We start from the raw sequence: 72089 nt of genomic DNA, 5'->3' as shown, positions 1-72089 counted from the left end.
TTATACTTTATCCCTGAAAACACTCAACCTCTAAAACCCACATAGTAATCCTAGCCAGTGGGAAGCTGAGTGAGGTAGATATCCCCAGGGTTCACTGGCCAACCAGCCCGACCTCACCAGTGAGCTCCAGACAAATGCACAACCCTGTCTCAAACAGCATGCATGCCCGTGAGAAATGACATCTGAGTTTGACCTCTGGCCTCCATACACATCACACACACACACACACACACACACACCTGTGCATGTAACCCTTGACATCACCACACACACACACACACCTGTGCATGTAACCCTTGACATCACCACACACACACACACACACACACACACACACACCTGTGCATGTAACCCTTGACATCACCACACACACACACACACACATGTGCATGTAACCCTTGACATCACCACACACACACACACACACATGTGCATGTAACCCTTGACATCACTATACACACACACACACACACACACCTGTGCATGTAACCCTTGACATCACCACACACACACACACATGTGCATGTAACCCTTGACATCACTACACACACACACACACACACACACACCTGTGCATGTAACCCTTGACATCACTATACACACACACACACCTGTGCATGTAACCCTTGACATCACCACACACACACATACCTGTGCATGTAACCCTTGACATCACTATACACACACACACACACACACCTGTGCATGTAACCCTTGACATCACTATACACACACACACACACACACCTGTGCATGTAACCCTTGACATCACTATACACACACACACACACACACACCTGTGCATGTAACCCTTGACATCACCACACACACACACACACACACACCTGTGCATGTAACCCTTGACATCACACACACACACACACACACACACACACACCAAACAAAACAAGGCAAAATTTAATTTTGTGACCTCAAAGACAAAGTCACAGTGTGACAGGTACGTGTGCAACTGTCTAGCTTCACTGACATCAACAGTTAGGAAACAAATACAAGCAGACTCCTTACTGGTGCCTGGCCTGTTTTTTTCACATCCTCCGCCCAGTCTACAAAGAGGAATTCTGAATCGGCAATTACATGGCTTAGCATTTATTCAGTAATGCAGTCTGGAATGGTTTTAAAGAAGAGGAGCAACTGTTCAATAAAGAAAAGTAACCATCATTTCAGTTCTGGGTGCCAGAATCCACAGATTTACCCCCCACAATTCAAGGTTCCCAATGCCTTGCTTGGTTAACAGTGAGCTGAGATTTGTCCACTGGTACAGGAGAATTGTCTGTATTCTGTCAATCATGTTTTAAATAAATGCTGATTGGCCAGGCAGGAAATATAGGTGGGAAAACCAGACAGGAAGTAGAAATAATGTAATGAGAACAGGAGAATTCTGGGAAGGAGGAAGTTGATTTCTCCCACTCCTACCTAGATCACTGAAGCAGCAGGATGTGATCTGCGCCACTGGAAAAAAGGTACTGAGCCACATGGCTAACATAGACCAGAAAAATGAGTTAATCAAGATGTGAGAGTTAGCCAATGAGAGGCTAGAGCTAATGGGCCAATCAGCTTATAATTTATGAAGACCTATGTGTGATTTTCTTTGGGGCTAAGCAGTTGTGGGGTACCGGGCGGCACAAAAACCACAACAAACAAGCCAGTGTTCATGTTACAGTCCACAGCCAAAATATCAGCCATGCTCATGTTTGTGTCTTTACTTTCTTTCTTTTAAAAAGTTCTGCTACAAATATAAGACAAAGAAATACCGATGTGATGCTTATACAACAGCACTGGGGCAGCTGTACCGATGGTTGCAGTTACCAGAATAGGAATTGATACCGCTGAGTGCTGCCGTGTGGCTGGGAGAGCCCCATACTCTTCCAGGAACCCTTAGACTGTAATCACAGACACAGAGGCTTGGAAGGGCGATGTCTCCCAGGTTACACAGCAAAGTGGAGCACACATAGAAGTGTATCTACAGTCGCCCTCCTCTGGGAACAACTATTTGGAAGACGCTCTTCAATGTCCACTCTAAGACTTGAGCAATACCTGAAAAATTAGAAAGAGGGGCCAGGCGGTGGTGGCGCACACCTTTAATCCCAGCACTCGGGAGGCAGAGGCAGGCGGATCAGTGTGCATTTGAGGCCAGCCTGGTCTACAAGAGCTAGTTCCAGGACAAGAACCAAAAGCTACAGAGAAACCCTGTCTCGAAAATCAAAAAAAAAAAAAAAAAATTAGAAAGAGTAGGGAAAAAATAATGACAATAACAAGAATGGTTAGAAATATAAACACAGAGCCCAGAGATGAAAGTATCCAGGTCTGGTGGCACCGTTCTATAATCCTAGCTTCCCCAGAGGTGGAGGCATGGCAACTGCAAGTTCAAATCCAGCCTAGACAACTCAGTGAGAACCTGTCTCAAAATAAGTAGGAAAGCCATCTGAGGATGTGTCTCAGTGACAGAGGACTGACAGGCTCAGACTGTGACAGGCTCAGAGTCAATTCCCAGTACTGGGGAAAATCCTTTAAAGTGTGGGACATGATGGCTCACATCTATAAACCCAGCCCTCAGAAGACTGGAGCAGGAGAATAGCATAATTCTGAGACCAGTCTGGGCTACAAAGCAAGACCCTGTATCAAACACACACATGTATAATATAATATAAGCATAGACATGCAGATAGATAGACAGATATGTGAGATGTATTTATAGATAGATAAATGGTAATTTGATAGATAGTGGAACAAGACAGATGACTGATATATGACAGACAGACAGACAGACATGCAGGCAGATAGATAGATAGATAGATAGATAGATAGATAGATAGATAGATAATAGAATATAGATGATTGATAGACAATAAATGAAGATAAATGACAGATGGATGGATGGATTAATGGATGAAAGATAGATGGATAGATAGATTGATAGATAGATGATAGATAGATAGATAGATAGATAGATAGATAGATAGATAGATCAGAACAAGTCTTTAAGCTGAATGTGACTATGGCTTCTGCTGACAGATGTCATAGGCACCCAAACAAGCTATTTGGAAGTCGCAGGCTTTTTTCCAGTAAATGTTTAAGAGTCATCTAGAGAGCTAGGGACAAACTACACGGAAGAGATTTCATGAAATGTACTGTGTGAAAATGACTTCCTTAAAAGAGTCCTTTCAATCAAAAAACATTGTATGAAATTCTCAAAGAGTCAATAAAGATAATATGTTAAAAGGAGTCCTTCCATGGGTCACGAGAAACGGCACATTTTAACAGCTGGATTTGCCTTACTCTTTGAAGCCACCTCCACTTTACTTTTGTTACAGCCAAATATATAAGACCATCGTATCCTCAGCCTTACACCCCACATTTCTTACCTTACAGTGCACTGAAGTCGTTATTATTAACATGTTGAACTGACTTGAACTGAAGTGTGACTTATATGATCCAAATTCTAAGGCAAAACACAGGCTTACACACACACACACACACACACACACACACACACACACCTGCCTCAGATCACCACATAGCTTGTAGTAGCTAAAAAAGACTTTTCACTATCAAATCCATGAGCCAGACAGTCAATCTCAATACGTGCCCACAATTTCTGCGTTCATGCAGTGTGCTTTCTAGTTTTTTTGACAAAAACAAAAAAAACAAAAAACAAAAAAAACAAGAACAATCGCTGTTCTAGTCCTAGGCGCTTCAGGAGCCACCAGTTACCAGCCAGCCGTGGCCAGGTCCAAATATCACACCACACATAACCAGTCCCGAAAATGGCACAGAAATGGCATCAAGAAACCCCGGGTCACAAATATACGAATCTCTTAAGGGGTCGACCCCAAGTTCCTGAAGAACATGTGTTTTGGCAAGAAGCACAAAAGGCCTAAAGAAGATACAGGCAAATAATGCAAAGGCCATGAGCGCATGCGCAGAGGCAGTCGAGGCCCTGGTGAAGCCCCAGGTGGTGAAGCCCAAGATGCCAAAGGGCCCCAGCGGCAAACTCACCCGTCTCGCTTTCATTGCTCATGCCAAGCTTGGGAAGCAAATGAGAAGCTACATGGCCAGAGGTTGTAGCTCCAAAAAACAAAGCCCAAGGTTCAAACCAAGGCAGAGGCCTCAGCTCCAGCTCAGGCTCCCAAAGGTGCCAAGGCCCCTGTGAAGGCCCCATAAAAAGGTCTCAGTCTGCCAATGTGAAGACAGATGGATGAATATCAATACAATATTTGCAGATGATCAGGACCTTATGCTGTTTTTACAAATAAGCGACGAGGAGGAGGAGGAGGAGGAAGAGGAGGAGGAGGACCTAGATTTTCCAACTTCATTTACATAGATATCATCAAGAGTCTGTGTGTGACCAGACCTTATTATTGATGAGGCCAACTTTTCCTGTCCCTTCAAAACTGCTCTAAATTAGGTTCTAAAACACATTCTCTTCAGCATCTCTCCTATCTTCACGGCTGGTAGAAATTCACGATTTTTCCTCAGAAGCCACCTTTATAGTTATAAGCTGATATCCAAGTTATCCTTAAGATTTTATCTTTATTTTAATTATGCATTTGTGTGTGCATATATGCACATGAGCGCAGTACCTGCAGAGCCACAGAAGGGTGGCCGATCCTCTGAAAGTAGGGCTACAAGTGGTCATGAGCTCCCCAACATGGGCGCTTGGAACTGAACTAGGGTCCTCTGCAAGAGCAGGAAGTGCTTCAAGTACAGGGTGACTTCCAGGCCCCAAGTTGACATTAAAAACAAACAAACAAAAATCTTTGTTGTTCTTCATAGAGACACAATCTTCTTTTATGCTGGTCTTGGACTAGTCTTTCAGTGAAAGAGACTAACAACAAGTACATCGCCAAGGTAACCGCAGACCTATTCTGTCGGCCAAAACTCTCCCAGGGCTTCTCGTAGGTGCCGATACCTGGAATGACCACCTTCACCAACTCTGACTAACCAAAGATCTTTCCACTGTAGAAGCAATCCCAGAGACACTGCTAAGGACAAGAAATAATGAATTGTTCAAAGAAAGTCCACCACAATTTTCATAAAGTTAAATTGCTATGGGAAAAATTTAGAGAAAAATTTGAAATCTTATCCCTTCTAATCAATCAGAAATAACTGTTTTAATGATTAACAAAAGATAAACTTAAAAATAGTTTCAGTTTTCTTCCATGTGTGTTCTGAGTTTCTCATTAACAACAGTTCAGACTTTGGAGACAAGCTACTAGGATTCAAACTCATAGCGAGCTGCTTAATGTCTACAGACTATTACTATAGAGGTAATAACCACCTGTACCTATCAGGTTCTTGTAGTCATGAAATAGATTTGGAAAGCTGTATTTGCATGTAAAATCTTTAGAACAAACTCTAAGTTAGACATGCTGACTGCCTGCCCGACAGAATCTCAAACCACTGATACCATGTGATCCACAGTCTTCCGGGATTTTTGTTTGCTTGTTTAGGGGAGGTTGTTTGCTTTTGGTTTTTTGAGACAAGGTTTCTCTACGTAGCCCTGGATATCCTGGAATTTACTCAGAAGATCAAGCAGGTCTCGAACTCAGAGATCTGAGTTCTCTGACACCTGAAGGTTGGGATTAAAGACCTGTGTCACTGCTACCCTGCCACGACCTCCTCCTCCTCCTCCTCCTCCTCCTCCTCCTCCTCCTCCCCCTCCCCCTCCCCCTCCTCCCCCTCCCCCTCCTCCTCCTCCTCCTCTTCCTCCTCCTCCTCCTCCTCTTCCTCCTCCTCCTCCTCCCCCTCCTCCTCCTCCTCCTCCTCCTCTTCTTCTTCTTCTTCTTCTTCCTTTTTGGCAGTTTCTTTTTATTTTTCTTTAATTTTTATATTAATTATTTTTAAACTTCTTGCTGAGCCCTGGTTTTGGTAGGGCCACCCAGATCTGTAGGGCCCCAGCAGCAGCTTGATTTTCAAAGACTAACATGACCTCAGCTGTCAGCCCAGACTGCAGGCCCCAGCAGATCCATGGACCCAGACACGGCCCTTAGCAGCAGCCCAGGCCCAGACATTACCATGGTCCACCCACACTGGAACATTCCTCACCACGCTTGCCTTTCCAGATCTGCCTCTCTCCCTAGCACATGAACCCTTCTGCCTCGGTCTCCCATTTCCCCACTCTGTACTCCTTCACCATAATGGTGCCCAACCAAGCAGCACCATGGGCTCAGGGTTGATTTCCACCTGCCCAGGCCAAAAGGCCTAGGGTGGAGGTAATGGCCTTTTTTTATGCATATGCTCAAATCCAGCCTGGGGGATGACTTGTTGGTGGATGGCTCATTTAAGAATGAGCTATCCTCAGCTACAGATTGAATTTAGGCCAATCTGAGCATGAAACTCTTCATCAAAACCAATGCATACATTTGGAGTGATGGCGCACACCTTTAATCCAGGATTCAGAAGACAAAGGCAGGTAGAACTCTGTGAGTTCAAGACCAGCCTCATCTACAGAGTCTACACAATGAGTTCCAAGATAGCCAGAGCTATAAATGGAGAACTTGTTTCAAAAAAACAAGACACAAACAATGCGAAAACCAAATAAATCATATATTCGCTATCTGTCTGTGTAGCGCCATCTCTGTGTAAATAAACACCTTGAACTCAGATCTCCCATTCTGACCAATTGGCTTAATGCTGCTAGAGGCTGAGAAATAAAAGAAATAAGAGGGCTGGAGAGATGCCTCTGTGATTAAGAGCACTGGCTGCACTTCTAAATGTCCTGAGTTCAATTCCCAGCAACCACATGGTGGCTCACAATCATAGGTAATGAGATCTGGTGCTCTTTTCTTGCCCGCAGGCAAACATGCAGTCACTACACTGTATACATAATAAATAAATAAAATCTTTAAAGCAAAACAATAAAAAGAAATCAGATTTGACTCTCTTCTATTGGGAGAAGGTGGTCATTTTCAATATCCTACCAAATTCTAAACTGAAACTCAGGGTATGTATTCTAGGACAATAATTATCCTCTGTTGCATGTTTTGACTTTGTTCTTAAGATGGTATCTTAGTTAGGGTTTCTATTGCTGTGAAGAGACACCATGACCATGGCAACTCTTATAAAGGAAAACATTTAATTAGGCTAGCTTACAGTTTCAGAGGTTTGGTCCATTATCATCATGGCCTGACATGAAGGCTTACAGGCAGACATGGTGCTGGAGAAGGAGCTTAGAGGTCTAAGTCAAGATCTGCAAAAAACAGGAAGTGAACTGTGTTCCACACTGGGCATAACTTGAGCATAGGAGACTTCAAAACAATGACCCACTTCCTCCAACAAGGACACACCTCCTCCAATAGTGCTACTCCCTATGGAGACCATTTCCTTTGAAAACATCACAGCATCTACTGAAAATTCTGAGACAGGCTGATTGTCTCACAGTGCTAACTAATGAAAACTCACGTGCTCTTAGCAACCACAGAATTCTTCATATACATATCCTCATGTGAATTTCTGTCTGTTTAACTCCAAGGCCTCCCTGGAATACTGCTCTGCTTAACTTGTTCACTTGACATCCAATTAACCAATTAATTTAGATGACAGCTCTAATCCCAACATTAAGAAATAAAAATAATGTCAGACTTTCTTCCTCTTACATACCCACTGGAAAATTAATCAAAACAAGTTTTTGTTGTTAGGCTTACCTTTATTGTAGCTGAATTTGCATGAAACCTGTGTGACTCATTCCAAAGGTCTGACATCACTTAGATATTGTTGCTTCAGTAAAGGTTAAGAGAGACAGTCTGGTAGTGAGTGAAGTAGAAAATTATGCAGAAGTTAACTGACAATTACCTCGCTAAATGACAAGTCACCTTTCAAGGTATACAGTCATGTTTGTAATAAACATTATGATTTGTACTGAAAATTAACCATAATATCCTTATACAAGCTAGTAAGAGTTATTGTGATTGTGAAGTAAAAAGCTTTCCCATGTATTTCTTTTGTATAAAACTTCCTTTCCTCTGTATAAGCCCTTTCTAGAAAGGCCTCATGTATCCCGAGCTAGCCTGGAATTCATTATGTAGCCAAAAATGACCTTAAACTTTGGTCCTCCTAACTGTACCTTCACAGTGCTGGGACTGCGGGTATACTCCAGACACCGACTTCATGTAGTTCTGGAGCAAACTCAGGGCTCTGTGCACGCTAGGCAAAGAGTCTACCAACTGAGCTACATCTCCAGACCCGGTATCAAGTTTTTGTTTCATTGGTTGCTTAATATTTGAACATAATTCTTTCTTAATAAAATCTCTATTTTGAGGAAGAATCAGAAGTGATGAAAACCAAACAAGTTCACAAAAACAAAGCTGTAATAACGCTAACAAAACAAATTTTAAAAACTCTTCTGAGTGTTTGGGGTGGCTCACCTTTAATCCCAGCACTCAGGAGGCAGAGGCAGGCAAATCTCTGTGAGTTTGAAGCCAGCCTGGTGTCCCAAGTGAGTCCCAGGACAGTCAGGTCTACACGAAGAAACCCAGGCTCAAAAAACCAAAACCACTCTCCTGAGATGCTGAACAAGGCTCTGCTGCCCCTCCCAAATAGTATGTAAAAGGCTGATTCAGCGTTCCTGTTCCCTGTGTGTTTATCACAGAAGTGGACTTGACTTGACTGCCATGTTTCCTGCTCTGAGGTTCTCGATTACTTTTGCTACAAAAGTAGAGTTACTGAATATAAATGCCATTCACAATGTCAAACTGGAAGTCATGAAAATCATTTCCCGTCAGAACAGTTCGTGCAAATAACCCCCATAGCAATGGTTTCCACTGTCTTCCCTGGAGGAACAAACTCTTGCCCTCTTAAGGACAAAAACACATGGACACTTATCTCTCATATCCTGGTGGGATCTACCTCCTACCTCCTTTTAAGAATGCAAGCCAGCGACATCTTTGTTTTCAGCACCTAGACTCAAACCTGGGGCATACGAGGCACATCTTCGAGCATCGCTAGGCTCCCAGAAGAACCATCACCATTGCACACCCTTAACTGCACTCTAAGCATCTTAACAGAGTCAACCATCCACGGACTTCTGAACATGAGGGTTACATATCAGCTTAAAAGACATCAGCATTCTAAAGAGATCATATTCATGTTTGTATATTTTAAAACAATCTTTAAAGTGGATTAAAATAAATATTTTCTTTAAGGCCTGAAGAGGTTTATTTTTGAGATTTTTGTGTGTTTGTTCTATGATCTAAGACATCATGATAGGTCATTTCAACGAGATTTTCAACACAACATGATTTTGTCAAGACCTTCTGGGGTTGTATTCCAAAACTATCACATGGTATCTATTTAGCTTTTTGTTGCTATTGTTTTGGGTCTTTTGTTGTTGTTGTTTTGTGGTTGGTAGATGATTGGTTGGTGTGGTTTTTGTTATATAGAAAAATGCTACTTATCTGTGTACAAGTGAATGAAATATCCAAGAAATTTCTTTTTATCTTCTGACGGTTTCTTTCTGTGTGTTTCTACGGGCCCATGAGTCATCTTTGGTCAGTAGTAGTTTGTTTCTGTTGAATGTTTTCTATAAACACTGCTGTTGGCCTCCCGTAAAACCCTACCCTCTTTGTCAGACCGCAGATGGATTCCAGGCCACTGTCAGCAACCAAGGACACCCTCCTCTCATTCCTGACCATCACTGGTGACTTTATCTTTCTAAGAATTCCCATAAACAATCCCAGGGCAAAACCAAAGCCATAGATTGACCATGAGTGGATAAAATCAACCTTCCTAGTATTGGATTCCTGTAGTGAAGGTCTGTTCTGCTTGGTACCAGACAGAACGGGACTTTTCCCAATTGCTCATGTTTTCTCATTCTGTCCTCCTGGGTCTTGGCTACTTCTCTCTTTGCTGTAACAAGATACCTGACAAAGGCAAGCAACTAAGGAAGGATTATTTTGGTTCGCAGCGTAAAAGCATGGTCTGTCATGGTAGGGAAGGCATTGAGGCAGGAGCCTGAGGCATCTGGTCACATTGCATCCCCAGACTGGGAGCTGAGAGATTGAAAGCTAATGCAGGCTACCCTCGCTTGTTGTTCAGTCTGGGACCCCAGCCAGTAGGATGGTGCCGCCCACATGCTGGGTCAAGCGACCCTCCAAGGTTAGATCTTTTGGAACCACTCATAGCAAGCTCAGACGTGAGTTTCCATGGTGACATTATGTCCTGTCAAGTGGACAGTCACGATTGACTGTCACACTTTGGGTGGACACATATGTTTGCCAGTGGCTTCTAAGCTTCCCAGTTTCCCAGTCACTTTTGAACAAATGGGGACGTCTCCCTCATTTGGAGAGTTACCCATAAGCTCCAGGAAACTGGGATCTTCTTGCTCTTTCCCCACTTTGCCCTTATTACACACCACACACACACACACACACACACATGCACGCACACACAAACACACACACACACGTATGCACACACCTTCCAAAAACTTTCAAAAGCCTATTCACTTCTTCATTCATATATTTAACTCATAGTTACTGGATGACTGCACCTGTTTAATTTTTGATTACATTTGTTCTTTGACGTTTTCAAGGATGCACGCAGTGGCTTCTGGGTACTCTCAACCCCTCCCTTCCACTGTTTCCCTCCCACTCCTGGAAACTTCTCTCTGCAAGCCCCTTCCCATATGCATGTGTTTTTTCACAGTGGTGCTTTTCCAAGAGAAACTGGAAACACAGCAGAAACACACAGAGAGACATCCCAGCACATACAGAGTTTGCATTCTGGGCAATGTAGTAAGAGAAATATAAACTGTTAGGATGTGATGTGCCAAGGAGAAACAGGGTACAGAGAAGCACGAAGAGGGGCAGTGATACCATTAAAGCCGCGGGGCAGAAAAGGACTTTATGGAGAAGATAAAGTCTGAGAACAAAGAAAATGAAGAATGAAGAAATTATCAGCACAGATCGTGCAAAGGGAAAAGCCACTGGGAACAAAGGCTCTCGGGGGGAGCACAGAGGGTACATTTGAGGTGGAAGAGTCACACGCAGATCATGGACAGTGGGTCAACATGCCACCTCTCCACAACACTCACTGGATGCCAAGGGAGTTTTCAGCAGGCATGACTCAGAGGGAGGGAGTGTCAGGCGAGGAGGGCAGTACCACCTGCCTGGGCTTTCCCAGGCCAGCTCTGTATACATCACAAGACAGCTTGATCACATTTTGGTCACACTGGAAAATATTTTGACCCAAAAGTAAACACTTTGTCCCCCACTGCACAAATTTCTCCTTGCTACTTTTGCATCTTTTTCTATTTCTCCTCTTCCTCGTGATCAACTAACAGTTTCCTTAAAATACTTGGGTTAAGGGACTCTGTCCCCACAGTCATGGGTCCTAGGGTGATGACTCACACAGAAGGTGTGGGGAGCTGATGAGTGAGACACCAACTCACTGCGGTAGACTATGTCATTCTTCTCAAAGATCGGTGTCCTTGCCAGTGCTCAGGGCTGCGTCTGCCTCCCGGGTGCTGTTTATTCACAATGTTGCTGCCTCCTCTGAGCTCTGCCAGCTCTCCCACTGCTGACTTTACCTCTCCGCCCACCTTTCCATCAGCAGCTCGTAGCCTATAGTGCTTCCTTCTCACTTCCTAAGCTCCTGCATTTGGCTGCTGATCCACAAAGTGAGGGAATCCAGACACTTCAAGACCCGGCTATGACGTGTCTGACGCTCATACCTTGGCCTCTGGGGCATAGGACACGGCTCCCTCTCCTGGACTGAGAGGAAGAATAATTCTGTTAACTTCTCCACCTTCAGGGTGATGAACTCTGTTCTCAGTTGGCTCCTGGACTCTGACGGCTTCACCCTCCCCCTCCCCCTCCCAGCCACACTCAGTTCCATGTATATCCTGGATACTTAAATCTCTCAGCCATCAGCCAGGGTGCTCCACAACCTGACTCACACCTTCTCTGTTTGGCTGCAGGGTTGCTGAGGAAACACACATACACAGATTACATGTATATGCATGTGCTTACATTCACAGAGAGAGGGGGGAGGGAGAGGGAGAGGGAGAGGGAGAGGGAGAGGGAGAGGGAGAAGAAGAAGAAGAAGAAGAAGAAGAAGAAGAAGAAGAAGAAGAAATACACATCACAGAGCAGCTTTTTTAACTAACCTATCAATTCACTCACGAATGGTATTCAAAGCATTATCCTTCATAATACTCATTTTTCACTTATAATTAATTAATTCCTTCTGGCCTGTAAGCTAGGTCCAACGAATTTTTATCGCTCTTCCTCTATGAAACTGACTAGGGCTGAGTCGCTATCTTAGAGAACTAACAGTCTTCAGACAGCAGGCTGGGAGAGCCGCTGACCTGGGTGAAACAGCCATGTATCACAGCGATTGCTGCTCCACACAGGGAGTAGGATTCGCTGTGGATTCGGGAGTCCTAATGCGAGATTGAGGATGATAGAGAGGGTCCGGCTTGGGTAGCTAGGTGACAAGGCCACCACTCACTCTAACAAGCAGGTGAGGAATGAGCACACCTGCTCTGGGGAGGGGGCAACAGGACAGAAATCCTTCTCTGTCGGCGTGCTGAGTGACAGCTCTACCACATCATCATGGTTGTTTGAGGTTCCCAGGCAACATCCACGCGTGTAGTAATGGCTCCTGTTTGAAGCTTGAAAGAAAGACTGTGACCGATCTGCACAATAGAAACAGCTGCAGATTATGCCCGGTGTCAGGGAAGAAGAAGGAGGTGAAAACATGCCTCAAAAGACACATCATTGTGTGAGCAGGCAGGGAAGGGCTAAGAAAAAGCAGGCAAGATGGCTCAGAGAGTGAAGACGTGGCTGCCGAGCCTGAGGACCCCAGTTCTCTCAGGAACCCACTCGCCATCCCCCGACTCCATATGTGTGTCCTCTACTTCCAGCCTTGATACACGCACCTCCACCAACACACACAATGACAAGATAAGTGTAAAATCATTTTTAATAACTAAAAGGGGGAAAAACCGGAGAGAGAAAGAGATTACGTGACCATTCCTTCCCCCACAAATCTAAACCAAAAGCAGATTCCTCCCTGTATTGTCCTTCTAGGTTACGTTGAGGTATTCCATATTTTGTTCTGTCTTTGTCTTACTTAGACTTATCTTTCTATCATCTATTTTATGGTGTCAGTGTTATGGATAGGATGTCAAGTCCTCCACAGAATCATGTGTTTAGCTGCTTGGTCACCAGATGGTGGCGCTGTTCTGGGCAGTGGTAGAACCATCTGGAGATTGGGCCTAGCTAAAGGAAGTGGGCTGCTGGACTCGAACCTTGAGGGTTTACAGCCCAGCCTCACTTCTTTCCACTTCCTGACAGAGGACTCAGTGGAACCAAAACTTTAGTTTCCACCACGATGCCTTCCCTGTCATGATGGACTCTACCTTTCAAACTGTGAGCCAAACAAACCCTTCCCCTCTTCCTTAAGCTGCTTCTTGACAGTTATCTGGTTATGGCATCAAGGCAAGGTAGGGCTTAAACCCAGGGCACCAGTACCAGCCAAGCAAGCACTCTACCACCGAGTTATATCCCCAACTTGGTATCATTTACTAATTAAAATTCTGTAGGTAAGCCTACTGACCACAACAACTTTGTGCCTTGCGTGATTTTCTGGGGGTATTTTCTTATGACAACATCCAAGCTGGGTTTCAAAGTCTGGAAGATTAACTCTAATAATGCACTTAGAAGGATTGTCAATGGAATTACATTCTGACCTTTAGCTAAAAGACGTCAATTATAAAACTCTTCCCAAGTGGTGGAAAGAGGAGGCAGTGACGGTAGGGAGGAGATACACGAATTTTTATTGACCTTTAAAACATTTATTTTAGGTGATATTAGGAGTGAACCCAAGACTAATTACTTAGAAATCATCATCATCCCCACTACGGAAAACAGGCAAATTTTAATGCCTGTGTGTGTGTGTGTTTGAATGTTTTGCCTGTGTGTATACATGTGCACCACGTGTGTGCCTAGTGCCCAGAGAGGTCAGAAGAAGATAAACCCCCAGGAATTGGCATTACAAATGGTTGTGATCTACCATGTGTGTTCTGAGAACCAAACCTGGCTCTTCTGCAAAAGCAACAAGCAGTCTTAACCACTGAGTCATTTCTCCAGGCCAATTTCAACATATTTTAATATAGTTATTAGAACAAAATATGTTTTGAGCTAATAAGCTTAAGCATCTAAAGAAAATATGTGTACCATAATCTTAAACCACTTTAGGTAGGAAGGAGCCTAGGACTTAAATTTTTCACATCTTGTCAACAATTCCATTATCCTGAAGTCATCTTTACTGCTTCATTGGAAAGGACCACACTTAGCTTTATAGGCAGAGATTTATTAAATAAGTTTAACATCATCCAGGTATGAAGAAATCAGAGGCTAAAGAGGTAGATATGAATTATCTGGTTCTCAGAAATTCCCCTCAACTGAACCCTAGGCTCAGAATTGGCAAAGTGATGGCATCACACGGTGCAGGTAGGACTGACACCTTGCAGGTCCTGGGACAGAACCTTATAGAGGGATGCTGCCTGAAGCTTACTTTGACAGTCCCATAGGCTGTTGAATAATTCAAGAGAAATAAAATTTGTATTCACTAGTTCTTACACTGGAAGCTACAATTATCTTCATTAGGAAACAGTTCCTGTGGTCTTAATAATGAAGCATAAATACATGTCTACAGGGCTCAAAGACCAGAGTGCTCTTAGATAGAGCTGAGAGGAAGCTTCCTGGGACAGTCTGCAGACATATTTTGGTAAGTCCTGCTGTCTCCGGTTAGTTCTTCCAGCATTGTGAAGAACGAGTATTACTGCAGGTTATGGAGTACCCACCCCCATCTAGCTCAAGAGGAAGGCATAGAAACTGAAAGACACTCTTCTCTCAACATTTAACTGTGTAACCAGGTAGAGGGGTCCGCTCCACTGAGGAGGACAGTGAGCAGAAACTCATCTGCCACCAGCTCATCTACCGACCACCATATACAAAACAGGGTAAGTCGGCCAGAGACCAAACTTTTATAAACAAGAGGATGTGCTTCTCAGCTCATAGGACGCTTTGCAGACTCAGGACGGTTGCTGACAATAACGTAGATAAGGATGGCATTGAACTGTGAAAAGTGTCAGTTTGCAACTGAGGGGCAAAGAGTAGGGGATCCTCAGAGAAAAGAGGGAGCCACTTGTGACTACAGCAGTAACTAGGCTGCTTGAGCTAAATTTAGCGGCTCCAGTTTCCCATCAGCCCTCTGCACATAGAGGTTGCTACTGTGATAGCAACCAGAAATAAGCAGAAGTGTTAATAAGATGTGAAAATTAAAACTTGCAAAGCCCCCATCAGCTAAAGATTATGGCAAACACCTTTATTTAGATGCTGTACTGTGTTAGTTCAAAATATATTTGTACAGATAATTAATGCACATATATTCAAATTTACCTGAGTGTTTTCCATAATACTTTACTTCTTATGTGCTAAAGGGGATTTTTCTAACCTGTGCTGACGTCAATGTCTGGACACCCATATTCAGTTTCTGCTTTTCACGAATTCATTTAACCAGGCCTGGTAGCACACTTGTAATCACAGAACCAGACAGGGAGGATGGGGAAGGAGGATCTCAAGTCTGAGGTGGGCATGGGTTACAAGTGAGACTATGTCTAAAAATAATAGTAATTAGAATAACAATATAACAGAGTTCAGTTTAACATTTACTCACTTACTCTTGCAATAATATTGTTTTAATTTTAACAGCTATCACTGAGTCCTAAAGTGCTGGCTACTGCAGAAAGATTCATAAAGACTTTGTGATTTTATTCCTACAGCAGCTCACTGTATTGGACGTTACTAACCGAGTTCAGCAGGACAAAGACCTGACTCTGGTGCCCAGCTATGAGAGCCTTCTACGGCCTTCTGGGTCTCCTCGCTGCGCCAGAAAAGTTGCAAACCTGCTGGAAAGGGCCACAGAGATGAGTGAGAGGCCCTTAGAGGGACACTACTGAAGCCTCGCTTGCAACAGCAGGCCCCACGCCGCGTGGCCCGCGTGTCTCCCGGTCGCCACCTGCTCTCATTCCTGCACCGCCAGCCGGTTTCCACAGCAGCCTTGCGATCGTGGGTTCCGAGTCCCGCTCCTTAGACCCTGTGTCCTGGGGTCTTGACAAGCTGCTAGAAAGTTCTCTACTCCAGCTGGTCCCGGAGGAAGAGGGGGGATCAGGCCGGAGACACGACGGGGCGGGGCCAGCCACTCAAGGTCCCCAGCAGGGGACGTCACCGCCCCAGGTGCGGAGGGCGGGAACTGGCTCGCACCTCCCCGCGGAGCGCATTCCCCACCTCCAGGCTCGCGGGCCGGCCCCCGGCTACCCTTTCTGACCCGGCCACACCTGGAACCGCACCCCGGGCAGGGCTGAGGCGGAGAGGGGCGGCCTCGGGTGGGACCTGGTCTGGAGGATCCGTGGGGCGCCGGAGAGGTCCGGAGGCGAGGGTGCGGCGGAGTGAGGCGATGGCGCGGAGCCCGGGCGGCCGGTGCGCCCTGCTGCTGCTGCTGGTGGTAAGTGCAGTGACCCCCGCCCCCCACCCCCCACCCCCGGCGCCCCAGCCAGGAACGCACCCGGTGACCCCGCGGTGGAATAGCACTGGGCCTGACCTGCGGCGACCCCGCGGTGGGACAGCATTGGGTCCGACTTGCAGCGACCCCGAGGTGGGACAGAACTGGGCCCGACCTGCGGCGACCCCGCGGTGGGACAGCATTGGGCCCGACCTGCGGCGAGCAGAGTGGGCAGAATTCACGCTCAATCAGGCTCTCTTTGACCGTCACATTCAGGCCCTAGTGACCTTTCTAACTGTGGTCTGTGGGTGCGGTGAGCCCAAGGGCAGGGAAATCCCTTCCTGGGGTCTCAGGACTTGGTTTGGAGCCTTCTGGACTGGGAAACGTGGAGGCAGTGGGAAGCCTCATGCGCACCCTCTTTCAAGTTTGCTAAACTTCCCGCAGTTTCCCAGCGCCTGAAGCTACTGATAATGTCCGTGAACCGGGAAACCAGGAAAGACCTGAGTTCCTAGAGTGAAAAAACGGCAACTAAAAATAGCTTCTTTAAAAGTGGTGTTTTCAAAGCTTAAAGTTTTTAGGAGCTTTGGTCACTCGCCTGAACGGTTAGTACTTTCCCGGTATTAACACGAACATGTTTAATAGCTTTTGTAATTTAGAGGGAAATCGAAGCCAACTCCATCAAAGTGGGTTCTCAGAAACGACTTTTTTAAAGAAAAGGGCTTTCCTCAGTAGAGGCAGGGCTCTAACCCAGAGTCTAGATTTCTCTTACGTTTGGTTTCTATGATCAACTTGGGTTTTAAATGGCTGAGTTTGTTTGTTTGTTAGCTAACAAAATTGCATATAATTTAATTTCATTGGTTTGCCCACTGGGTTTTGATCAAGTATGGGATCATATCGCCGAGACTTCACAAATAGGTTCGGAGAGATTAGATACAAAATCACACCTCGTTTTCCTACATCATTATTGTGATTTAAAAAGCAAGTATTTTCACCCTATTGTAAATTTTTGCCTCTGAACAATGAATTTAAAGTTATGGTGGTGGATGGGAGAGATGAAAGGGAGTTGAGATGAGAGGGGGTGGAGGGAGAAAATAGATTTTTTTTTTAAAAAAAAAAAGGCAAAGCAGAAAAAAAAAAGATGAGTAAATTCAATCTAAAGATTTCGACCAGCTCACTTTCCACAGACACCTTGGTAACCGGGAACTGCAGGCTGTTGGTACAGTCTGTTTTGGTTTTGCTTTTCCCATGTTGTTGAGGTAATTTTTCATGAGATTTTTCTATGACATAATGTTGGGCTTTGTTTTGGCCTGAGGAGTAACTTTATCCCTCAAAGATCAAGCCAACAGCCGTTGGCTCACCTGGAATGTTCGATACAAATTATCTCCTTATAGGAAAAGAAACTTCATTTAATTTCCACATGGTATAGTAAGCAAGCCAGCTCATAGCCTCCCAGAGGAACAGATGAGGTGAGGGTTTCTATCCTAGCATTTTATATAGGCTTTTACTTGCTTAGACGTGATGGGCTACTCCTTTGGAAAGGGACAGAATCTTCCGGCTAGTCTGTGTATTTCTAGAGTGCTTTCAGTGATATGGATCCGAAGGGGTGTGGTGACCCAAGAACAGTAGGCCAAAAAATAAAAACAAAAACAAACACACAAACAGAAAAGATCAGGAGGCATGCCAGCATTCTGCTCTCAGTTTGTAGACGTTGGCCCGGCCATGCTTGGTAAGGGGTGGAAAGCAGAAGCGGTGGGTGCTTCACAGCAGGGAATGGAAGTTGTAGCCAGTTTGGTCAGTTCAGGCGTGTATGACAGCATTTACTCTAGCCTCTTCCAGGGGGAAAAGTTAGGACTAGAGAGAGCTCAGCTGAACAAATGTTTACCCTGCAAGCAGGAGGTCCTGTGTTCGATTCCCACAATCATTCAAAAGCACACCTAGTGCAGAGGTGCTCCTTTATATTCCCAGTGCTGAGGAGGCAGAGACAGGCATACTCCCTGGGACTTGGGTGACTGGCCCAGCCAGCTCCGCAAGTTCCAGGTTTAATGAAAGACCCTGTCCCCAAAGACAAAGTGCTCCTAAGAAACACGACCCATGAGGCTAACAAATGAGGTTAGCCCCATACCTACACAAGTGTACACACACACAGAGAGAGAGAGAGAGAGAGAGAGAGAGAGAGATCAACATATCATAGGCACACACACACAAAAGGGATTTATTTTAGAACATTATAGTTTCACTCAATATGGAAAAAAGGATTGCAGAAATCTACACCCAATTGAGCTGTTGGAATTTCAGAATCACAGACCCAGCCTCTCCGTGAGCTGCTGTCTCAGCTGAGGTCGGGGGCCACACTGTCTCACCCACAATCTAGCGAACACTGTTAGTGGACCGCAGAAGAGGCTTCATGCCTGTGTCTTTCCTCCGGGCACCCACGGATTCAGCAGAGGCTACAAAACCTCAGGTCATCCGCATCTGTGCACCGGGAGAAGGGCAGCCAGGCAGCCTCCCTCGAGTGCCATGGGAGTACAGGTGGAGTGTCCTCACTGAAGTGACCCAAGTTCCTTGGCTTTCGGAGCATTTCAGAATGGAGTTTTGGATTGGAGATGCTTTGTCAGTAAAGTCTGCCGATATATTGGTTTTGTAAAAAAACTGAAATCTGATACACATGTGGTCCCAAGCATTTCAGTTAAGGGTACTCTATTGAGAGTGCCCAGGCCCAGATGTTGAGCACTGAGCTGCAGCAGAGCCTGCAGCAGTCTCTGGTAGCACCCACGAAGTAAGGGTTGACTGTCAGCCAGGTTTAGGCCAAATCTGTCAAAACGACAAAGAGAGTTTCTGAATAAAACCCAAGAGTACCCAGGTGATGTCTGAAAATGCAGGATCATATGTGCACATGTGTTTCCATGCGGGAACTTATGTACACGTGTGTTCCCATGCGGGGACTTATGTGCACGTGTGTTCCCATGCGGGGACTTATGTGCATGTGTGTTCCCATGCGGGGACTTATGTGCATGTGTGTTCCTATGCGGGGACTTATGTGCACGTGTGTTCCCATGCGGGGACTTATGTGCGTGTGTGTCCCCATGTGGGGACTTATGTCATGTGTGTTCCCATGTGGGGACTTATGTACACGTGTGTTCCCATGCGGGGACTTATGTGCATGTGTGTTCCAATGTGAGGACTTATGTGCACATGTGTGTTCCCATGCGGGGACTTATGTGCATGTGTATTCCCATGCGGGAACTTACGCACACATGTATTCCCATTATCCTCTAGCTGAGATTTCGTATTTGTTTAAGTTGTGGTGATGTGTCCACATTAGCAGAACTTGTGGCATCTTCACAACGTGGCTCAACATTTTAATATATTGGTTATTTCAAGATACCATTCATTTTAAATTCCACTAATAAATTCTAGCATACTCTTTAAACTCACGTTTCAGTAGCAAAGTATGTGAAGTTACTATAACCTTTTTAGTTTATAAATTCTGAAGTAATTCTAATATACTTGGGCTTATAATGCAGTATGTTGTATACATTTAAAGCCATTCTAAGAGGGCAGGTAGCTGTGGATGTAAAGGTATATTGGTTTGCCAGGCCTTTAAGAAAGTACTAAAACTGGGTGGCCTGAACCAGCAACTGTTTCCTGTCTCCCAGTTCTAGAGCTGGGAGGCCCAGGATCAAGGTCAGAGGGCCCTGGTTCCTTCATCCCCTCCATGCCTCTTTCCAGCCTTTGACAGCTGGCAGGCTGTCTTTGACCCTCCCTCTCTGCAGCTTACCACTCTAGTCCTCACGCACGCGGTTACTCTGTACCCTCCATGTGTCTGTGCCCAGGTTTTGTGAGAATACCAGTAATGCTTAGTGAGGTCCACCCTCAGGGGCTCAGCTAAATCTGCATAGACCCTTGTTTGCAAGTCATTAACATCTCAACACCTTCTTTTAGGAGCACAGTTTAACAAGTGGGCTCCACAAATTGCCAGTAATTAGATAATTATGCAAGCCATGCAACTAAATTGCCCAGATTTAAGAATAAAGTACAAATTGCACAGTCAACATTGATGCTCATAGGAATGATCAGATGTCCGTGAATTTTGAAAAGGACAGCTCATGTGTTTTGCTTTCTAAAAATGAGTTAATAGGGAAATGCCAAGAGTTTTTTTAATTATAAATTTCAGTCAGCGGACTTTACCAATGAAGCTGTGCCAGTCTAAATTCTCCCTTATAGTGAGGAACTCTTAAGCTAAAGTTGTCTAAGGCTGAGGTCCAGAAAGATGTATTTACAGACACTTCAGGTAACCTTAGCATAAGGGTGAGAATTACTAGTCTATATTTTCCAAAATACTTAAAAGCATACCAGTGCCCACATGGGCGAGATGTTACACATTAGTGCCAGGTTTAGCGGTACACATCCGTGATCACTGCACGTAGGAGGCTAAGGCAATAGAGTCATGAGTTCCAGGCTACCCTGGGCTGCAGTACTGTAAGTTCCAGACCAGCCTGAATTACATAACTAGACCGTGTGTGTGTGTGTGTGTGTGTGTGTGTGTGTGTGTGAGAGAGAGAGAGAGAGAGAGAGAGAGAGAGAGAGAGAGAGAAAGAACATGTAGACCACTGAGTACATGTGGAAGTCAGAGGACAAGCATTCTCCACTTCTACCATGTGTGTTCCAAGAATCAAACTCAGAACGCTGGTCTTGCACCAAGCACCTGCACTGCTGAACCATCTTGCTGGCCCCTGGGCTGATACCTTTTAAAATGGTCAAATTCTATCAAATTAGAGTCTTTAGAGTTGTATTTATTTTGTGTGTGAGCACTGTGTCTTCATGTATGTAAGTACACTACACACATACAGAGCTCAGAGGCCGGAAGAGGGCGTTGGGTCCTCTGGGTCTGGAATTACAGACAATTGTGAGGCACCATACTGTGCTCTGAGACCCAAATCCAGGTCCTCTGCAAGAGCAGCAAATGTTCTTAACCACAGAGCCGTTTCTCCAGTTCCCAATTTGAAAGTAGAAATGAGCCAGCTGTGTGTAGGCCTCCCACTTGCGACTTCTTCCCCAGGGCTGCCACGAAGCTCAGCTGCTTTGGAGCACTCTTTAACCTTGTGCCTATGACGAAAGACGTCGTCCCAGCTCAATTCATCCTAACATTTCAGAAGTGTGCCTCGTACGACGTTTAGCTTCTTTGCTTCAAAACCCATTGATAATTGGTTTGATAATTAATATGCAGGAATTTGGGGTGCCAGGGTGTCATGGTAAGATGAGAAATGCATGTAAGAAAAGAAACCAGTTATGTATAACCTCTTAGTGCCAGGCAGTGTGCTAGACACAAGAAGTCTATAGCAAAGACAGACATTCCCTGCCCACATGATGCCTACAGTCTCGTAAATGGTACAGTGAAATGACGAACTTCCCCCTGGGTGAGAAGAGAACAGCGATTATTAGCACAAGACAGAAGGAGCAACCAGCCCAGCTCTGATTGTTTCAGCCAAGATATGAGAAATTGATCTGAAATTTATAATATGAAATATTATAAATTGATGTGCTGGCAGAAAGAGGGAGAGCATTCTAGGTTGAGAGGACTAAGCACAAACCCAAAGGCCTGTTCTTTGGAGGAGCTAGAGGAGTCCACTTTTATAGGTGGAGCCTGCTTGTTCATTTCCCAACTGCTCAGACCCAAATAATCACACAAAAACTATATTAATTATAACACTGTTTGGGCAATAGCTTAGGCATATTCTTAGCTACGTCCTACATCTTAAATTAACCCATTTTTACTAATCTGTGTATCTACTAAGACTGTGGTTTACCAGATAAAGTTTTCGGCATCTTTCTCCTTCAGAAGATACAAGGTATCTCCCTGACTCCACCTACTCTCTCTAGCTCTGTTCAGATTTCCCTCCTGTCTTTATTCTGCTAAGCCATTGGCCGAAGCAGCTTCTTTATTAACCGATGGTAATAAAACATACAGACAACATACAGAGGGAAATCCCACATCACATGTTGCCTTAACACAGACTATGAGGCTGAAGGGTGTCTAGGATGTAGGTCTTCGGCCTCCAAGCTTAGGGAAGAGGCCGGAAAAGTTCCTTGCCAAGTGGGTGTTCTGGGAGGACATTACTTAGCTTCACGGTGCTGTGAGCAGCATGCCCACAGAAGCAATCCAAAGAAGGAATGATTTATTGTGGCTTTTTGTCTTTAGTGAGTTCTGCCTGTAACCCAATTTTTCCGAACAAACAGGATGTAAGGACAGTCATAAGTGCCTCACTGGAAGACACCACATAGGACTAGAAGCTGGGACGGAGTAGGTGGCAGCAGCTGAGAGGGTACAGGCCGTGGGATCACAGGAGCAAGAAGGTTGGGAGGTTAGTGGTGGCCAGGCTGAGTATCTCTGACCTGGGCACCCCACTGTTTGTCGCTCCCTAATCAGTTTCCTCAGCATCCTAGCTTAACATAGCTCCAATGCATCCTGAAAACTCAGCCTTCCAGATACTCACCTGTAAGCCTTAGTCCTCCTGTGCCTCCTTCCGGTGCTGTCCCCACACCAAGGGCATTACCAAGGATGAACCCCCACCCATCTGTCTCATTTTTATTACCCTAGGACTGCTTCCATTCCTCCTGGCTTATTCCTTTCATCTTCAAACTGTCAACTGCCTTTTTCGTCACACTGTAATAGCAGAGAATCCTTCAGAAGCCCAGGGGCAAAGTCCCCATTTGAAACTGGCGGTGACTCATTCCTCATGGTCAGAGAAAGTCCTTCACACTTTTGTCTGATTTCGCCTTGCCACCACCATCTTACAGTGGGTGCTGGAGGCAGCACTTCTTCTGCATGACTTCAAATCTCTGTCTTTTGATTTGTCTTCTATCTACACCAATTCTGTGCCCTCTCCAAAGCCATGCCCATTGCCACCTCCTCCCTGCCAGCAGGAAGTACCTTCTGCCTCCCACAGAACCTTGTTTGCAGATGGTTGTCACACAGTTAAGACTGCCTCCCTCAGCAGCTTTTAGTCCCAGAAGTTGTAATTAGCCTTGGCTAATCATGGTAGAAAACTATTAAATAAAGAGCTCAAGGTATAAACAATGCATACAATTTAAATAACTTTTACTTTTGTACAGGATTGAAATCATTTTTACAGTTGTTGTTCATCTCTTACTATGCCCAACTTACAACTTTCTGTTGATTGATTATGTCCGAAATAATCTCATAGACACAGAGGTCAGGATTATCTGGTCTGGAGTCTCGGGCCTCCGTGGGGTCTGTGGACCCTTCCGTCTTCGGAGGAATAATGACTTGCTTATTCTCTCCTAACTAAAAACTCTAAGAGTCATTAGATGGTGTCCTTGTTGCATATGCCTGGAAACTCACTAATTTTCTTAGGCACAGAAACGATCCTTCAAAATTAGCTTGTTTCTCCCTGTGCTTGAGAAGCTAGCAAAGCAATTTGAATTTCACTGAAGAATTTGCAAATAAAATTGGAGATCATTGTCTTAAGCAAAATAGGCCAGCTTCAGACAAAATGGCATGTTTCCTCCCACACATAGAATCTCCATTTAAATGATATTTTTGTGGAGCACAAAAGTTTTGTTTTGTTTTTCTTTTTTATTGTTTTTATTGAACTATATTTTTTCCCACCTCCTCTTCTGCACTCTCCTGTGGTCCCCATGCTCCCAATTTTCTCGGGAGCTCTAGTCTTTTTCCACTTCCCATGCAGATTAGATCCTTGTATGTCTCTGTTAGGGTCCTCATTGTTGTCTAGGTTCTCTGGGATCGTGAATTGTAGGCTGGTTTTCTTTGCTTTATGTCTAAAAACCACTTATGAGTGAGTACATGTGATAATTGTGTTTCTGGGTCTGAGTTACCTCCCTCAGTATGCTGTTTTCTAGATGCTTCCATTTGCCCGTAAATTTCAAGATGTCGTTTTTTTTTTTTTTTCTTCTGCTGTGTAGGAATGAAGAAGCCTAAACAAAATGGGAAGGGAAACAATTAAGGGATGTATGTCATAAAAGCAAAAGTTAGGGCTGTTTGGAGAGAAGGGGAATGACAAACAAGGGGTTGGGACTGTGGAGGAAAAGGTAGACCAGAGTGCAGTCGTGTACACGTAAATGTCACCTGAGATCCGTTACTCTGCATGCTAACTGGCGGGAGGGGGCATAAATATCGAGTGCCTAGATAGACTGAATAGGAAATACTTGACTCCCACACACTTCACACTCACGAACTGTGCGTGTGCAAAACAGTCTTCTGGGTGCACTCACACTCTCCTGTGATCATGAAGCTTACAGTGGGGAAGAGGAGCGTGGGCAAGAGAGCTTGCTATGTGTGTAGCACCCTCACACGCCAGTGCACGGAGCCTCGATGAAATGTAAAGCAAAATGTACCTAATTCCATGGCTAGACTCCTGCAAACGTGTTCGTGCAGCTCTCCAAGCCCTTCCATATGCCAGTCCACTTTTCTGGAGACAATTGTTGGGTCAGTTTCCCGTGCTTCCTGGAGTTGGCCTTCCTGGCAGACCAGTGCCACCTAGTGGTAGGAAGAAGGCTGCATTCTTAAACCTCAGTGATGAGGAAGACCAGTTTCCCTCGTTTTAATTTTTTAGAGTAATTTTCAGAGATAACTATCTACAGAAAACAAGAGAGAGAAACAGAGATGGAGAGAAACCACCCACAGTTTTTATTTGTCCAATAAAATGAGCACACTGCACACTTTAACTTCTGTTTTGCCTGATTACAAAGGCATTTGTGGCTGTTAGAGAAATGTGGCGATAAAATGGTAATATTTTTAATAACAAATTTCCAGGATTGGTGAAACTTGTAAACTTGAAGGAGAGATAGAAACCAGAGAGAAAATACCTTTGAAAGCGATCTTGGGACTGGAGAGATGGCTCAGCAGTTGAGAGTGTTTACTCTTTCTGAAGGGGAACAGTTAGGTTTCCACATGGGACAACTCTCAACTGTTGGGGACCTTCTGGCCTCCATGGGCACTGGCACACATCACACACACACGCACGCACGCACGCACATGCACACACACACACATGTTCTAAAGCAATCCTACGGCACATAACTGGCCCTTACAAGATGAAGTCTTCTTGTCTTGAATTTCACCATTTAGAAGTCATGTCTGTACACAGCTCTTGGCATCAAAGCGTTCATTATCTGGTTTATAAATTGCCCCGGCTCAGGCTGTTATCTTTTCTCCTTGCTAGCCTGTGATTTTTAGGCAGTGGTTTTTAAAACTGGCCTTCAAGGCTATGAAGCAACAATGTTACCTGGAAAGTGAAGAGAAATGCATGCCGGGGACTAAGCCCAGACTATGAACAGGAAGTGTCCAGGGTGGGCGGAGCAGTCTTCATTGTAATCAGGATGCCACCCAAGTGTGAAAAACACTTCACGTCTCTGTATGGTGAAAATGGGAGTAGAAAAGATTAAACATTAGAAAAGCTTACTTTTGCTAACCATTGGGGTGTCTTTAGAGAAGAATTTAGGAATCCACATTGAATGAAAATTTATTTTGACTTTTTTGAGGTTTCTGTCAGTTTGTCTAGGAACCAACCATAATGACACAGAACTTCACTGGATATAAAAATTCCTTACAGAATAGAATGGGGTAGCACAGTATGGCTCAATTCGTGTTTCAGAATTCTGAGTCAGTAAAATGGCACCGAGTGGATGCCTTCCTGCTGGAGCCAACTTCAATAGGTGATTCATCTGAAGTCAGAGTCATTTCATCGAGATTAGTCTGGTGTCTGAAGAGCAGACAGGAGATTATGGCAATCATACACTTTGCTAGTCACCTGGCAAGTATTCATCAGGTCCAAATGCAGAGCTCATAAATTAGAAAATAGAGTTCAGAGTCCTCTTTCCTCTGCTGTTGAAGAGTTTTCAAAGTTAGCATCTGAGAAATACAACAGTTACATCCTTACACCGACTGTTGAGGGATGCTATCTGGCTCATTCACAAGTTGAAGGTTTAAATTGGATTATTTATTCATTTATGAGTTCATTTATTTACTGACTGACTTACTGACACAGGGTCTCACTGTATGTCCTTGGCTGGCCTGGAACTCACTATGTAGACGAAGCTGTGGTGTCAGACACAGAGATCCATCCGCCTGCCTTAGCCTCCAGAGCTCTGGAATGAAAGGAGTGCGCCATTCTACCTAATGGGATTTTTATTTATTTATTGTGATTATTATTAGGGGGAGGACACAAGCAATGGCACACGTAGGAGTCAGTGAACAGTTTTATGGAGTGGGTTCTCTCCTTCCACCTTTACATGGGTCCCAGGGATTGAGTCCAATCAGCAGGCTCATGCAGCAAATGCCTTTACCCACTCCCACACCACTGTCCCCAAAGTTGGGGTTTTTTTTAACTAAGTTTTAACATTTACCTATAAAATGAGAACTACAAAAACTAACCCCACTTCATAAAAAAAAAAATAAGAAGAAAGGATGGCCTTTTAAATTTCAGAATAAATCTGGTCCACATCAGACTTATCAGAAAAGTGCTACTAAATCATGTCACTCTTGACAGCACCAAGTCCTGACCTCTGTCACCCTTGTAAGGTCCTATGGCTGCAGAAGCCCTGTCAAAACCTTCGAAGCTACCCAGGGCCAGATCTCCAGCTCTGCTGATACAGACATGAAGTAATAAACAAGTGGCCTTCAGTACCTGCGGTTTATCTCATCTTGTTTACTTTTTTCATCCAAAGTTGAACTCATTTTATGAACGGACTTGAGCAGAACCAAGCATCCTCAGTCTAATGCCTTCTATATAGCTCAAGGGGAAACAAAGAATTTTGGAATATTCTTCATGGTTAGACAGGTGGGTGAAAGTGTTCTAGAATGGTCTTGAAAGTTAATAGGAGTTTCTCTTGTCGTTGCTAACACACACACACACACACACACACACTGTAACTTCGGGTTTACTCTGACTCACCGGTTGAGAGTACAGCCCTTCACAGCGGGGAAGTCCTGATGGGCAGGAGCCTGAGGCCGCTGGTGGCCTCATTGCATTTGCTGGCAGAGAGATGAACACTGGCGCTCACTTCCATTCTCCTGTTATTCAGTCTGGGACCCCACCATATGAAATGCTGCTATTCAAATGAGGGTAGATTATCCCTGATCACCAGAAACTCATAGACGTCCCCAGAGATTTGTCTCTGAAGTGGTGATAGATCCTGTCAAGTTGACAACATTAACCAACACAGAGAGGGTCTGAATTTAAAAAACAACCAGCCATGCTAAGCCAAACCTGTACAGAACCCAAATCTGACCACTGTTCGCCCTCTCAGACATTCCTGCTAGCATGGAAATGTCACACTACCGCCGTGCCTTCAAGTTGAAACAGAATTTGAAATTACTTCTTGCACCTCTATATTCAGTAGAAGATACTAGTTTGAGATGTTGAAGCTTGAGGGTCACCCCACCATGGAACCACAGGTCCACAGAAGGAAGTTCAAGGTCACCTGCTGTGGAGGAAGATTTCACAGGGCTTGTCAGCCAGATGAGCTGTCAGCCAGCGACACCCAGTCCTCAGAGTGCACTGCTGGCGTTTGTCAGAGAAGCCTCAGAGCAGGAAGCCCTTTCTAAAGCTGCTGCACATTTTTCAGTGCTATTTGGCCTTCCTTACTACTAAAGTTTTGTTTTAACTGGTTGATTTCAGTTATTGCCTGTTATCAGGAAGGCCAAGTTTTACGTGAGGCACCAGACCTAACAGTAGACACATTTAAGCTTTTGTGGCGTGAGGGAGCTTTTGAAGGATTTTTCTGGTTCATCTAAAAACATTGTTTGAGCTAAGTACACAGAAGCTTACTTTTCTCATCCAGGCGTTGCACGTGACATTTACCTGTCATCAAGTTCCCTAGAAAGAAAGAAATGAGTCATGACTGCTCTCCCATGAGATGCCTGTTCCCATACTTGAGGAATGTCTTTGCTACCTTCTAATCTGTGTTTCTAAGCAAACACCTAGGAAACCGGTCTCAATAAATCACTGAAGATTCTCATATGATCGGTTTACTTTTTAGTAGACAGTAATAAATCACTTCCTTTTATCGAGGAAAATGCTATTTGGTTACAATGATAATACTAAAGTAACACATGAGTGTACTTTTTTGCTAGGGCCAGTAAGATTTTAGACAAGAATGAAATGGGAAACTGAAGACATGACTCAACAGGGTAAGAGTCCTTGCTGCTCCTGCAGAGAACCTGAGTTCCGTTCCCAGCACCACCCGTAACTCCAACTCCAAGGGACTCTGACATTTTCTTCTGGCCTCCAGGGACACCCCCCTAACACACGTGGGCGTGCGCGCATGCTCCCCCCACACTAAAATAAGAAAGAAAGAAAGAAAGAAAGAAAGAAAGAAAGAAAGTTTTCTATTTTTAATGGCATACGAAGTCATAACCTATCTCAACATAGCCACCATGTCATTAAAAATAGAAAAGTTTGGGGAGCACATTTCAGTTAGACATTTCTAGCCACTGCTCACTAGATAAAGTAATTTATATCTGGCTATAACATAGAAGGTGGGTAATTGACTAAGGCTGCTGTATTAGTTAATTTTCTATATGCAAAGACATCATGACCAAGGCAACTTACAGAAGGAAATTCCCTTGGGGCTAGATGGCAGAGTGGAGGCAGGTGGCAGGTGTCTAGAGCAACGTCTCATAGCTTTTATCTCAAACCTCAGAGAGCTAACTCAAAATGGCACGTGTCTTTTGAAACCCCAAACCCTGCCCTACAGCAATACGCTTCCACCAAGGCCACACCTCCTAATCCTGCCCACCAGCCGCCAGTCAGGGACCAGTTGTTCAAATGCTGGAGACTTTGGCAGACACCACCATAGCGCCTCTCTGCCCGGAGGCTCGCCTTAGAGCCTTTTAGATGAGGCGAGGAAAGAGAGGGGTAAGTGTTAACACAAAGCGCGGGCTGCACAGGAAACTACGTGAGTATGAAGGCTGTCCGAGAGCGCACATTTTCAGAGAAAGCCTAGATTCCCACTTTGCATGGGCTTCGTGGATCTCACATGGGGAAAGGCAATCATGGCTGCAGAAATCCAAGCTGAAGACACATTACAGTTACTTCATACACACAGTGGAGAAGCAAAGGCGATGGAGGCAAGCTATTTTTAGTTCAGACGTAGAAGGGTTCAAGCCTAAGAATTCAGTGTTAGCAGAAGCAAAGGCAAGTCTTCTGGGATAAGAAAGTCCCAGATGGGTTTGGTTAGCCATTGCAGACAGAACAAACACGTTTAATTAGCCTCAGAAAATGGTGGACGCTTAGCCAAATGGCCGCGATTCCTGAAATGGCGAATGTGAGCAAGCTGAGTTGAAAGGAAAGTATACAGTTGGTGGCTAAATGTGGCAAGTCCTTGGGTCATCTCTCGGCCTGGGGACGAGGAGGGGGTGACTGAAGGTGTGCTCTCAGATTGCACGTGGCCTCACTGGACAGTGTGTCCGTCCGGAAGTCAGCGTGCATATACATGGACATATAAATACATACGCATATGTGTATGCATAATATATATGTCTATATGGTGTATCTACTATATAGGGATGCGTGTGTGTGTGTCTTCTCTGAAGGAGACTCTGTGGACCAAGGAAAAAAGAAATTCTGCCCTCTGAGTCTGGTTTTTTGTAAGGGAGAACATTATAATTTGTTTCTTTTCCCAAATGATGTTAATGATAGTTAGTCGTATTTTTCATATCTGTAATTTTATTTTACAGGTCTGCTTGGATTTTGGAAATGGACTTCACTTCGAGGTGAGGAACTATGGGAGATTAATCCCATTTTGGGGACCCAGTGCCTTGGTTTTTCTGGTGAACAAGTTGGCTATGCCTTACTAGATTAGAGATTTACACTGCTTTGACCTGGACCATCTCACTCAAACAAACACAGAGGAAACCACATCAAAGAATACTCAGCCTACAAAAAAAAAAAAAAAAAAAAAAAAAAAAAAGACCTTGCCAGGCATAGAGGAGCACACATTTATGGTCCTAGCACTCATGAGGCAGAGGCAGATGGGTCTTTCCTTCCAGCTGGAGGCCAGCCTGGTCTACATAGTGAGATGAAAGGCCGGCCTGGTCTACAGAGTGAGATGAAAGTCCTTTACCCATGGCTGTGAGCTGTGTGGCCAGGGAGATCATGGCAGATTTTCCTGGAGACATTAACATGGAATGAGTAAAGAATAGGATTTCTACAGTTTTATATTGTAAACTTTAATGTCCTCACCTGCTCTTAGAGAGAGAACATGAAGTTGAGTTGGGAAGATCTGGGAGGAGAGAAGGGAGAGGAAAACATAATCAAAATATATTGCATGAAGGTTTTTATTGAAAAATATTTCAAGCTGTAATTCACATTTTATTAAGAAAAAAGTTTCAGATAGAAACAAAGGAAAATGAGTGGCAGTGTAAACACTGCGAAATAAAACACATGGTTATTTAGAATAACAACATGAGTAGATGAGATGAACCTGGTGCGGAATTACTCTGATCTTAAGACACTATGTCAGCTGCAGTGAAATTTTCCTTGGATAAAAAATATTTACAGGCCAACAAGATGGCCCAGCAGGTAAAGTCGCCTGCGGTCAAGCCTTAGGACCTGAGTTCAGTTTCCAAGAACATGGAGGAAGGAGAGAAATGACTACTAAAGTGGTCCCCAGACCTCCATGCACACCCCCGGCACACACACACACACACACACACACATAAATAAATGTTTAAAGTATATATGCAATCTCCCTATAAAACCTAATTGAAAATACTCTAAATAATTTTCCCATGTCAAGTTTTAAAAATAAGAAAAGGGCAAACTTAATTATTTACTAATTGGTAGAACTGGGCTAGGCCCATAGCCTAGGCTAGCCTCAAACTTAGAATCCTGCCTATACTTCTCAGATGCTAGGATTACTCATGCACAACCGTGCCTGCTGGGGTCAAATTTGTATCAGCCCATATCTGAGGAGAAAGTCCTAAAACACAGAGTCATGTGTTTTCAACCCAAAAGTCATCACAGAAAGTTAAACTCAGTTGTCAGTCGGAAAGAAAGCCCTTGACAAAGTATTCTTTCTAATCTGTAAGGGACTAGCTTGGTTGTTGGGCTTCTGTGGACATTGCCTTGGGAACCTCTTCTTACTATGGAAAGCGAACCCTGCCACTCTAACACCTTAGAGGCCCTCTCTCTCATGTGCCTGTAGAGTTTGTTAGAATGTGTACATTTCCTCTACGTAAGTGCAGCTTGTTAAAAAATGCAAAACATATCTCAAGTTTTGCACTATTTTGTTTTTTAATCAAATAGGTTTATTTTAACTAAAACATTAAAATGTGCACTATATTTAATTTTAAGCCAGAATGTCTCACTACAGCTTTGGGGATGTAATAATTGAAGGGTAACCTTGTTAACAGGTTTTCAGCACCAGTAGAGAAGACAAACTGGTCCCTAAGCACAGTCACTTGGTGCGGCAGAAGCGGGCGTGGATCACGGCTCCTGTGGCTCTCCGGGAGGGAGAGGACCTTTCCAGAAAAAACCCAATTGCCAAGGTACCAGCCACAGAGGAATATGGCTGTGGGGAGGGTGTGCATGTGTGAGTGTGTGTGCATGTGCAAGTTTGTGTGTGAGTGTGTGTGTAAGTGTCTGTGCATGTGCAAGTGTGTGTGCATGTGAGTGTGTGTGAGTAGCTGCATGTGCAAGTGTGAATGTATATGTGAGTGTCTGCATGTGCAAGTGTGTGTGCAGGAGTGTGTGTGTGTGAGTTTCTACATATACAAGTGTGAGTTTCTGCATGTGCAAGTGTGTATGAGTGCGTGTGTGTGTGTCTACATGTGCAAGTGTATGTATGTCAGTGTGTATGTGTGCATGTGAGTGTGTGTGTGTGGTTAATAAGACTGTGGTGAATGGAAATTACTCTGTCCACTTTCTGACATAAGGAAATTAGGTGCTGTGCTTACCAGATGTGTTTAAAAATGACCAGAACCTGCCTTGTAACAGAAAATGAAGACAAAGCAGCATCAATAACATTGAAATACATGCTTTTAGGATTTGATTCAGCCACAACTTGGGGAATGTGACATTGGGTCACCCTTAGTCTAATACACAACTTCACAATATTCATAGAAGGATAATGTCATTACAAGCAGCAGCTGCAGGAACTGAGGTCTGAGAGGAAGAGTGACTGACATGTGTCCTTCTTGGCTTGGGACAGCCGTGTATGCCTGTCTTCTGCAATCCACGATTGACAACTCTCAAAAGTTTTCAAACAAAGTTTATGGCAGTCCTAGTGTTGCGTACTAAATACCAAAGTTGAGTAAGCCGTACAAACCTGGATACACACCCCTCCTGAGGCTCCTTAACGCTGTTCTTATATTCTTCCCATGTCTGTGAATAACACTGTAATTCTGCCTCGGTTTTTGTTTTGTTTTCTTTTAACTGTATTTATTCATTATTTTCACATTGGATTAGTGGAGAAGCTCCACAATCATGTAAGGTCCGAGGACAACTTCTAAGAGTCTGTTCTCTCCCTCTGCCGTGTGTGTTCCGGGCACTGAAGGCAAGTCATCAGGCTTGACAGCAAAGCGCCTTTACCCAGCAAGCCATCTTGCGGAACCTCCTGTATGCTTTCATAGTTTTCCACATACCCGCAGTTTGTCACTTCACAGCCTGCTGCCCTCCGCTCCCCTTCTGTCTGTCTTCCTACATTGTCCAGAGTGACTACACCATTAGAAATGACACCATCTCCTCCAGCAACCGTGAACAGTCCTGCCTCCTCAGGAAGGGTGGCACTCATAGACCCCACTCCTACTCACGATGGAAAGTTAGAGGCCCCTACCTAGGTCTCAAGTTGGAAATCTAGCCATTCCTATCAATTTTACCCTCAAAATACAACACAAACCATCCATTTCTCAGCCCCACTGCCAGGGTCCCTGTCCCCTCCACCTCACACCTGGTCTTCCTGATTTCGCTCTTGCCAAATCCTCACCCACGTAACATCTGTTCTCTAGAATTAACAAGAGCAAACTTCTGAAGACAAACCAAAACATGCCCACCCATTACTGAGGACCTGAAATCAGCTAAGGGAAGGGCAGAGAGGAAAATGCCCCCTGCCCGGTCTGTGGAAGCTCATATGCTGATCTGGCCACTGTTTGCTCCAGCCTCTATCCTGGGTCCTTGCTGTTCTCTCTTCCCGGAGTCGGTTCCCCCGGGGGATTTTTAATACATAGCATCATCACATCCCTGATCGAGTGTCGCCTCCTCTCCACCTCCCTCTCTTTTCTGTCTGTGCTCTTACCTGTACGAGTTTGGCTCACAGCATATTTGTGCTAGACATTGGCCAGGCTCTGCTTGCTAGTTACCCACCCCCCTCATTAGCACAGAAGCGCCCAAGGACGTAGTGCCCTGCTTACGAAGTGGGTGCTCAGTAGCATGCACATAAATGCATGCTCGCCTGCCTCTGAGTTTGATCTTCGACTTTCCCATCTTATCTGTAAAGGGTTTCTACAAGAGCAATACAGCTATAGAACCAGAGACAACAGTTTCCTTTTTCCAGTACCATGTTGTATTTACTTTTATTTGTTTTTTTAAACATGACCATTGTTTTTTATTTTTATTTTATGTGTGTTTTCCCACATGAATGTGTGGGTGCCGTGCCCACAGAAGCTAGGAGAGGGTGTTGGATCCCCCGAAACTGGAGTTACAGACAGTTGTGAGCCACCATGTGGGTATTGGGACCCCAACCTGGGTCCTCTACGAGAAAAGTCCGTGTTCTTTACCACTGAGCCATCTCTCCAGCCCCACCGAATTGTTTTATAAAAGCCTTCTCAAGTCGAGACTTCCTCTGTGGCTTCACAAAGCCGCGTGTGTACAGCAAGAAGCTGAGTGTGGGACTTTGCTTGCTTTTGGTTTTGTTGCTGTTTTTTGTATCTGAGACCTTCATACTGTCTGTCAATGGGTTTCCCTAAAACTGACTCTTATGAGTCTAACAAGTGTTTTCTGTCCTTATTTATTTTAATTACCGTTGTTTTAGGTAAAATTTTCACAAAAAGCAAGGGGCTGGAGAGATGGCTCAGTAGGAAGAGCACTCGCTTGAGTTCAGTTCCCAGCACCTCCTGTTCCTCACAACCACCTGGCCACCGTAACTACAGCGCCAGGAGATGTGATGCTGCCCTCTGGCCTCTGCAGGCCTCTGCATTCACATCCACAAACTCCCCTACCCCCATCTCGCTACATACATACGCATAATTAAAAATAAAATTCATCTTAAAATACTTTATACGGAAGGCAAAATATCTCAGGAAATTCTCCATACTTTCCAAACTCCCCACCTAAAAGCAGTTCTCCCCACAGCCCCACCCCAGGGTATTTGGAAAACCGTGGGAAGAATGTGTCATTAATCCTAAGGTTTCAGTCCAGAGAGCTGGTTGGGCCGGTAGGGATCTATGTCTTCAGTGATGTGTGACGACAAACTACAGACACGGAGAAGCCTAGGGGGAGGAGCACAGGGAAACACGACTGATGAAACATAGGTAGGAATAAGACCGCTTGTGGAGAACAAAGAGGCTGGAGGGCACCCAGCAGGCTAGCAACAGTATTGATCTGCCAACGTATTTATTCCAGAGGAAGTACTTAGCTATATTTACCCCTGTCTGGGAAGATGCTCTCTTCATACCTTCCAGGCAAATGGGTGGATTTATGAAAGTGATTTTTATTCTGCAGTGTTCTACCTGTCTGTACCATATTTAAAATATACTCCCCCTGAGTCAGGCTTAGTGGCACGTGCTTATAACCCCAGCTCTGGGGAGATAAATGCAGGAGGATCAGGAGTTCATGGTCATCTACACAGCTACAAGCAAGCTGGAGGCTAGCTTGGGCTATATGAAATCCTATCTCATAAAACCTACTTCCAGTAAGTGTAGCTCAGTAAGAGCTCTCTGCCGGCATGCGTAAGTCACTGGTTTCTATCATAGTACACCAAAGAAAGATGAAAAAACCTGCTGCCCTCCAAGATGTGCTCCAACCATATCTTAATTCCACAACAGCTGTAAACGGTGAGCTTTATCCTGGTTTCCATTTCACAGATAGGAAACTGAAACCCAGGGAGGCCACTAGCCAGTGTCACACACTCGTGTGTGCTGAGAGGGAATTAGACCATGGCTCCACGGGACCACTACATGTCGTGGGCCACCTGCCTCCTGTCCATACCATGGCACCTTCAACAGGACATTGTCATTAAAATGTCTTATAAAAGTTTTAACTTGAGACATTCCCTGTTCTTTTTGCATTAGATACATTCTGACCTTGCAGAAGAAAAAGGAATAAAAATCACCTACAAATACACTGGGAAGGGAATTACAGAGCCACCTTTTGGTATATTTGTCTTCGATAAAAACACAGGAAACCTAAACGTTACCAGCATTCTTGACCGGGAAGAAACACCGTATTTTCTGGTAAGAGGGACAAATTTTACCCTTATTCATTGTTCTTCTTTGTTTTTATGTGTTTATGATTTTTTTATGTTTATACCACAGCAGTAGATTAAGTTTAGCTAAAATCTGTTGTTCCTATCACGGTTCAGCTGACAGGCTATGCCATGGACTCCAGAGGAAACAACCTGGAGAAGCCTTTAGAGCTACGCATCAAAGTTCTCGACATCAATGACAACGAGCCAGTGTTCCAACAGGATGTCTTTGTTGGGTCTATTGAAGAACTGAGTGCTGCCCGTAAGGACATTGCTTCTTTTCTTTTAATTCTGTGTGTTTGCGTGTGAGGGCTTGACTGTATGTGCATCACCTGTGGGCAGGTGCCTCTGGAGTTACAGGCAGTGGTAAACCACCTGATGTGGGTGCTAAGAACTGAACCTGAGTTCTCTGCAAAAGCAGCCAGTGCTCTTACCCACTAAGCCATCTCTCCAGACCTGAAACCCAAATATGTTTCCTTTCTTTTCGTTTGTTTGTTTGGTTGGTTTTTGTTGTTGAAATGTAAAACCAAGGTTATTTATCCCCCATATATAAAAACACAAAATCCTATCTTTTAGTAAAAGTTAAGTATTACTCAGGAAGGATGATAATAAATCCATCACTTCAGGTTTGGACCTCTTGTTATTTTAAATTTAAAGAACCTTAAAAATCATGACCTTTCTGAAAAAGATGATAGATTAGATTAATGCAGCAGGTAAGGTCTCCACAGCAACTGTTCAAACCCGCGCCTGTAAGGAGAAGTCAGCTATAGACACTGTAAAATGGGCAGGGTTGTGTTCTAGTCAAACTTTGTGAGCAAAAATGAGCAGCCTCCTGGCTTGGGGCTACGTGGGGTGTCGTTGACCTCTGATTTGTATTATTTCACTATTAGACCTGCTGCTGGTATTGTTCAGTGCAATGCTCTCCCTAAGACCTGAAGGAGAGCGCTCTCTTTGGTTGTAATAAAAAGAACAGTTGTACTAATCCTAATTTGCTTGCATCTGAATAAGCATCCAGGATCTTGGATAATAAGAAGTAGTTTTGGCTATAAGATTAAAATGTGTGGCCCTCATATAGCAATTTTTCAAAACTTTCCTAGTATTCTGTGTGTATTCATGTGACAAATGCTTGGCGTGAGAGAACAGCCTGTGAGGGTCAGTTCTCTCCTCCCATCTTGTGACCCCAAGTATCTCAGTTTGTCAGGCTTGGCAACAAATGCCTTCAGCCCTGAGCCATCTCTCTGTCCCCATCCAGCTAAATTTCCGACAGTGGTATAGTCTCATTCTGATAAGAACCATAGATCCCTGTAAGGAAAGACCAAGAGGATTTGTAAGCACCCTTACTTCAACACCTTTATTCCTCACGCCAGATACACTCGTGATGAAAGTCATAGCCACGGATGCGGATGACCCCACTACCCGCAATGCCGAAATCGCCTACAGAATTGTCTCTCAGGAGCCTGCCAACACTCCCGTGTTCTACCTCAAAAAAGACACAGGCGAGATTTATACAACCAGTTTTACTTTGGACAGAGAGGTAAGTTAATGTTACATACCACCCTCTTTTTTTACACTCTCTCCTTTTTAGTCTTTCCACTCTTTATTTTTCTAATTTTCACTTGTCCTGCATTCCTCACCTGTGGAATAACGTGTGGAAAGGGATCATTGTGTGGGAATGCGCTGCCCGACATGGTAGTCGGTAGCCTTGTGTGGCTATTGTGGGAATGCGCTACCCAACATGGTTGTCGGTAGCCTTGTGTGGCTAGTGTGGGAATGCGCTGCCCGACATGGTAGTCGGTAGCCTTGGGTGGCTAGTGTGCTCTTGGAATGTGACCAGGCCAAACTGAGGTGTGTCGTGTTCATGCTGAAATGGGTGAAGTAAGCAACAGATTGGAAAACTTAGCACGAAGGCTATAAAATCTCACCACATGGCTCAAACCGTGAGCACTTCTGCACTCCTATCTCTCAGAAGGCAGAGACAGAAAAAGTTCAAGTCAAGGCTACATAGGGAGCTCTACCTTGCTCAAGTTCAAGGCTAGTCTGCTCTACATAGGGAGCTCTGCCTTGCTCAAGTTCAAGGCTAGCCTGTTCTACAAAGGGAGCTCTGCCTTGCTCAAGTTCAAGGCTAGCCTGCTCTACAAAGGGAGCTCTGCCTTGCTCAAGTTCAAGGCTAGCCTGTTCTACATAGGGAGCTCTGCCTTGCTCAAGTTCAAGGCTAGTCTTCTCTACAAAGGGAGCTCTGCCTTGCTCAAGTTCAAGGCTAGCCTGCTCTACATAGGGAGCTCTGGCTTATCCTGGGTGACATAGTGAAATCAGCTTCACAGACAGCGCTTGGCCTGATAGCGCAGGCCTTTAGTCCCAGCGTTCAGGAGGAAGAGGCTGGTGAATACCAGTGAGTTGAGGCCAGCCTAGTTTCCATAAGAGAATTCCAAGCCAGCCAGGGCTGGATAGTGAGACTTGCGCTCAATAACAAAAATCAAAATCAAAAAGCTCATAATGGAGAAAATTCTTGCTTTGAATCTCAAAGGAAATTTTGAGAATTTGAGTTTTTCCCCAGAGGATTATTCTCTCGGACCTTTTTCTTTTTTATTTCTAATTCAAAAGGAGTTTTAATTTTATGTATGTGAGTATCTTGCTTGCACTGATGTATATCTGTGCTCCAATGTATGCCTGGTGCCTGCAGCGATCAGAAGAGAGCATCAGATCCCCTGAAATGGAAATTATAAGGCAGCTGTGAGCCGCTGTGGATGCTGAGAACCAGATCTGGAAACAGATCTGGGTCCTCTGAGAAAACTTCCAGGGCTCAACCACTGAGCCATCTCTCTAATCCCTAATTCTATTTTTTTTAATCAAAGGGGAGATCAATAACCTTTAAGTGCCACATACACAAAAATGTTAACAGCATAGCAGAGTAAAGTGTTAGCAGTTCCAAGGACACAGCACTTTTACCAGACATAAATCTGAAGCAGACGCAGTGTGTCATGTTTGGGAGTCAACTGCTCAAATGGGAAGGACCCTGGCCAGCATTCCTGTTGAGATCTCTCTGAAACGTAAGGTCTCAGTGACTTCTAACTTCTGCTGATGCACTTTCTCCTGAATCTCGAGTGGGGAAGTCTCCTCTAGTGCTCCACGGAGAAGCCGCTGTTTCCGAGGTGTGAACGTGGAGCTGACCGTCACAGCTGCCACTCCTCAGGAAGCCTCCAGGTTTATCTTGTTTAATCCACATAGAAACCGTGTGTGGCAAATCCAGCTCTTATTCCCATCTTACACATAAGGAAACTGGGGCTCAAAAGGATTAAGTTTGTGTCCAGACAAGCAAGCAGCTAACCGCAGAGATGAGACTCTCCTCTGTCCCACACAGGACCCTCCCACACTGAAGTGGCTGTTAATTCCCTTAAGCCCCAGACTCGATGAATGGAGCCGTGAACAGGAGACCACATATAAGAAAGGGGTTCATTTTCTCTACTGTTTTGCTTTGTGCTGTGGTGTGGTTTATATGTTTTCTCACGGAACTGAGGATGACCAGGAGCTTCTGTTCCTCCTGCTTCCACCTCTAGAAAAGAATACACTATTTTTTGTTTGGCTTTGGTTTGGAGTTTTTTGTTTGTTTGTTTAGTACTTTTGAGTCACATTTGACATCAGGGCATCTGTTGGACATGTTTCCTAGGAGTCCTCTCTCTACAGGAGTCTGGACCAAGCTTTCCAAGTTTTAACTCTCCTGGCCAAGTCTAACTGACTTAGCATTTAACTTGGATGAAATTGTATAGGAGCAGAACAAAAGCGACCGCCTCAGTCCCACAGCCTCCTCCAGCACAGAACAAGCTACATCTCGTACAGTCCACCTTTGTCTGAAGAAGCCGTCTCCTCAGACTGTTCCCAGTGACACAGTAGGATTATCAAAAACTCCCCCAGGTTTTCCACCTTTCTGTAAAAGCTCTGACTACATATAAATAGTATTCCCAAACCAACAACAGACCACGGAGGTTACTTGTGAATGAACTAGACAGTGATTCATTTTCTAAGGGTAGGGTAAACCAAAACCAGAAAGGCAGCTTCCAGAAGTACTAATTCCCTCCTCAGATGGGTCTTCTTCATTTTTTATTGTTCTGCAGGAACACAGCAGCTATTCCTTGACGGTGGAAGCAAGAGATGCCGATGGGCAGATAACAGATAAACCGGTACAGCAGGCTCAAGTTCAGATTCAGATCCTGGATGTCAATGACAATATACCTGTGGTGGAAAATAAATTGGTAACTTATTTTTATAGTAGATTTACTATTTCTTGAGTCCCAACTAAAATTGCCTTATTGCATTAATAAAAGCTGTGTGTTTCTTTATGTTTCGCAGTATGAAGGGATTGTGGAAGAAAACCAAGTCAATGTGGAAGTCATGCGTATCAAAGTGACCGATGCAGATGAAATAGGCTCAGATAACTGGTTAGCAAATTTTACATTTGCATCAGGAAATGAAGGGGGTTATTTCCACATTGAGACTGACACGCAGACTAATGAAGGGATTGTGACCCTTGTCAAGGTGAGTTGTGAGTGTTCGCCATCAGAGCAGACTGCAGCTGTTGGAGAAACCAACCTTTTGAGCCCTGTACTCTCATGGGTGCTTTATAAGGACATCACCAACCTTGCTCAGGATCAGAGACATCCTTACGGGGCCAAGTCAGGAACTCAGATCCCAGCCACATGGCCTCGCATGGCACACTTCCAGGCAGCTCACTATCTAGCGTGAGCTTGGTGGGCCAGGGTTCCATAACTTGCCGTTTGAACAAAAGTCTATCGTGATTTTACCGCAAGTGTTGTAAGGGCTGCACTTTGGAACACGGTAGTCTGCTTTCCTATGTCTCCTGGGTCAATGAAGGAAAAACTGAATTAAGTAGCCTTAGAGAGCATGTGTAATTCAGCTCAGTGGTGGTCGGCCTACCTAGCATGCATGAGGTCCTTGGTTTAACCCTTAGTGCCAAATCAATTAAAACTTGATATGGTGATTTGTACCTATAATCCCAGCATTTTGCAGGAGACTGTTGAAAGTTCAAGGCCAACCTAGACCTCATTACAAATTTCAGGACAGCCTGGGCTACAAAGCGAAACCCTGTCTTAAAAAATAGTGATGATGATGATGATGATGATGATGATGATGATGATGATGAGCAGCTGTGTGGTGGTGGTTGGTACATGCCTTTAATCCCAGCAATCAGGAGGCAGAGGCAGGCAGATTTCTGTAAATTCAAAACCAGCCTGGTCTACGTAGCAAATCCCAACAGATGTAAACAAATAGCAAATGCACAGGGAAGGGATCCCGAGATCATCCAGTCACTAGGGAAGATGCAGAATATGCTGAATACCCTACTCAGAACGCTGCCAGAGATAAAAGCGATGAAAGGCTAGAATCTAAGTGAATTCGGGTAGGTGATTTTTTTTTAATGATAGGCTATATATAAGTCAACACAGGAAAAAAATTGCATAAAAATTCTCAAAACAACATCAATTTTATATAAAAATTTTAAATTGCTCAAAAGTTAGTCCCAGATTGACTGAGTTTAATTATTTTTAAATATTTATTTTTACCAATACTTATTTCTAAAATGGAGAGTGGGAGCATACACTATGTGCACGGTGATCACACAAACTGCATAGTGGGTGCTGTAAATAGCAGAGTTTACCAAGAGCTTGCTGAAGGAAGGCTGATCTGCCTTGGACTCAGCAGCCCAGAGGAAAGGTGCTCATTGCACTTCAAAGGTAGGGAGCAGGCTCTTGTTTAAATGTATTTCCCTGGGCTTTCTCTTTAAATCAAGAAAGATCAGATTCTTTAGCATGTTAAGGTGCAGTGTAACTCTGTCTTAACATCCAAGCAGTGGTGGTGCACACCTTTAATTCCAGGACTTGGGAGGCAGAAGCAGGCAGATCTCTGAGTTCGAGGCCAGCCTGGTCTGCAGAGCAAGTTCCCAACAGCCAGAACTGCACAGAAAAACCCTGTCACAAAAAAAAAAAAAAAAGGAGGGAGAGGGAAAGGAAAGGAAAGGAAAGGAAAAGAAAAGAAAAGAAAAAACCCTACCTTAGGAAGAGAGCTTGCTGTGCCATTGTCTTAGAGTCGTGATGAAACCCACTACCAAAAGTAAGCTGGAGAGACTGGAGGCAGGAGCTGGTGTAGAGGCCATGGAGGAGTGTTGCTTACTGGTTTGTTCGTCATGGCTTGCTCAGCCTGCTTTCTTATAAAACCTAAGACCCCAGCAGCCCAGGGGTGACCCACACCCATCAATCACCAATTTTAAAAAGGCCCTACAGGCTTGCCTACAGCCCGATCTTATTGAGGCGCTTTCGTAATTGAGACCCCATCCTCTCAGATGACTCTAGCTTGTGTTGAGATAACTGTCCAGCACAGCCACCATGTACTCCACACCCGTTCATCAAAACAAGCGCAAGGAACGTGTGTTACTAAATATTAATTTTTATTAAATGCCCATGAATTTCCCTATTGCAAAAAAAAATTATTTTACTTGTAAAAAAAAAAGTAGAAATATATGTTTCTGAAAACAATTATGACCTTTATAAAAATCAATCGAAAGTACTTGCTATGTTAGACATGGTGGATCAGGCCACCTAAGGCAGCACCTAGTGCAGGGAGCAGAAAAATGGAGAAACGTCCAAGGCCAGCTTGGCTTGCAGAGTGAGTTCTAGGCCACAAAAGAGCTATATTTTTTGTTCCAAAAATACTAATAATTGTAAGAGCCAGAGGTAGTAGATGACTTCAAAGATAGTGTTTCTTGTCACATGTGAACTCACAGAGACTGTGACATCATATATAAGACATGCTCAAGCCAGACAAATTCCTGGCATAGAGGGGAAAGTTGGGTACCAAGTTCCAGCCGTTACTGGGGAGCTATTGGCATTTGAAGGCTGCTGGAAGAGGAAGAGTCAGTTTTAATGGCGTGGCATAGACACAGTCTATGGCAGACCTCTTACCCAAGAGTAACTGAACAGCACGAACTGGACTCCATGGGTTGAGAGAGAGAAAAAGAGAGAGAGAGAGAAAACACAGAGTTCAGTGAGAAGGAAAGTGGAGGCAGAGCTGGAAGGTTGTGAGGTGGACGTGAAGCTGATCAAAATTCACTGAGTAAAATTCTCAAAGAATAATAAAAAAAAAAAACAATAATAATGAAACCTCAGCCGGGCAATGGTGGCGCACGCCTTTAATCCCAGCACTCGGGAGGCAGAGGCAGGCGGATCTCTGTGAGTTCGAGACCAGCCTGGTCTACAAGAGCTAGTTCCAGGACAGGCTCCAAAACCACAGAGAAACCCTGTCTCGAAAAAAAAAAATAATGAAACCTCTTAAACCTTTCATATTTATGGATTTCCAAGCTAATAGGATTTGCAGCTGGTTGCTGTCGGTGTGACAGTGGACTGCCCGTGCAGCTGTGTCCCCAGGTTTAAATCATGTGTCTCTGCGTGTGCTCATGGGCTCCGCTTCCTCTGCAGTAATGTTGGCTTTGTCTCTCTAGGAAGTGGACTACGAGACAATGAAGGATCTCAACTTCAGCATCGTTGTCACTAATAAAGCAGCTTTCCACAAGTCTGTTAGGAACAAGTTCAAGCCCACGCCCATCCCCATCACAGTCAAGGTCAAGAATGTGGTTGAAGGCATCCATTTCAAGAGCAACGTGGTCTCCGTCCGAGCCAGTGAGGCGATGGATAGATCCAGCCTCAGCCAGGCGATCGGAAAATTTCAAGTTTTTGATGAAGACACTGGACAAGCAGCCAAAGTAAAGTAAGATATGGTGATGAGTGTGCTTCCAGGTTTCAATACCTTACGTGCCAGGGTTTTTAAATGTTGGTTTTCAAAACTCATTAGAAAATCATAGCAGCTCATTCCTTCACACCCCAGAATTACAGTTTGAGGAAGGCCCTAAAATCAGTTCTTCCTAAACTGAGCCTACCGTTAAAGGAAGGCGGAGTTTCCATCTTTCAGTCAGCCTCTGTGTGGAGCAGGGCTGGGCTGGTTACTAGAGAAGGCTGAAAGTGTCTCAGAAAATAACTGTAAAATTCTCTTATTTTCCAGCATACTAGGAGGTGAGGAAGTAGCAGATAAGATTAACCACTTGCAAAAGATGCCAGCACACTAATATAACCAGAACTGTGAAGGCTGAGGCAGGGGGATTCTGAGATCCTGGCCAACCTGAGCTGTACAGTGACACCCTGTCTCAAATAGGTGAATGAAGAGAGAATCTTGTCACAAATTCCACTTTACACACACATCGTTTTAATAGTTTCACACGTTCCTGGGCTTGGGGATTTAGCTCAGAAGTAGATTGCTTACTTAGCAAATGCAAGACCCTGGGTTCAGTCCTGAGCTTGAGGGGATGGGGATGTAATTTCACACATTTCAGTATAGGAGTAGTCATTTATGTACAAATAAATTCTGAGAATTAATCTTTATTTAAGCCACTTTATTTCAAGGAGAGGTGAGCTTTTCTCTGTGTGCACATGAATAAATATCTGTACCACATGTCTGCATGAGCCCACAGACATCAGAAGAGGGAGCCAGGCTCCCGGATCTAAAGTTACAGGCACTTGTGAGCCACTTGGTTGGTGCTGGGAATGGAAGCCTGGCCCTCTTCAAGATGGCTAAGCACTCTTGACCACTGAACCATCTTTCCAGGGAACTTGGGTGTTGGGGGTGGGAGAGGTCACAATGGTCATTACTAAGAATACATTTGCTGTCACCGTGCTCAGAAGTTCATTGTGCCCTGTCTCTATAGCTTACACTAACATCTTTTAAAATTATCAGAGTGCATCTCTCTATACAAAGCTGCTGTTTATGAAGTTACGTAGTTGAGTTTGAAGACTTCCTCCTGCAGCTCAGACACACAGGCTTGGGGACCTTCTGCTCGATAACAAAGACGCTCTGGTGCTCACCTTCCTTAGGCCTGTGTCCCTGGGTGCTGGCGCTTCATAAAACATCTAAAAACAGGACCAGCTGTGGCAGGAAGGCTCCCCAGCTGTCTGATTATATTTCCTGAGTCTCCATTAATGGAATCTATAGGCCATAGAGTGGGTGACTCTTCCCCAAATTGGTACTAATAAATGCCTTCCACTAACGTCTTTGTAAGCATCTTTTATTCGCCCTTTCACAGGGGTCTACTTTTAGCTTCTGCTACTCTGTGTGCCCCACAGGGCCACCTGTAACCAAGTCCCCAGACTAGAGGACTCTGTGTGATTTTTCTCTGCATTTGCTGAGAAGCTTGTATGTTCTAATACTATTGAGAATGGCCTCCTGACAATTTTTTAAATTTTTGCTATTTGTATCAAGGCCTGTGACTATTATGAAAAGGGCGTGCATTCTTTGAAGAAAACAAAATATGCTTCTTTACCAAAAGAGTCTTCCTTCCTTCTTTAGCGTGCACTTTAGAACAGGAGTGACCTAACCATCCACTTGCACCTGTGAGTTTTCATAAGTTCTGGGAGGCACAGCTAAGTTAAACCATTTAACTCATTAGTAGTTCCTGCTTTTGAAGTCTTCATAAAGACGGGAAGATCTGGAAATGGCTCGGCACTTAGAGCACCTGCAGCTTTTGTAGAGGACCCAGATTGGTTCCTAGAGACTCAGTGGCTCACAGTCACCTGTACCAGCTCCGGAGGCTCTGACCCCCTCTTCCAGCCTCTAAGGGCATCTGCTTGCGCATGCACACATCCACACGCAGATAAGCACACTTACACATAATTCAATATTAAAATAATAAAATCCTTTTAAAGATATACTAAGGACAGCAAAAGAATCATGTCTTTAATTTTGTCATAATGTGGTATTGAACTGATTACCCATCCAGTGATTTATGGATATAACATGTGAGCTGCTTGTCCTGCCCAAATGCTGAGTTCCACCACGGATCAGTGGCAAAGCTCCTTAAATGGCATCACGTAACACACGCCCTGTGCCGTGTCGATTAGACGATTTAGTGTGAAATGGCTATGGACATGGAAAATCGGGGCAGGCAAGTTCCTGACGGGCATTCAGAAGTACCTGTGAAAACCCAAATGTGCTGCCATCTGCTTTTTACATTTTACTTTCACAGTTTTAGTTTTACAGCTTTAGGTGTTGTTTGTTTGTTAAGACAGAGTGTCATTACCCCAGGCTGGCCTTGAACTCACTATGTAAGACAAGAATAACCTTCAACTCCTGATCCTTCTGCCTTCACCTCCCAAGTTCTGGATCATACCTTCCTCTATAATCATTTACTAGTAACAACAGCAGGCATAAAAGGCAGTTCAAGCATACAAGTGGGTTATTTCCAAATAGTGTACACAAATATTACTATAGATCAGCCATCTGTTCCCATGTGCTTAAATAGCTACTTACTAGAAAATGAATTATTGATTTCATTGAACCAAGAGACTCGTGTTTGCCTTGTGTTTGTAGTTTATATGTTAAACTCAATTGTACTTGCTGTATACAATTCTGAAAACTTAATATGAGCATATTTCCTGTGCCTCCTTGTAGCTGGCTTTTCACACTGATTTTCCTCTCTTCAGAGAGGAAACCTAGAATGTGTCGTCTTCACTTTTAGCCGGTTCACTTGAAAGTCATCATTCCTAACAACATACAGCAGCTCAAAATGTTTAGGTGCTTCCAGTTGAGGCAACCACTGTTTTTTAAGTTATTTTTAAATATTGACAACATCCCAGTATACTGTATACCATAAGCCTATTCCACTACCACGTGACATTCAAATCCAGTGTGTATAACAAGTACCTACACAATGGGGTGTAGTTAAGTTGAAGGAGGTACGGATGTTAGTCCCAGTGTGCCCAGAATTAAGGATGAACTTGGTGTTTGTTTTGAAACAGATTTGCGAAAGTGGAAGACATAGACAACTGGGTCTCCGTGGATTCTGCCACTTCAGAAATTAAGCTTGTAAAGATTCCCGATTTTGAATCTAGATATGTTCAGAATGGCACCTACACTGTAAAGGTTGTGGCCATATCCAGTGGTAAGTTGTTAAACAGATTTTTGTGTGACTAAATGCATTCAGATGTTATCTTTCAGCACAGGAAGCATGTGTTCTGTGTAGAAAAGTCTCATCTCTTCAGTGGTTATGCCTTCATATTCTTGCTTACATAGTGACTTAGAACTGACTCAAATCTGAGACCCAGTTGAGATGGGAGGTGCCCTCAGCAGCTAGCACGCCCTCCTTACCTGATTGGCTGGTGTTCAGCCATAGACTCAGAAGTCTGAACACTCTCCTGTTTATTTTCAAGATCATCCTCAAAAAACCATCACTGGCACTGTTGTTATCACCGTTGAAGACAGCAATGACAATTGCCCCACGCTGGTGGAACCAGTGCAGAGTATCTGCAAGGATGCCCCTTACGTGAATGTCACCGCAAAGGATCTGGATGGACCCCAGAACAGCGGGCCGTTCACGTTCTCCATCCTCGACCAGCCGCCTGGAACAGCAGAGCAGTGGAAAATAGTACACCAAGAAGGTACGTAAATGATTGACCTACGTCAAAATCTAAACAGTAAGCATGGTAGATAACGAAGCTGTTTATAACATAGGCTGTTTCTTCTCTCAAATTTTACTTCTAGTATAATTCCCATGCTTTCTGACCAGGCATGGTGACACCTTTAGTCACAGCACTTGGGAGATAGAACAACCAGATGTCTGTGAGTTCAAGGCCGGCTTAGTCTCCATCAGGAGTTCAACCCAGCCAGAGCTACACAGTGAGACCCTATACCAAAAATAATAGTCACAATAATAATGTAGGCCATGTTTCTTCTCTCAAATTGTACTTCCACTGTAATCCCCAATGTAGTTCTCAAGGGGCTTATGAAATGAGGCTCTCAGCCTACAGTAGTATTTCAGCTCAAGCACTTTTGTCTCATAAGATGGGGAGACTGGAGCCATGTACAGCAATCAGACATTTACAAAGTGAACTCATAATTCTGTTTAAAAATGTGTTTACTGAGCGTGTACTGTGTGCCAGGCCCTCTGCACACACCGTCTCAGCTAATCCTTGCTCAGTCGCATCATTTCCTGATGGTGGAGAACGCTGGCCTTACTCAGGTGTAGGGACTTGTTAAAAGGCACAAAGCTAGTTTGAGATGGACATGACCTGGCAAAGGGTCTGATGCTCATGCTAACCCGGCGCCTGTGGACACAGTCACTGTATCTTGGGCTTATTTCTCTTGCTGATGTGATCTTTTGAGTGTCCTTGGGACAGTCTCAAATGCAGAAAATTCTACCCAGAAAACTGTTTAGCAAGCGGTGTTCATGTCAGAAAAATTCACAGCAATTATCAGCAACCGTCTTATCAGTTATTATAACTTACTTAAAATAGTTCAGAGGAAGGTTTTGTTGGGTTACTTTTTGATTTTTTTTTTTTTTGGATACACACACAAGTCTGGTACAGTGGTTCTCACAACCCTCACACTTGGGAAGCAAGACAACTGTTTTGAGATTAGCCTCGACCTCACATCAAGTTCCAGACCAGCCTAATCTACATCGCTAGGCAGGCCCTGTCTCAAAGAAATAATGTCAGCAAAGTAACCCAATAGGAGAAGGTGTTTAATGCCAAGCTCTTAACCACTGAGTTCACACCCAGGACCCGTCTTTAACCTCCACATGCTGACCATGGTACTGGAACACACAAGCATAGCCACACCCACAATAAATAAATAAATGCAACACTCTCTCTCTTTCTCTGTGTGTGTGTTGTTGTTGTTGTTGTTATTGTTGTCATTTCTGTTTGCTTGATTTTTGAAACAGGGTCTTACTCTGTAGCCTATGCTGGTCTCAAACTCTGCTACTATCCTGCCTCAACAGTTGGGTGCTAACTGTAGGCAGAGGCTGCTTGTTCATTTCCTGGCTGCCCAGACCCAAAATAATCACACAGAAATTATATTAATTAAAACACTGCTCAGTCTATTAACTTAGGCTTCTTATTACCTAACTCTTACATCTTAAATTAACCCATTTCTATTCATCTATGTATCACCATGTGGCTATGACCTACCAGTAAGGTTCCGTCCTGCTTCTGTCTCCTTTGGTGGCCACAAGGCATCTTCCTGATTCCGCCTTCTTTTCTTCTCTATCTCTGCTTGGAATTCCCACCTTGCTCTATTCTGCATTGTCATAGTCCCAAAGCAGCTTCTTTATTAACCAATGGTAATAAAATATATTCACAGCACACTGAGGGGAATCTCACATCAGTTAACATCTTCCTTTACCTTTTTAATATGTCTTTTACTCTATTCTAATGCTGTAAAATAATGTGAAATTCCATTATCAAATTTCTTAAGAAAAGAAACAGAACAATAGGTATATACAGAAAAGGTATTGTCTCAAAAGAGTGGAACGAGATAAAAATAAGATGGGCCTGTGCTGAAAATTATCCAAACTGGGGGTGACAGCGTGCAGGTTCTGCTACACTGGAAAACTACTTTGGCAGCTTATTTTTTAATAATCAGTAAGATAAACATCATTGAATGAAAATTTTACTCATATAAATGTCATGTCATGCATCGCTGCATTCCTGCTGACTGGACAGTGTTGTGGCTGTTCCAGCATTTGCTAGGCCACACACGTTAGTTAAAAACAAACCTCAGGAAAGCTGAGTCTAACCCTACCCCTCTGCTGGCCAAACTTCTTTTGAAATCTAAGGACACGTTTGATGAGCACAGGGAATGAACTCCATGGGGAGCTGGGGAGGGATAACGCTCACCCCCGGAGCTACACTAAGACCCTTCCCGTGGGTTAGTCTCTCTTCCCTCGGCATTTTCATTTTCGTTTTCATTCCCTTGTGCCTCCCCCTCCCAGGGACCAGTGTGCTGCTGCAGCAAGGCGAGTGGAAGCTCGGGAGGAGTGAGGTCCCCGTCCTCATTTCCGACAGCCAGGGCTTCAGCTGCCCCGAGACGCAGGTCCTTCAGCTCACCGTCTGTGAGTGTCTGAAGGGCGGTGGCTGTGCAGCAGCCCAGTATGACAACTACGTTGGCCTGGGGCCCGCCGCAATCGCTCTCATGATCCTGGCCCTGCTGCTCTTGCTGCGTAAGTCCTCAGAGCCATCCAGAGTGACGTCATCTTGATAAGCTCTGCGGGGGGCGGGGGGGGGGGGCAGTACCAGAAACAGTGTCCATAGGTCTTCAGAAAAGCTTCCCACGTGCATGTGCCATGTGGATATAAGGTTATTTTTACAAACCTCTTGTATTCCAATCCAACCATGCTTTGCACAGTCAAGTCACTGAGGCTCCCCTGCCTCCATTCCTGCCTTTTCAGCTTGCCTCTGGCCAGCCTCAGACACAGTCAACTCTTTTCTAAGTACTCTGCGTGTCTTTGCAATAACAAGCTGAGCCCAGACAGTCCTGCTCGCCCTCAAGTCCACCAAAGGCCTGAGGTCGCCTGCAGTCCCAGTCTACTTGAACTTGGGCAGAGCACACACGACGTCTAAGACAGCCTCTAAAACAGCCTGGGCTGTCTCCATGGAAAGAGGAGGAACCCGTTAAAGACACTTGTAGATGGCTAGTTAAATACACAGAACCCAACAATTTACAGTGGCGCTCTAGCCCATTGGTTCTATTTGCTGGTGAGTGGCTTGTTCTGACTTACCATGGAATTGGGTGTGCATATTTTACCCAGGGATTCCACGCCCTGGCTTCCCATCTCAGCTTCTCTGAAGCCTAACCTGTCACTCAGCCCATGACACTTGATTACTATAGGAGCTGGTTGTGTAGCTCAGTGGTAGAGCGCTTACCTAACATGCCTGGGCTCAATTTCCAAATTTCATCGAAATGAGCATGGTGGTACAGCACACTTGTGACCCCAAAACTTAGGAAGAGGGAACAGAGGTGTCAGAACTTCAGAGTCTTTCTCAGTTACACATTGAGTTTAAGGCCTGTCTGGGTTGTATAATCACTTGACAGAAAATAAAACAAAAATAGAAACCAAAGAAAAGGAAGTAGTATTAGGTAATTGAAAGGCAAACTGGAGCGTCAGAGAGTCAGGTCTCGTACCCAGCCCCACTCTGAGGTAAAGTGCAATAGCTTTGGTGTGTTAGAACATGTTGATGTTTTCATCTGTTCTTACCACCCCCCAGGTTTTGTGTGTGCATGTGCACACGCGTGTGCAAGTGTTTTGGATGGAGCTTTAGAGACAAGGTTTCAGGCTCCCAAGCAGCTAAGCACTGGGAGATCACAGGCACGTGCCGCCATGCTTGGCTGCTTTCCATCGCTCTGCTACATCTCTTAGATAGCAGCCTGACAAAAAAAGATTTCTACAGTAGCCTTAAAACATTTCGTCTTTACCTTGGTCCTCTGATTTACATCTGATCTCATCCAGTCACAGTATTCTGCTCACTAGCCAGAGACAGGCTCTCTCTAATGAATAAAACCTGTGAGTCAGAGGGCTCTGTCTGCCTTCAGGCTTTGGTGTAATTCAACCAAAGCAAAGTTGGGAAGGTTCGACCACAGTGAAGAAACACAAAACATGAAGATGAAGTGTCAGGTAAGTGGCACCTGGGCTCCAGGAAGTCCAGTGTGAGCGCTCAATGGTGTGGCCTTCGTTGGAAAATGGACTCTGGACTCTGCTTTGCTTTCTACAGTGGTACCGCTCTTCCTGCTCTTATGCCACTGTGGAGAGGGCGCCAAAGGCTTCGCCCCCATTCCCGGGACCATAGAGATGCTGCACCCTTGGAATAATGAAGGGGCACCTCCTGAGGACAAGGTCAGTTCATCAGACAGTGGCGACGCTCGCTGATTTCATCGGGAGGATGTGGGGCGTTCGGACAATCTCGCTCTGTAGCCCAGACTAGACTTGAACTCAAAACAGTCCTCCTGCCTTGGACTCCCGAGTATGGGGATTACAGCTGTGAACCACCATGCCCAGCCTTATTTTATGATTTTAAAGGGGTCTTACTTAGAGAGTATTTGCAATATTTTTGGTCATGAGAGATTGACACATATTGTTATTGAATTGCGAAACATATATGTTAAGAACTGGCATCCAACTCTTTTTTTTTTTTTTTTTTTTTTGATTTTCGAGACAGGGTTTCTCCATAGCTTTTGGTTCCTGTCCTGGAACTAGCTCTTGTAGACCAGGCTGGCCTCGAACTCACAGAGATCCGCCTGCCTCTGCCTCCCGAGTGCTGGGATTAAAGGTGTGCGCCACCACCGCCCGGCTTGGCATCCAACTCTTAAAGTCCTTAGCATCTAGGAAGTGACAGTGTCTGGAAGACTGGGCCACAGTGGAACTGATTAGAGAGACCCAGCAGATGACCACGCTTGCTGGAGAGGGAAAGCCCTTTACGTTTCAACGTCAGGGAGCATGTGCTGGTGTTCTGGTGTGACGGAGAGGGCAGAACAATGGCCGTTAAATTGCATGCACATGCTTATCCAGCAGTGGTCATTGGATCTCACGCACACGCCTCGGTTAAACAGCAGGTTCCTGCAATAGTGTATTCTCGTGCACTAGAGCAGACTTGAGGGGCTTTGACTGTACTGTGGTATATCCTGTGCTAACGAGAATGCAGACCAGGAGTCAGCAGGTGATCCAAGCTATGTAAAACAAGAGCAGGAGCCTGTGGGAATTTAGACTTGGAACTTCTGCCCGCTGCTAAGTGGTCCTCTCAGCACCCCTTCCGTTCTCAGCATAGTCCGCTGACAGAGGTAGACCCCAACCCCACAGGTGCTTTTGAAGTGACCCAAATCCCTTTTCCCATTGCTTGATGGTCAGATCCCCTGTTCTTCCAATGTGTCTTCACCCAGGGTCTCTCTTCATCTTCCACAAGTACCATTTCCTGCAGGATATATGTTTCAACAGCAGGTGTCAGGAAGCTGAATATTGGCAAGGAAGAACATGATGTTCTCCATGTTGATTACTGTGTTAGTTAGGGTTTCTAATGCTGTGCAGAGACACCATGACCATGGCAACTCTTACAAAGGAAAGCATTTAATGGGCTGGCTTACTGTTCAAAGGTTTAGTCCATTATCATCATGGTGAGATACGGTGAAAGTAGGCAGACATGGTGCTGGAGAAGAAGCTGATGTTCCTACATCTTGACCTATAGGCAACAGGAAGTGATCTGAGACACTGGGTGTGGCTTGAGTTTATATGAGACCTCAAAGCCCATCTCCACAATGACACATTTCCTCCAACAAGGCTATACCCACTCCAACAAAGCCACACCTCCTAATAGCACCGCTCCCCTTGGGGACCATTTTCTTTCAAACCACAATTACTTTCCTTGTTACTGTAGCAACAGTAACAAAGCAAATTAAGGAAGTAGAGGCCTATTTGGCTCACTGTTTGAGAGATACAGTTCAGCATAGCAAGGAAGGCTTAGTAGCTTGAATGTGAAGAGGCTGATGACATTGCATCTGCAGTTAGGAAGCAGAGAGCACACAGGAAGTGGTCCACACCCAGTGATACACTGCCTTTATTGACGCTTCATCTCCTAACAGTTCCACAGTGTTTCAGAGCATCCCACAAACTGAGGACCAAGTGGTCAAACACATGAGTCTATGGGGCTCATTTCATATTCAAGCTGCAACACAGTCCTATAATCCCGGTACCTGGGAGAGCAGTGGCAGAGGGTCACAAGTTCAAGACCAGTCTAGACTATACAGTGAAATTTTGTGTCAAACATAAATGAGTAAATGCGCGCAGTCCTGAATCAAGCACCATGGAGCTACTTCAACATGCTCCCCTCCCACCTCCTTCCAGATGCCCCACAGATGGGTTCCATCCCAGACACTAGTTCCAGTCCTCACGCTGGAGTAGCAGCTGAGACATCATGAAGAACTGCCCTGAAGGCAGTTTTTACGAGTTGCATATACTGCTTCTTCTTCTTCATTCTCTTTAATCAGAAGGCGAGAGACTCCTATCTGGTAGCAGTGGAAATAGAATCTTTATTTTGAATGGCCATGTGTCCAGCTGAAGCTTCAGAGTGTTCTAACTGTCACAGACAACCTCAAGGAGGAGGTGGATTCTGGTAAAGAGTAAATCAAGACCACATAAGGAAATCTGGGCTTTGGGTCCTCCATGGGTTATAGTCAGCTCTGAAACAGGAAGAAGAAATCCTTTACAAGACCCCAACAGATGTGTCCCACCCCGTTTTCCTAATTTGCTGAGGAGAAAATAGTTTCTCCCGCCTTACATTCACTTAGCTCACATCTTCCACCAAGTACACCGACTCTCTGTCCTTCAAATTCATTTCTGAGCCGTGTTTCCCCCTAGGTGGTGCCTTCGCTTCTGGTGGCGGATCACGCCGAGAATTCAGCAGTGAGAAATGGACTAGGAGGTGCAGGAGGCGCGATGATCAAGGAAAGCCTGGTGAAAGGCAGTAGCTCAGCTTCCTTTACCAAAGGACAGCATGAGATGTCCGATATGGATGGAAGATGGGAAGAACACAGAAGCCTCCTTACTGCCGGGGCCACTCATCAAGTGGGGACAGCAGGAGTCATAGCAGCCAATGAAACACTAAGGATAACAAGAGCCACCGGGGCTTCCGGAGGCATGGGTGGGGCTCGAGGAGCTGCTGTGGCGATGAATGAGGAATTCTTAAGAAGCTACTTCACAGAGGTAAGCCCTGAAGGGAGAGGGAAGCATTTACATAAAAATGTGAAATTCTAGGTTACTAGGTGAGCTTTTTTGTGAGAGGTATAATTAGTGGGAAAGTTTGGGGGCTCTGTTTTGTTGTGTTTACAGGCAATGGGAACGAGAGCTGGGGTCCATTGAGACAGACAGTGTTCACCAAGTAATGCATTCACAAATAGCTGCATAGTCCGCTTAGTTCTTACAAAGGCCTTTTCTCCCTGTTTCTACTGTCAACTTCCTCCTGCTCTGTTCCATATCATTATCATTCTAAGATGCACACTAAGAAAGCAGATTGAGCCCCGGAAGCTGCCATTCTGTGGTGCAGGGCAAACGGCAGTGGCAGAACCAGATGTGGGCTCTGGTGGCTGCTTGTCTCATTAAGATAAAACACCTGACAGACAGGGCTTGAGGGAGCGTTCTGCTGGGCTCGTGGCTGGAGAAGTTAGCTGCAGACCATCACCAGGAAGGCATGGTGATGGACTCATGAGATAGTTAGTCAAATTATGTCCACCATCAGGAAGCAGAGGTGCAGGTTGGTGCTCGGCTCACGGTCTTCTTCTTTCCTTTCTTTGGTTTGGGAACTCAGCCCATGGATGGCACCACCCACATTTAGTGTGGGTGAGCCTTCCATCCTCATTCAAACCTCTTTGCAAACTGCCTCATAGACACACATAGAGGCATGTAGGCAAGGTGATTCTCCATTTAGTCAAGTCAATAATGAAGATTAATCACCACAGGCTCTTTTGGACTCTCTCCCTTTCTACACTTGCATTTCTTTGGTCAAAGGAAGTCATGTGACTATGATAAGTGACCCTGGGTCAAAAAAATACAACCTCCATGAGGAAGCAGGCATGGGGGGATTAAACACGGGAAGGAGGACAGAGAACATAGCCTAAAACAGGCAGGCTAGTAGATCTACTTACAGTTTTGTTTCTTTGGTTTGTTTGTTTTAATTTACTCATTGATTTTGTGTGTACAGATGCTTTGCCTGCATGTCTGTCTATGCACCACATGCAGGCAATGAAAAGGGTATCAGATCCCAGGAACTGGAGGAACATATGGCTGTGAGCTGTCATGTGGGTGGTGGGAATCAAACCTCTGTCCTCTGGAAGATCAGCAAGTGCTCTTAAGCACTGAGCTATCTCTTCAGTTCCACATGTTTGCTGTTTATACGATAAAACATGTCATTCTGATGGGAATTCACAACGAAACCGTGGAGAAAGTTCCATGAAAGATGGTGGTCAGAGATCATGGCCTGAGACTAATGACTGAAAACAGGACTGGAAACAAGTGTTACATGTAGACAGAATTCATCCAGAATATATGCATTACTAGAACCAAATCTGTTTCAAAACGATTCATGCAGAAGCCGACCACTCCTAAGTATGTCTTTGCCTTACAACAGGAATTGAAAGCCTTTGATTTTTTTCAAATCAAGCCAAAACTCCTGGAGAAATAGACAAACCCACAATTATAGTTGTAGGATGGAGCCTATTCTGTCAGAGTAGAGAGGAAGTTGGCAAGGATGCAAGAAACATAGCAGCACTGTTAACTAACTGAATCTAACAGCCACGGTTGAGCACTGGGTATCACAGTGCTTGAATAGGTCTGGTAGCATTGCAGGGGTTAGAAGTTTAGCTCAATGGAAGCGCTTAAAGCTCTAGGTTCAAAGTCCAGTCTCTCCCCCAAAAGAGGAATGGGAGCCAGAACTTCAAAGCTTTCATAAGATTGTCAGAGGAATCAACAGCTGGATATGGAGACACACATCTCTAACTGCAGCGTGCAGGAGGCAGAGGCAGGAAGACCCAGCCGCATACTGAGTTTGAGGCCAGCCTGGGATACATAGCATTATATCTGAAAGATAGCAGAAATTTCCAAGCCTATTCATTGCTTACATGGGCTTTAGCCAATTCCGTTTGCTTTTATTTTCTACCTGTTTTTTCTGCTCTGTCTCACACTCTCACAAACACATATGCACACCTACAAACACATATGCACACCTACAAACACATATGCACACCTACAAACACATATGCACACCTACAAACACACACATGTTCTCTGTTACCACAGTACAGCTGACAAACTAAGAAACTGAAATTGACACAGTTTACACCTCAGTTTAGTCAGTGGTAAATTCCATGATAATGGTAATTGTCTTCTAAAGTGATTAGCTTTCCTGTGTGATGTCTAATTGGGTTACCGTGATACTATTCACTTTCCGTCTGGCATTGCGCTCCCGACGGTTTTTCATCTTGCATAGTATTGATGTTTATGAGAAGACAGGCCAGCTGTGATGTAGGATGTCTCATTGTGTTGCTCTTACGTTTTCTTGTAATTAGACTCAATTTTCCTTAGCTTTTGCCTTATAAACAGGAGCATCAAGCCTTGCTTTTAAATGAATTTGTGTCGGTAATGATCCGGCCCCATTCTTTTTTCCGTGTTAGAAAGCGGCCTCCTATGCTGAGGACGACGACCTCCACATGGCCAAAGACTGCCTCCTCGTTTACTCCCAGGAAGAGACAGACTCTCTCCGAGGCTCCATTGGCTGCTGCAGCTTTATCGAAGGAGAACGTGATGATCTCTTCTTAGACGACCTGGGGCTTAAATTCAAGACACTAGCCGAAGTTTGCCTGGGCCGAAAGATCAATTTGGATGTGGACGTTGAACACAGGCAAAAGCCTGTCCAAGAAGCGAGCGTGAAGCCAGCTTCGGGCTCACACTATGAGCAACTGACGGTCAGCTCAGAGAGCACATACTCCTCTGACCGTGGCTTCCAAGTCTCGAAACCTCTGCCCGAAGCACACACAGAGAAAGTCATGCAGGAAATTGTCACTGAAAGCTCTGTGTCTTCCAGGCAGAGTCAAAAGGTAGTGCCACCAGTTCCTGATCCCGTGGCTTCTGGTAACATCATAGTGACAGAAACTTCCTATGCCACAGGCGCCACAGGGCCACCCAGCACTGTGATCCTGGGTCCTAGACAGCCGCAGAGCCTAATTGTGACAGAGAGGGTGTACGCTCCAGCCGCCACCTTGGTAGATCAGCATTATGCCAATGGCGAAAATGTCGTTGTTACTGAACGACTGATCCAGCCCAATGGCAGCGTCCCTAAGCCCGTCGAGGTCACCCAGCATCTGAAAGATGCGCGGTATGTCATGGTGAGTGAAAGGGAGAGCATCCTTGCCCCCAGCCCTGCCGTGCAGCCCACTCTGGTAATGCCTAGTGTGGCAGCAGGACAGAACGTCACAGTGACAGAAAGAGTAGTGACCCCTGCTTCCACACTGCAGTCCGGTTACCAGATTCCTAGCGAAACCTCTCTCAAGGCTAGGAAGACTGTGGTTTCCAGTGTGGGAGGCCTGGGCCCTCTGCATAGTTCAGAGGAATCTGGCCATCGCAATTCTACCGTAACCACCTCTTCCACCAGGGTCACCAAGCACAGCACCGTGCAGCATTCTTACTCCTAAACAGAAACCAGCTGCAGTCTGGCCCAAGCTTAACCGGCTTCGCTGGATGTGTGTCCCCATGCCCCGTACAAAGGCCTACACACTGAAAGAAGTCACGGATGTGTCTAGGGCCACAGTGTCTCTGGAAAGGCTGCATTTCAGAAATACTCTGTGATACTCAGGGGATGGAGGGAAGATATTGGGCCCTGAGTGCCTTTTAGCACGCTATGCAAGCAATACTCACAGACCAGACAAGAAAAATTAGCTTCCAGGAACTTACCAAATTAAGGCATGGTTTCTAGTTCATGCAGTCTAGAAGGATGGGTCTCTGCACAATGCATTGATACCCAGCAGGGACAGTCCCACCCCTTATATTATAAAACCTCATAGGTTACAGGTACCAAATAGCTCATCTACCCAGAGGAGTATCTCCACTCTGGGCCTCTACTTCTGATGCAGGTTCTCTTTAACACTGGAACCCTGAGTATCATGGGAGGCCAGAAGGCAGAAACAGAAAAAAAACTTGATGCCCTTTTAATTGTGTAAATTGTTGGACCTTTAGAACGCTGACAAGCTAAGAATACATATTGTGTATTTGCTCTACACATGGCATGTATGTACACGTGTCCTGTGAGCGTAAAAAAAATGACTGCATAGTTCTCCTTGTTTCTCAGAGATCATAAAATATTAAGCATTTCACATTCAGTTAAATACTCCAGGACAGCCACCTGTGGTGACACGTGCCTTTTAGTCCCAGCATTTAGGAGGCAGGAGGTATCTGTGAGTTTGAGGTCAGCCTGGTCTATATAAAGAATTCCAGGACATTCAGAGCTACAAAGAGAAACTCTGTCTCAAAGAAAAAAAAACAATAATAATCTAGGATAAAATTCATACTTAATTGTTCTGTAATGTGATAATAGTCTTTTTAAAACACTCAGCATATATTTGTTATATATTACAATTTAATGCACTTAGAGGCCGGGTTGATGGCTCAGTGGTTAAGAGTACATTACTACTCTAGCAGAGAGCACTGGTTTAGTCTCTGCCGTCCAGCTCCTATGGCTCACTGCCACTGCTAATCCCAACTCGGGGGGTCTGAGGCCCCCTAATGGCCTCCAGAGGCACTGCACTTACACAATTCCAGGTAGTCAAGAGGCTGGCCCTATCCCACCCTGCCGTTCACTGCTTCTTCATCCCCAGGGCCTCAGATAGGTACCAAGCCAGTATCTGGGGGTCAAGCTGAGTCCCACAAACCACTCTTTGCTTACAACAATTCAAACATCAAAAGGACTCTGTTTTCACAATTCTAAATTCTGATTTTTACCACTCTGACGTCTAAACGTAACTAAAGTTGATATACATGAAGTAAATTTTTTACCATAAAAACCTTGAATTGGATCAGTTCCACTCGACTTCCTTGCCTTGTTTCTTTAAAGAAGTCATTTGATTTGTTCAGCTCGTCAGTGGAAAGTATTTTACAAATAAAGTTGTTTCTGAAAACAATGTTTCAAAACAAAAAATAAAAACCATGTTTCAAAACCTATATGTATATTAGTAACAATTTATATGTATGCTTCCCACAAAAAAAACTGTTGAAAACAGTCAAATTTCTCAATATTTTGCTAGAAAAATGGAAATTCTCCACTTAAACTTTTATAGATATTTTTGAAATAATGTTTACATGTGCCCCATTGTGAAAACATTTATACCATGCACCCCGCTAACTGACTGGTGAAGGGTTTTTACAAATGGTCTGCTAGGAAGTGGAGGCCAACTGATTTCTGCAACCTAGAACTGTTTACTTTCCGCACAGCAAGCTTCGTGTGGGTTTGTTTTGTTTCGTTTCGTTTTCGTTGTAATTGCTGTTATTTCGCCATGCTGCAGCAGGGATCGTCCTGCTGTGTGAAGCTACAACTATGGTCCATGTGCTTAGGAAACCAAAACTCAGTCTAGAACTTTTTCTGTGGGTAGGCTTGGGGCCCCGCTTCTCATCTGCACCTGTATGGTCTTCCTCGTTGGTCTTCCTCGTTCCTGAAAGGGTGGTTGGGTGGTTTGTCAGTTTTTACATTTGCTCCTTCGGAGGACTGTATTTGCGTGTGTGTTCATGTAAAATATTTCAATAAAAAGACTGTCTTCCTTCAGAGTGGCCCTTCTGCTGGTCTCCCTACTGATCTGTCATATATTACAGGGGGTGCTGCTACCTGGGGAAGAGAGCTGCCTTGGCAGATGTTCCTGGATTTCCTTATTTAATATGATCTCAATATGATGGGGGAAATTGTGGGGACCCGGGAAAAGGCAGGAGCCCTCACTCCAGAGTTCAGTCAAAGCCTCTGTCAACTGAAAATGAAGAATTCCAGAACAATTAACGTTTGCTTTGAAGGTTGATGACATAGAGACAGTTTTCCTTCTGCGTGAGGTATTTTCAAATAAGAATGTTAAAATAGCGATGAGCCCTGAGTAACCACGAACACGTGGCCTTCAGTGTGGCCATCTTCCTTCCCCAGATGATGTTTTGAAAGCTCAGCTTCCCTTGCAATTCTTAGGATCTAAGGTGTAAGAGCATCAGCTAAAGTCCTGCAGAGCACATGGCAAGAACCACCTGCCACGACCTCTACATTCCTCGGCAACCCTTGACAGATAACCTTAAATCCTGTGTACGGCTGTTGCAAAGGCTAGGCAAGGGGACTCTCGCACCTCAAATCCTGTGTATGACTGTTGCAAGGGCTAGGCAAGGGGACTCTCAAGAAGCCTATACCACTCTTGAGTGTGTCTTCTCTTCCCCTGGACACCTCTCCTACTGACCCCCACACTTACATCTATGGTGAAAATCCGTTTTAGGAGTTGGAAAGTGGGTTAAGTGGTTAAGAGTACTGGCTGCTCTTACAGAGGGCCTGGGTGCAGTTCCCAGCACACGTGATGGCTCACAACTCTCTGTAACTCTAGTTCCATGGGAGCCAACAGCCTCTTCTGGCCTCCACAGGCACCATGCATGCATGTGATACACAGAAATCCATGCAGTCAAAACACCCATAAACATAAAAATTAATAAATCTTTTTTGAAACCTTTAATAAACTTGCCTTTGCTTCAAACTGGCGCATGCCAGATTCCTTTCTGCAGTGAAGCCAAGGATGCAGCTTGTCTCTCAAAGGAACCCCTCAGGCTGCTGCGGCCATTGCATCATGGAGAAGCATCTCCGCTTGCTGTTTGGCCTCTGCTGGCAGACTCTAGTAGTGTCCTCATGATGAAAAGCCATCTGTCAAGGTGGCTCATTTGGTCTCCCACACTGGCAATACTACACTGAACACTAATGACAACTTCACAACACTGGTGTGTCAGGATCTCCTGAAGCATGGAGACCCAGGGTCTGCACTCCAGGTGGCACACAGGCGAAACTGCCTCACCTGTGAAGACCACATGCCCATCATCACAACCTCAGAATGTACAGTGAGATGGAGCTGGTGCTTGGCACTGAAACAAAGAGTTTCAGGCAGCGACCCTCAGGTGATTAATTCTTACCTACCTCTTTTGGTGTAATTTGAATATTATGTATCTTTTATATTCTCTTCCTACCCTATGTGTGGCTGGAAGGAAACTATTAAAATCACCAACATCATTCAGTTTTGCTTCCCTGTCACTGGTGTAGGAGGTCCTTCTGTATTTGTGTTGCTTTCATTGGTTGGATAAAGAAACTGCCTTGGCCTTTTGATAGGGTAGCACTTAGGTAGGTGGAATAGACAGAACAGGATGCTGGGAAGAAGGACAGTATGACAGATGCCATGAAGCTCCTGCCTGAGACTGACGCTGGTTATAATCTTTCCCAGTAAGCCACGACCTCATGGTGATACAAATTAATAGGCCAAGGCAGTTTCTTTATCCAACCAATGAAAGCGACACAAATACAGAAGGACATTCTACACCGTGTCACCTATGGTTCTGCCTTGGGTTCCTGTATTCGGAGGCTTTTTATCTGTGCTGTTGCCAGGCACAGAGATTTAGAACTAGGTAACTAATGCTCCTTTAAAATGGGTTTCTTTAGCCTTGTGCATGATTTCACTGTATCTCTGGTCTTCTTGTTCCCCTTAAAATCGACTTTGCTCATCATTAAAATGACCAGCCGGCTTTCTGGCGCCCAGTGCTTCCATGGTTTGCCTTTCTCGTTCTCCTGTTCACTGCCAGTCTGTCTATGCCTCCAGCACACACCATGTCAAGGGCGTGTAGGTAGGCTTTGTAGCGATTGTTTACGCGGCTGAGCCTCAGTCTTCTGTCTTGGTGCTGACTTTCTCTGCCTCATCGGCTTTTTTACTCCCGCCTTCAGGCGTGACCCTTGCTGAAGCTCTGCTGCTGTGAGAGGAGATACCCAATGATTTGGCTGCATCTTTCACGTCACCTTATCACAAACCTTGGGCTCATTTGCACAGTGTAACTTCACGTATCACATGCTGTGCAGTATGTAACTCTACATGTAACTTCACGTATCGCATGCCTTTGGTTGGGGTGTGCATTTAGGTGTTAGGGTGGACCGTAGGTCACTCTGGAACATTGTGGACCACTTCTGTGTCCAGGAACTTTGGCCTGGCCAGGATGTCTAGCCTTCCTCTTGGACAACTTATTTGTTCAGTTTGCAAATTTTGTAGGGCTTTGTGCAAATCCTTCCAGACCTGACTCTCCGCCCTACTCTCCAGTCTCACAACACCAATAACACCCCTTGTGCAAGGCTCTCTTTAGGGGTCCACATAGCTCCTCTGCTGACTTCGGAACTACACATTCTTGTATTTATTTACTTACTGCTTTAGGTGCAAGGGCTAAAGTTATGTTTTAAATTACTATGCTTAATAGATCCGTAAAACAAAATGCCTCTGACATTTAAGCTCCACTTGCCCAAGGACAGATAATGCCCAAGAACACTGGGTTCTGTTGTTCATGTAAGATAACAAGTCACGTGTTTTCTCTTCTATAAACAAGGTTGGTTGCCCCAACTGCACAGGACGTGCTTAAGCACACATAGGTGGGAGATACGTAGACAGGAAGTACTTCAGGATGCATGCTTGCTCCCGTGGGACAAAGGCAGGAAGCACATAGGCTTGTGGGTTTTGCCTTTATAAGCCCCTGACTAATGTAATTCACCTCCATTCTCTGGGAATCCTTGCTTCAAATTTGGCTCAAACTTTGTGAAAGAGGTCTTATCCTCACCCAGGGGATAAGCAGGGTTCTACTTCAGCTGTTCTATTGACTTTTTAACTAAACCTCCTGTGTTTATTGCTTTATTGTTGCTCTGTGGAAAAATAATTGTTTTAACTTTCTTTTTATTCATTCTTTGTGTCTTCACATCATGCCTCCCAATTGCACCCATCTTTCTCCCCACCCTGAAGAATAAAACCAAATAAAATTTAAGGGGGAGAGAGAAAGGGAAAAATCTCATCACGGAAGCTTCAGTGTGACACAGTGAACCACACAGCAAACCCCTTTATCCATACATTTTTACTTCACACTTTCATCACAAAGAATCCTTGGTCTGGGCTCAAAGGTCCCCTGGTCTACACCATCAACACGGGGCCCTCTCTGGGACTCTTCCTGGGCATCCTGCTACTGTCCTGTGTCGTGGAGACCCTGCAACCTTAGGTCCACAGGACCGACCTTACCCTCACCCTCCACCCTCATGCTCTAGCAGCTCACAGATGGGTTTGATGGATGTTGGGGCGGGCCAACACTTAACCCCGATTCAGGACCTGGGTAGTTGCAGGGTTGGTCAGCCCCCCAGCTCTTCCCCGTCTTCACCACCAGGGTGCGCTCTCCAGCACTGCCCTGGCGAGTTCAGGAGCAATGAGCAAGGGGTGGGGCCCGTTCTGCTTTCACAGCCTCAGGATCAGTTCTCCCACACCTACAGCTTCAGGGCCAGCAATACTGTGTTGTCCAGGAATAGGGGTCACTTTCCCTCGTGCTCTAGCTGATGAGGAACAGGGACCACTCCCCCACTCTTATGCTCTCAGCGCCAACTCTTCCACCTGCTTCAGGAATTGTTGGTTGGTAAGGGGTTAGAGGGAGGAGGCGTCTCTCTCCTGCCAATGCTTCCGCATGATAGATGAGAAACGGAGACAGCTCTCCCATGGTCACAGCTTTGGGACTGTCACCCACACCTTTGCTACCACGGACAGCTCTACTGTGCTGCCCAGGCTCAGTGCAGGGTCCACTTTCCCGAGGGGGGCAGCTGGTAACTGGGAAGGTCAGCTTGTTAGTCTGGTCAGGCCGTAAGGGGGTGCATCTGCCCCCGCCCCAACTCAAACCAATGCATGACAGACAAGTAGTGGGGTCAGCTCTCCCGTACAGCTTTGGAGCTGGCTCACCCACCTCTGCCAACAGGGTTGGCTCTCTCGTGCTGCCCAGACGAGGTGCAGGACCCTCTTCCCCAAGTGATGCAGCCGACAGAAAGGTCAGTTCACTCACCAGCTGGAGGTGGTAGAGGCAAGAGGGGAGGACATCTTTCCCTCATCCCCACCACCACACACAACAGACAAGGGAGGTGGTACCAGCTACGCCCCTAGCACACTCTCATGGCTGGCTCATCTTTGCCTCTGTCTACACGGTCAACACTACAATGGTGCCCAGGTGAAGCAGAGGGCCCATTCTCCCGAGTGCTGCACCTGGTGAGGGGTTGGGTCAGGTCCCCCACTGCCCACAGGTGTTGAGGGGTGAGAGGAGGGCATCTTACTCTCGCCTATATCACCACATGACAGATAAGAGGAGCACGCTCCCATTCTCATGGCCTTCGGGGCCAGCTCACCTCTGCCGCTGCGAACAGGGTCAGCTCTACTGTGCTGCTGAAGTGAGGTGGAGGACCTGCTCTCCTGAATGCTTCAGTGAGGGGTAGAGCCTACTCCATTCAGCCCTATCCTGTGGGTGAAGCCAAGGATGCAGCTTGTCTCTCAAAGGAACCCCTCAGGCTGCTGCGGCCATTGCATCATGGAGAAGCATCTCCGCTTGCTGTTTGGCCTCTGCTGGCAGACTCTAGTAGTGTCCTCATGATGAAAAGCCATCTGTCGAGGTGGCTCATTTGGTCTCCCACACTGGCAATACTACACTGAACACTTCATCAGGGTCCCGGACCAAGTCCTGGCCCTTTGCAGCAGCCCAGACCCAGACATCTGACCCTAGGCAGTAGGGCCTCTGCATCAGCCCATTTCTCACTCCCTCCTCTCTTCAAATCTGCATCCCCCCCCCCCCCCCGATTCTGCAGTGCTCTCTCCCATATGGCCATGTTGTACTCTCTCCTAGTTGAGTCCTGCCCCTGCCAGCTGTGTGGCATGGCACAGAGCTGTTGCCCTGTCTCAGCCAGGGCTAGAGTCCTCTGGCAGCTCCTGGCTGAGTCCTGCTCACGCCAGCCGAATGGCATGGTGAGGAACTATTGCAATTGCTGTGTGGAGGCCTGGAGCTAGAGGCCCCTGATGGCTCCTGCTTAGTCCTGCCCCTGCCAGCTGTATGGCATGGTGGAGTGGAGAAATAATTTTTTTTAAAAATGCCCTTACCAACCTAAAATGTTTCCATAGAGAAAGAAAATACTTTTACCATTTTAAAAATATGTGTTTGGATACATACATTATATATACATATATAGTTTTATATATGTGTATGTGTGTATATTCTATTATCTCTCCTTTATTGTAAATCCAAGGTTTTGTACCTAAATCACTTTTTATTATAACTTGTATTACCAACCTAAAAATATCTTTTTCTACTTTAAAACATTTTTTTAGATAAACAATTTAAGCTTTATGTCTCACAACTGTTATAAACTTTGTATCTCCTTTGTGAGTTTCTTTTCTTAATTTGGTAACAAGAAAAACTATACAATTCTAGCTATCTAGTCTTCAACCCCATCAGAGATTGGAGAAGGATAAAACACTACCTGAGTAAACAGGAAGGGCAGAGCAAGCAACTTCAAAAACTATAAAATGACAGAGATATATGACTGCCTTTACAGTCACCCAAGGTTCCTCGGAAGTGTTGGAGTATCATCTTTACCTACAGGCCTAGAATATCTGACAGACTTTCCTGTGGAGCAGGAATTTTGAAGGACTGGCCTATCTTGTGTTGGTAAAGTTCAGCAGTTGACATCCTTTGTTTCCTGCCTGTTCAATTTAGACAACATACTATCAGCAGTTGAGTCAAGGGAAGTTTCTTTCCCAGTGTCTTTAGAATAAACTCTATAATGACCATCATCTTCTTTGAAGTAGATTGATGCAGCCAAGAGCAAATATGTCTCACTGTCATGAAAAGCTTTATGTTATTAAAACATCTTAAATGCCATATTCTATAGATCTGTGAAGTGTTTGAAGACCACCTATGTATCTAAAATAATTCTGTTTAAGCTTGAAAACGTACCTAATATGACTACAAGTTTGATTGTTCTGGGTAACTAACTACTAACCTGCATTTCTTAATTATCCTAAATAGTTTGTAATAGTAACTTTCAAGAACTAGAACTTTAAATTTTTAAATGTGCTGCATAGGAACAATAGCTTGAACAAGAGTAGAAATATATATACCAACCTAAACTATATATATATTAGCAAAAATAACCTAAATTTGTATCAATATACAAAAAGCCATTCTAATGTAAAATATTTGAGGCTAGTAGTTACTTTTTAGCTTAAAAGTAGATTCAATAATTTACCCTTTTATTCTATCATTCCTATATCTTCCCCTTTTTCATCCCTTATCCCCCATTTTTCATTTCATTCCTCATCCCCTCTTTTGTCTAAATAAGGGGGATGGAGGAAAGAAAAAGAAGAAAGAAATTTCTTAATCTAACTTCATTCGTTTAGTTTTCTCCCTGACTGTCATGGTCAGAAACAACTTTTAATCAACCTCTCTTAAATGACAACAAACATCCAAAACACACCCAATGACCTATCCTACCTCTAGGAATGTGGGCATCATGTTCCTAAAATTGATTCCTGTTATCTTGGGAGGGGGTAGCATCTTTAGAGAACCCTAACAAATTTGGGATAATGGCCAAATCCTAGGAGAGCTAGTTTTATCATTTGTTGTCCAATCTCTGTGTGATAGAAACATGCAAGGCTGATCTGAAGTCCTGGCTGGAGTAGTCTGAGTCTGGACCATCTTCGCTAGCTGTTTTGAAGTTGTCCTGAGCAGTTTGTAGTCCAAAACTACTCACTGGATGGTGTTTGTTGACTTAATGGCATTATCACAATCCATGTGTGTTGTAGGAAGGCCGCTAGTTAGTTCCCAGCTGCTCAGCCCCAAAATGATCACTCAGAAACCATATTATTTGCAATACTGTTTGGCCAATAGCTTAAGTGTATTTTTGGCTAACTCTTATATCTTAATTTAACCCATTTCTAGTAATCTGTGTATTGCCACATGGCTGTTGGCTTACTGGGTAAAGTTCCAGCATCTGTGTCCAGCAGGGTTCAAATGGCTTCTCTCCCACTACACCTTCCTTCTCCCAGCATTCAGTTTAGTTTTTCCTACCTAGCTAAGTTCTGCCCTGCTATAGGTCCAAAGCAGTCCTTTATTAACTAATGGTATTCACAGCATACAGAGGGGAATCCCACATCACATGTAGATTTGTCTTTGTAGGGTCCCATCATCCTTTTGGAGACCTCAAAGGTCACTGTTAGAAATGGTCATGGTTTGCATGACCGTGAAAAAAGACAGTGGTCTGCAGAAAGTTTATATATTTTAAATGCCAGATGTAACAGATCTCCAGAAGGTTAGAGGACTACAATCTATTAAGTGTATTCAGGATACACAAACTTAATTTCTAGTTACCTGTTTCAGATTCAAACCCTGAAAACACATACAGGAAGCTAGATGTCTTTTTTCTAGAATTAGTCAGTATTCTATATGACCACTTATATGACAGAAAGTTTATATATGCATAAAATTTTTACAGATGGTGAGATAATATTTATAACTTAAGAAAAGTTTTAAAGAGTCAAAATAAAATCAAAGGATTATGAGATTGGTGGCAATAGAACAATCACTTATTTTTGGTTTTCTTCTGTCCCATGTCAAGTGGCTCTTTCAACATAAGGCAAAAAGATTTTGGATTTTCCTTTAACAAGCATACATGGGTTTAGAAAAGGAAAGAACCACACTCTAACTCCAAAGCCAATTTTAATTGACTTGAGTCCACAAAAACAGCATTTGCCCTTTATATCTTGATGATCTGCCCTTCTTCAGCTGTCTCATTTGTCCAGTGGTCTCTGGATTCCTTAGTTGGATGATTTTATTCTCCTAGAAAGACAAAAACAAAACCCTGCCCTAACCTTAACTTTGGGGACTTCCTTTTTTGACAGGTTATATCTTTGTTTAAGCAAAATGGTTTTTTGGCAACAGAAAAAGTATTATGTTTTAATTTAAAAATTATTTTGAAATTTTGAAATCAAATATACCTTGGTATATATGAATAAATATATCTATATTTTCATATATTCAAGATTAAAGTGTATTTATTTTTATATCACAAAGGACATTCATTTTTAATTTTTGTCTATCTTTCTAGTAACCCTGTGGAGGGTTTTTTATAATAATCTGAAAATATGGTATATGATTTTTCTAGTATACAAACATATCAATTAAGAACTGTACCTGAATTTTGTCTCTGGGTAGTGAGATTAAAGTCATATGGTACACCACCTTATTTACTGTAACTCTAGAATTTAGACAACAACTCACTTATAGAGATTCACCTGGCTCTCCTGTGACTAAAGGCATGGACTGTCACTGCCCTGCTCAAACATGCTGTCTCAGCTCCAAATTTTTCTAACTCTTACATATTTAGAAAACAAGTTTGAACTGTAGTGACCCTTTGAATTTACTTAAAACATTTTAAACCTCTTAACTGTGTTTTCAATGTCAAACAATAAAAATATCCTTTTTTTATTTAAGAAGAACTCAAAAGCCAATGTCCAAAATGGCATGGGCCACATGTCAATCTATAGTCTAACATTTCTAACATGGAATTAAAACATATGGTTTAAGAAGGCTTGGTTTTCCTTTCATGCCAGTAAGGCAATTATGCATTTGGTAAATTATCATTCAAAAATATCATTTATTTTTGTTTTTTTATGCCTGACCCAATGAAAGGCATTTGTTGGTCTTTAGAAGTTAGTTTGGACTCAATGACCAAGCTGTCTGATCAACTATTGCCTCTCATTCAGGAGGTCTCTTCTGCTCAAATCTAATCTTTACCCATCTTGATGGTATCCATAGCTTTTCTTCTCCTGTGGAAACAAAAGCAAAATCCCTTCCCCAACATAACACATATCCTGGTTTCCATTCTGAGGTCAACACATCTTTAAAATATACAGGCTGATTTAATTCATCAGGTTTTTTCTACTATCCAATGTCTCACCACACCTTTGTTGTTAGCATTTAAAAACTTTAAAGTTAGCCATAGAGACTGGGCAGTGGTGGTGCACACCTTTAATCCCAGCACTAGAGAGGAATATAAGGCAGGATGAGACAGTAACACCCTTTCTTTCAGTCTGAAGATTTCACAGAGGTAAGAGCTCTCTAGTTGCTTGGCTGCTTTGTTCTTCTAATCTTCAGGTTGGACCCCAATATCTGTCTCTGAGTTTTTATTATTTGTGCTACATTGGCCTTCATCTAGAACTGATCTTGAGAAATATTAATGTCTCTAGCCTTATTTACTGTTCTGTGACCCTAGCTTCCTCTTTCCACAATGTTTGCCACTGTAACTGAGGACCAGCCTCCAATATTACTGTTGCCAAGTCTTTCTAGTCTTGGGGGAAAACTCTGTTCTGAGTTGCCCATGAATTTAACATCTGCTTCACCTAGGATGAATGCAGATCATGAAAAATGACTACTTCCTTAAATCTCCTCAAATTACTATTTCTATAGGATTCCATTTAACTTCCTGATAACCTAGGGATGTCTGTCATGTCCTGGTAGTTCCCACATAGTGACTGGATAAACTAAAACTGGTTTTCTAAGAAGCTGTCCTCTGACCTCCACACTAAGTAAATAACTGTGATCTAAAAATAAATTTTGTCTGGTGTAGCACACACCTTTCATCCCAGCACTTGGGAGGCAGAAGCAAGTGGATCTTTGTGAGTTGGAGGCCAGCCTGATCTACAAAAAGAATTCTGGAACAGCCAGGGCTGTTATACAGAGAAACTCTGTCTCAAAAAAACAAAAATAAAAACAAATAAATACATATAAATAAATAAATAAATAAATGCTAAGAAAAGATTGTGTCTGGGTCTGGTAGTGTTCTTTGTCCCTGGGTTCATTCCTTTGACAAGTTGATAATGGAGATTTTTTTTTTTCTGTAATTTCCTTGGAAGTCAGACTCGGCTGGACTCCCACAGTCTCCCGGAGACACTAACTGCACACAGAAAGTGGCGATAGCATGAGTTCCGGAGGGAGGCTGTGAGCATTTCTCCTGAGAGCACCTTGCTTTTCCACCAGGTCTTCAACTACCACCATGGTCACACCATGAAACTCTCCTTACGCACACCTACAACCTAATCAGATGTAGGCTCTCCTGACTCGCAGCCAGTCACAGCTCCACTTGCTAACATAAATTATCATCACACTTCTGAAACAAACCCACAGGAGGGTGAGCATGCGTTTGCGCTGCTCCTCGGATTACAAAGCTCACTCGCCCACAAGCAAGGCTGAGGAAAGGGGATGAACATGTGCACTGTCCCGAGTCCAGGTCTGCATGGAGACGTGCATGCAACTGCAACCCCAGGTAGCCATCACCAGAGACTGGCAAGACTGGAAAAGTAACAAGGCAGAATGAGGCGAGGACAGCCCGTGCTTTATACTCAAAATTAGCAGACAAAAGAAAAGTGGTGCAGAGGAAGATTGAGGAATCCTGACCCTTGCTAAAGTCTGTGACATCCGCCTGGCATGAGGATATTCGGGTGCCTGGCAATCTGTGGCTCACTATAGGATTAGACACACAGCCCTGGGTGGAGACCTAAGACACTATTCAGATATGCAATGTATGAAGTTCTAGGTACAACTACAGGTAACAGACAGAGCACAAACATAAGGAAGCTAGTGCTTCTGAAATGAACCAAAAAGCTCACACTCTATGGCCTGAAAGTCCCAGTTTTGGGCACAGCATGGCCGCTAAGCTACTACACTCTGCTCAGGCCCCCTTCCTCCTGTAGAAGTAGCTGCTCTCCTGATGAACTTTCCCTGCCTCTGCTGTGACTTGTGTCTCTGAACCTTTCTTTGAGACAACGTGGTGCCCACTGAGCCCAAATATCGGCCAAGATCAGTAGAAATGAGACCCCCATCTCAAGGGACAAGGAAAGAACAATTAGACATGCCCGAAGGATTTCAAGGGTGTTTGCTTCTTGAGCCTTATCCTTTACTGTAATGTTTGAACGTAAGATGTCCTCATGTGTTTCAACACTTGCTCTCCAGCTCCTGGTTTTGGGGGCTTGTGAAATCTTTGGGAATCTGAGCCTTGAGGAGCAAAGTTGGTCCCTGGAAGTTGAATCTTAGGGTTTATAACTCACCCAGTTTCCTGTCTCATCTCCACTTCTGACTCTCTGATATCTGAGCAAGCAGCTCCTGCCACCATGGCTAAGAGCTGCCCTCACTTCCTGCCACCATGAGTTTACCCTCAAACCTGAGCCTCCCTAGGTTTCTTCTGCTCAAATGTTTGCTCTCAGCAATAAGAAAAGAAACCGATACTATAATGCAAGTGTCTACTTTTACCTCGCCCTGACGTTGAGCCTTTCTGAGTTTTCTCATACTCCACCCCTCCAATGGCCACTTCTTTCATTGTCTGAGTTTTACATAGGATTAAAGAGAATAAGTTGATAGTTTTGGGGTATTTCAGCGAGACAGGTGGGAAATGCACAAAACACAAACTCATGAATGCTTCCAAATATATCTTGCTAGGTAAGGCCCACCTCGAGAGGGCTTAGCAATCAGCTATGAGGATGTTTACCTCATATAGAAATAACTCCCATGAAAAAGCAGGGCAGTGGTGGAACTCGGTGGCAGAGCTATGTTCAATCACCAGAATGGGGAAAACAAAATTAACCGGAGCAGTTATCTAAGCTTCCATAGCAAC

General features: G+C 44.5%; 1 protein-coding gene across 1 annotated transcript; it reads left to right on the top strand.

The window, feature by feature from the left end:
• The first annotated feature begins 16482 nt into the window (after nt 1-16482).
• On the top strand, nt 16483-60148 carry LOC121441845 (desmoglein-2-like). Its single transcript, XM_041643167.1, has 15 exons — nt 16483-16530; nt 30248-30283; nt 31925-32059; nt 35798-35959; nt 36088-36232; nt 37338-37504; nt 40080-40217; nt 40315-40500; nt 43475-43740; nt 46818-46960; nt 47229-47456; nt 49790-50017; nt 51567-51688; nt 54200-54544; nt 57007-60148. The coding sequence occupies exons 1-15, from the start codon at nt 16483-16485 to the stop codon at nt 58021-58023; spliced, it is 3366 nt and encodes a 1121-aa protein (XP_041499101.1). The 3' UTR covers nt 58024-60148.
• The last annotated feature ends 11941 nt before the right edge of the window (nt 60149-72089 follow it).

Source organism: Microtus oregoni, unplaced genomic scaffold (genome assembly GCF_018167655.1).
Source record: "Microtus oregoni isolate MIOR12 unplaced genomic scaffold, Mior012 000082F_ref0000272, whole genome shotgun sequence".
NCBI lineage: Eukaryota > Metazoa > Chordata > Mammalia > Rodentia > Cricetidae > Microtus > Microtus oregoni.
Note: the sequence above shows the minus strand (reverse complement) of the source record. Positions and strands in the feature narration are given on the sequence as shown.

Bases quoted from the DNA above. Each gene is read 5' to 3' on its own strand.
- LOC121441845 (XM_041643167.1), top strand. From the start codon at position 16,483: ATGGCGCGGAGCCCGGGCGGCCGGTGCGCCCTGCTGCTGCTGCTGGTG. The intron at 37,505-40,079 runs GTAAGTTAATGT...ATTGTTCTGCAG, and splicing joins GTTTTACTTTGGACAGAGAG to GAACACAGCAGCTATTCCTT. The intron at 43,741-46,817 runs GTAAGATATGGT...GTTTTGAAACAG, and splicing joins GGACAAGCAGCCAAAGTAAA to ATTTGCGAAAGTGGAAGACA.